General features: G+C 40.9%; 1 non-coding gene across 1 annotated transcript; it reads left to right on the forward strand.

Annotated features, from left to right (window-relative positions):
• The first annotated feature begins 40112 nt into the window (after nucleotides 1-40112).
• Nucleotides 40113-40219, forward strand: LOC111723354. The gene has a single exon (XR_002771918.1). It is a non-coding gene; the product is annotated as a U6 spliceosomal RNA (small nuclear RNA).
• Nucleotides 40220-72089: the final 31870 nt, after the last annotated feature.

Raw genomic sequence — 72089 nt, forward strand, 5'->3', positions numbered from 1 at the left:
TATATTATGGTTTATTATTTTCTGTTCTTCTAGAAAATCACATTTCTAGGGGCTAATCCAGATGAATCCTATCAACACTGTAGAACTCAATTTATCTGTGAGGCCAGGGGAGAGATTAGATACTTGGATTATGGCTTGAAATGGACTGACCAGGTGAGGATTAATCAAATCAGCAGAACAAGATGAGAGACAGAGAGAACACAGACTCAGTGAGCACTCTTCCATGAGAGATTTTACAGCAGAATGTGAACTCCTTGAGGACAGGGAGTAAATCTTTTTTTGTTGTTGTTGTTGAGATAGAGTCTCACTATGTCACCCTCAGTAGAGTACTGTGGCATCACAGCTCACAACCTCAAACTCTTGGGCTTACGCTATTCTCTTGCCTCAGCCTCCCAAGTAGTTGGGACTACAGGTGCCCACCACAATGCCCGGCTACTTTTGTTGCAGTTGTCATTGTTGTTTTAGCTGGCCCAGGCCAGGTTCGAACTTGCCACCCTCTGTGTATGTGGCTGGCATCGTAACCACGGTGCTACGGGCGCCAAGCCAAAGGGAGCAAATCTTTTTAACATTCTTTTCAAGTGTCTGGTGCATAGCAGTCATTGTTAAAGTGCCTATTAAATAAATGTATAGTTATAAAATGTATCTCTTAGTCCCATATAATTTAGATTTTGTTGAAATCAGATATGACCCTGCCTTCAAGGAACTTGCTGGCTAATAAGATAAACATATCTATGCAAGTATAAAACAAGAGGTTGTAAAAAACAGAGCTGGGCACAAGCTGTATGGGGAAGTACAGAACACATCCCGAATAAGAATATAAGGATAGGTGGAGTTCAAATAAGTGGGTAAAACACTAACTTTGAAATCAGGCAAAACTCCCACCTACATGACCCCCCAAAAGCTAACTAACTTCTGGTGTCCATTTTATTTAAGATGGTGGTTTACTACCATCATAATGGGCAAACCATTTCCTGTTCACTGTATTCCCAAAGGAATCAGATAGTTTCATTCGCCCCAAGCCAATAGAACTAGTAAGTATTTTCTGTCTCTCAGCCTATTCCTGTCTAGGTCACTTAGATTTGACCAGATGGAGAAGAGTCTCTGACTTGGCTTCCTCATGTTGCCCCAGAACTGCTGTTCTGATCCTTGGCCCTGCTTCCTGATGTGACCCAGGAGTCAGGAGACTTGCATTCTGCTTCTGGTTCTGCCAGTGCTTGCTGTGCGTCCTTGGACAATGCCATCTCCACTCCACATTTCCTGCTTCTTTCCTGTTATTCCTTAGTGGCTCACACAAGCCAGGCCTGCCATTCCCTGGTAATGCCACATTCTTTCCCACCTCCATATTCTGCTCATGTGGTTCTTCCCACATGTGGAAGGCTGCTTCGTGCCAAGCTCCATGTGGAGGAGCCCAAATAACTCTTTAAAGCCCATTGAAAAAAAAAAAAAACCTTAAACTTTCCTTGCTCCCCCCACCATAAGCCTTGACTCTCTGGTCCTCTCTGCTCCCCTACCACAATAATTCTCAACCCTGCCTACCTATTAGAATTACATGAGGGGGTCATATAAACACTGATGTCTGAGCCTCATCTCAAACCAATTAAATCTGCACCTATGGTGGTGGGGTCAGTATGTCACTGAAGTTTCCCAGGTGATTCTAAGGTATAAAAAGGGTTGAGGATTTTGCTGCCTGTGTTACCATAGATACATTTCTCCTATAGCATTTGACACCAAATCACAAGCTCATTGATGGTAGAGACTGTCCACTCATTTCCTGATTCTAGAGCAATGCCTTACCCAGAATAAGGGCTCAATAAGTAATTGCTGAATTGAATTATAATATTTTGAATTGATCACCATTGGAACAAAAACACTTGGGCACTGGTCCCAGATCTACAACGGGACAGATATGGGCAACTTACTTTCCTTCTTTTATCCTTGTGGTGAGGAGAACTCTTGGCTCTCTCTTCCTACAACCACTTCTCTGCTTTCCTTGCTGGTCACATATGCTTCTTGCTTCCCTCTAGAAGGAGAGAAAGCTATTGTGATTGGTGATGAGAACCTAATCTGTTAAGTGGAGCACATCTTCCTATGGGTGGAGTTGGCTAGAGGATGGGAGCATCCTAAGGTTTAGATTCATACTTTAGAGGTTTTTGGAGGCTCATTTCAAGCAAAAGCCACATTCTCCAGTTCATATTTACAGGAAAGACCCATGCTGACTCTAACCATCTTGTGACACTTCTTGTCCCACATGGCTACTATTGTAGTTTGAGTGTTTCTCCCTACATAGGAGGAAAGATGATTGGAAAAACTATCCTAGTCCTGAATCTCTGCCCATAGTGCCCCATTGAAATCCCATTCTCACTTTCAATAGGTCTGTCTTCTGTTTGCAAAATGAGAATGTTTACCTGGATTGCCAGGTTATCTTTTAACTCTAGGTTTGAAGAATTATTATATGAGAAGAATAAGCCTTATGATTGACAGAGAGGAGGGGAGAGACAATTTTTTTCTTCCTCTTCCAAAACAATTCCTCTCCCTCATCCTATCCCCACACTATGTGCCACACACAGCCCAGCACTCCAACGCCTTCCCTAGCTGTGGGAGGTGTGAAAGAAGCTTGAACTTCAGCTAAGCTATTTTGGTGCTGCCCAAAAGGCACGTGAACTTGGAAACAAAGTGGGTGAGACAGAAACTCAGCCCTCATCCTGCCTCTCCCCCGATCCTGGACAGAAGCAGGCAGAGCTTCTCCTTCTCTCGCCATTACATAGCCTATCAGAGAGTTTTGACATCAACAACTATGATCTCCTTTCCCTCATCTTAAAGCCAGATCTATCCTCCAAAGAGAAATGAAGAATTGCAGCAAGAAACCAATTTAAGGTTAAAGAGACTTCAAATGTCCTTGGGAGGTGGGGGGAATGTTTAGTGGGTTTGCTCTTGTTTGGGTTTTATTGTTCACCAGGCATAAACTTATTTGTCTATATATTAATATTTTATCACTTTATCATGGTCAAGATTATACCTTATTGGAATTTGTCTTACCTTCCTCAGAATGTTTACCCATTCCACAGTGCCAGGGGTGGGTTTATTCTTTTGTTCTACATGTATGTCACATACATGTGTAGATTTTCTCTCTGCCACAACACCCAGCACAAGAATGCTTATGTATTACCATGTTATATTAGTTTCCTAGAGCTGCCATAACAAAATGCCACACACTGGGTGCCTTGGAACAATAGAATTTTACTGTCCCTTAGTTGTGGAGGTTAGAAATCTGAAATCCATGTGCTAACAGAGCCATGCTCCCTCTGACAGTGCTGGGGAAAGATCTGTTGCAGACCTCTCCTAGCCTCAGGTGTTCTTTGGTTTGTAGATACATCAGTTTGATCTTTCTCTACACATGGTGTTCTCTCTGAGTCTTCACGTCATCTTCCCTTTGTACACATTTTTCTCTGTGTCCAAATTACCTGTCTTTATAAGAACACCACTCAGAGTGGATTAGGACCTGCTGTCATTACCTCATAATATCCTGATTACCTGTTAAGACCCTACTAATAAGTGGGATCATGCTGAGGTACTGTCATATTTTTTATGGGGGAACACAATTCAACCTGTAACAAATGTCAACTCTCTACTTCTTTTGCATTAGTATAGAAATGACCAAAATACCTTAGGTAATCAGCTGAATAATGAATCCAGAGTCCTTTCTGTCTACGTATTTGTGTCATTGCCAGTAAACACGCACTTGCTTCTGTTTCTCAGGACCATTCATAGTGTTGCTGAATATAAAAATCCCAGGCTGCCACAGAGACCATCTGTCCCAACTTCTTCTCTGTGGCCTAAATCTCCTTCAGAACATCCAAGTCCTGTGGCCACCCAGGCTCTGCTCGCAATGCCCCACCCCATGCCAGGGAATTTGCTGGAGCCTATCATTTCTATCATCAACTCTGCCTGTGAAAAAGTTCTACTACTGAATCCAATTCTCCCCAATCAGGCAGAAATAGTCTTGGGCTACACAGAGGCCTTCAAATATTTCAAGAGTGTAAGCATGGTCCTGCGTCCTATGTACCAGTGCCATCTATCCTAGACTGAACAGCTCCACTTTCCTCTGCTCAGACCAGCACTCAAGACCCGAGATGTGATCTGTGCAGAAGGCAGCAGAACAGTTACATCCTATCTATGCATTTCTGTGAATGTGGCTTGAGACCACATTAACTCTCACAGCTGCTACTTATCTAACCCAGCTTCTCTCCTGCACGGTTATGTTTACTTCCTCTTTAAGAGTACACTTGATCAATTACAGGTGATGATCAATTTATGTACTCAATATTTATTGACCTCAATAAGGACTTTGTTAGGTTCTTCATTATCTTACTTAACACTCACAGAAGTCTGGGAGGTCCAGCCATTTTTTTTTTTTTTTTGTCCTGCTTTATTGATGAGAAAACTGAGTTACAGAAAGACTTTGGTCCAAATCTATGTCTTTTGATGCCAAGTCAAGTGTACTCCCCATTTTACCATGCCACTGAATCAAAACTGCTATTTATAAACCCCCAGTTTGTTGTGGCAGTAAGTAGGGCACTGGACAAATCAAGCATCTGGCCCTGTCACACCTTTGGCTCTGTCTATAATTCATAAGTGAGAAATGCAGTCAAGACTCTGATCCAAAGTAATTTCTGTCTTTCCAGCAAATCTTGCCCATTGGCTTGGTTTGATAAATAATATTAATATCCAGAAACTTAAGATGTTAGGCCACTTTGCAGTGTTATGGGTATTTCTGGTTCATCTGTTTCTTCTATGCTTGTAATTCATTTGTATCCTTTACTCCGTAAGTTGGTACTATGTGCAATTTGTAAGCCCTGAGGACATGAGATACAAGACATAAATTATATATTATTATTATTAATTGAGTGTTTTAAATGTGGTAGGCACTATGTTCAATCCTTTTAAAATAAAAACTCATTGAATCCTTATAACAACTCTATGAAGTAGACACTATTATTATCCTTAATGAAACTATGAAGACATTGAGACTTAATGGAGTAAAACAAATGGCCAAAATTGATTAAATTATGGTATGTCAGTAGACTATAAGCCGGTTCAAAAAGAAAAGTTTTTTTAAAGATATATATATATATAAATGACATAGGAATGGGGGAAAGCAAGTTTGATAATAATAATAATAGAAACTGTATGACCACTTGATAGAAAAAAAATTTTATTTTATAATATTTGTTGTAAAAAGTACTAGAAGAATATATGTCAAGCCCTCAGCAGTAGCAATTCTGGGTTGAGAGAACATGTTAAATATTTTTATAATTTTTGTAATTTTTTTGTATTGTCATTTTAATGGGTATCACTTTTGCAGTTGGCGAAAAGGTGTTTCTTATCTTGTTTTTAAATTTATTTTCTTAACTGACATTATAATTGTACATGTATATGGGGTAGAATGTGATGTTTTGCTATCTGTATGCTGTATAGTGATCAAATCAGAGCATCTGGCACAACCATCACCTCATGGCTTTACTATTTCTTTGTGGCCAGAATGTTAAATATCTTCTCTTCCAGCTACTTTGTAATTAATATGCCATACCTTTCTGTTTGTTAACCATGGCCACTCTACTGTGCAATAGAACACCAGAACTTATTACCCCATCTAACTGTACTTCATATCTGTTAACCAGACTCTCCCCATCCTCCCCGATCTCTCCACTCCCCAGTCTCTGATAAATACTGTCCTACTCTTGATTAGACCAAAAAAAGTCTTAAATAAGTTGTCTGCACAACTAGTAAGTAGCACACTGAAACTTAGAGAAACTTAGGTTTGACTGTCTCTAAAACCTGAACTCTTAATCATAAAGCTAAATTGATAAATAGCATTAATAATGGCACTGATGCTCCATTTCTCTGAGTTGAGTCGACTTTCTCCTGGAAAGAATAAGGAGTCATGGACTAATTCCTTTCCATGAGGATTAATTTAGGGCAAGCAGGTTTAGGGACAGGGCAATGCAGAAGTCCTTCGGAAGTGTGTACATGCATCTGGGTTCATGGAACAGTCATAATCAGGGCTGTAATTCCCGCAGAGACCAATCTTCACATTCATCCCTCTCCTCAATGCTGGGAGGGATCCAAGGGAAAAAAAAAATTAATGAAAGCAGGTCAGGTTCTTTTGGGTCATTTAACATAACAAATCAGCCTTAAGAAAGAGCTTTCCCCAGACTGAAGAGAAAGTATAAATGCCACTGAAAAATTCATAGGTCAAAATTTCCATCTTCATTGAATCTCCCTCAGGCCCTTTGTGATAAAAATAATACAGCTAGTTTCCCCCTACCCAGAGGGACCACCCACTCCTCTGCAGACACCTACAGAGTATTTCTGTGGGGAAATGGCTCTTACAAAATTCTAAAAGTCCTTAGGCTAACTGAACCTCCCCATGCCTCACTATCCAAAGTATGGACCATGGGCCAGCAATGTCCACAGCCTCTAGGACAGGGTCAAAGCCAAATCCAGCCTTTGGTGGCCACTGCCCACTCTTGTCAACAAAGTTTTATTGGAAGACACATTCACGTCCATTAGTTATGTACTGTCTAGGGCTGATTTGGCACTCCCACAGCAGAGTTGAGTAGTTGCAGCAGAGACCATATGGCCTGCTGAGCTGAAAATATTTGTTCATTAGAAATTCAGAACCTCAGGCCCCACTCAGATTTTCAGGGGACTGCTGAGCATGTTGAAGCCTGAAGAGCAATAGCACTGCTCTGGAGGTTACCAGGCCATAGCTCTGACTCCACGTCTTCTTAGGAGGTGTCATGCCTTAAAAAGATGTCCTGAAAGTTTGTGGGCCTAATAGTGCCCTAGAGTCAGAAAGGACTTTAATTTATCAATTAAAATTGGGGGATGAGACCTGACCAAAGTCTCCAAAGGCTGCAGAGTTGAGCTAACCTTTAAGAATGGTTGAGATTCTCAAAAACCAAGAGGATCGAGACAATGAAGAACCTCTCTCCTAACTGACCTCCTAGCCCCTGATTCTTTTTAATCTGGATACAATTGTTGAAAACCATCCTTAGAAAGAGTTTCTATGTCACCCTTCAGAAGCTGCTGGTACTCCCTGGGCAGGACAAGGGGAGCCCAACCCAGAGGAGGTACAAACAGGCTTCCAGAAGCACCCTTGGAGGTAAGGGAGTCGGAGCTGGTGTTGGTTTCCTGCAGTGATTCGGCATATCAAAGGCTAGGAACATACTTAGGGACACAGAGGGCCATAGCTTTCTCCTTTCCTCGTGGTTCCTTTCCACACACTGATGTCTGCTGGGCTGGAGTAAAGGCAAGACTTCATCTGCAGGAGATGGGAAAGCAGCCCTGCAGGTAGGTGTGTTCGAGACTTACTTGGCCAAGCTTCTCTAAGTGGTACCCACCTCTGTAGCCCTGTGGCCAGTGACTCCTCAGGTCTTGGCTTTCCTTGTCTTACCCAGGAAGCTCTCAGGGCCTTCTGAAGAGTAAAATGGACTCACTTCTAAGGCAGACTTTCTTCCCAGAAAACAATCACATGCAAATTAAAAAAAATCAGGAGCTGTGTGGTCAGTTAGGAGAGAGATTCCTTAGATGCCCAGACTCTACCTCTGGCCAGATTCCCACTCCTGGACAGAGCCCAACCCAACTACCCGCCATGGGCACACCACCACCACCCCTTCACAATTTTGCCTCTGCATGCTTTAAATGTCCCATTCAGGCCCAGCTTTGCCCTTCAGTTCAGACATACCCTGTGGCCTACCTGGGCATGAAGAGCTCTTTCTGACCATGACATTGCCTCCTGCCATGCAGCACACCCTTACTGAGCCTGGGATGATTCCCCTGCTGGCTCAGCAGGTACAGGAGAACCTCCCTCCTGGCACTAGCTCCCACAACATTCCCACCACCCCCCAGAAGAACAGACAGGCCTGGTTGGAACCTAATTTCAGATTGTTGTCAACAAGGCATGACCTTTGCCTCCATTCCCAGTTCAAAGCAGGTCTTCAAAACCAGACCCTTGCTCTGTAACCTCTCTCCACCTCCCCAGTGGAACCCCCCTAGTGCTGGCCCAGCCAGTGGGAATATAAGAGACAGAAGACTATGGCCAAGTGTGGTGGCTCATGCCTATAATCCTAGGCACCCTGGGAGGCCAAAGTAGGTAGATCACCTGAGCTCACAGGTTCGAGACCAGCCTAAGCCAGAGTGAGACCCCTATCTCTAAAAATATAGCTGGGTGTTGTGGCAGGTGCCTGTAGTCCTAGCTACTTGGGAGGCTGAGGCAAGAGAATCGCTTAGGCCCAAGAGTTTGAGGTTACTGTGAACTATGACCCCATGCACTCTACTGAGGGCTACAAAGTGAGTTTCTACCAAAAAAAAAAAAAAAAAAAAGCTCCCTTCCCAGAACCTGCACTCCTTTTAAAAGCACTAGAGAGACACATGCAGCGATCCAGGGAGGGTTTATCGTGGATATGGCAGAATTGTCCTGCTGTTTCAGGTATTAGGGAAATGAACCTCATGACTGCAGATCTCTTGCACCTGCTGCACAATCTGTGGGGTAAGAACAGGGCATTTCCTTTAATTTTCCTATCTCTACCTTCTTTGGCCTCTCATCACTAGCTCTACAAAATTACAGTCCAGCTCAGCCTTTATGTATGCACAGCTGTGTGTGCCCTGCTAATTACCTGCAGAAAATGCTCTTGTGCAAGCACTTTGGCCTAATGTTCTGCTGTATCTCTGGCTCTCTGCCTACTCTTAAGTAATTCTTGAGTCCTATATTCTTCTTTTATCTAATCTTTTAAATTTGTAATTATTAAGGGTACATAATGGTTGTACATGTGTATTTATAGGGAAACCCACATTCTTGCACTGACTATTCTGAGAGGTCCTCCTCTCCCCTCTATACCCTCTATCCCTCCCTGATAAGACCCAGAGGCCTGGCTGTGGGGACACCTAAATTCTGGTGGAGCCATCCTGGATGCTGAGACCCCAGTGGAATAGCAGATGACAACTAAACAAAGTGAAGAGGGAGAAACAAGGACAAACCATTGTGCAGGGAAGGAATTGAAAAGGCCAGACCCAGGCTGACCCCTCAGAACTGTGAAGTAGAGGAATCAGATTTGAAGGCCGCTCTGTCATCACTGATCTCCTTTAAGGAGGTAAATCTAGCAAGGGCTTCCCCTGTATTTCCTGCTTTTCTTCCCATTTCCCTACTCAACAGCTATTCTGGCCACCCACGAGCTCTCCTGCCTAAAGCCAAAATAGGGAAGAGCAGCCTTGTAGTAGTTAGCTGTCCACACCCAGCCTGGACCACTGCTCCCATTCGTCATCCTCAGATCAAGCCGGCACGTGTTCTTTGAGACCCAGCTCCACAGTGGCCTCCCTGCATCCCTTCCTAACCCCAGGGCACTCTGGCTCCTGCCGCACTCTGTTCACAGCACAGCCACACAGCTGCACTATTTATATTTGTTTCATGTCTGTGTCCTCCCTGGCACTCTGAGCATCTGCAGGGCAGACACCGTGTCCCACTTATGTCTGAATTCTCAGCAGCCAGCACAGTCTCAGAGCAGAAGTTTAGTGAGTGAGTAGAGAAGTGGGATTTACTGACCCAGGCCAGGTGTGGGGACACAGGGCTAGAGACCGTGCCCTGATTTCAAGTTGGGCCAATGAGAGAGACTTTTTAAAGTTCACAGTAGGTATACATATAACATATCCCTGGGCAGGAAAATTTATCATTGCTATTATCATCAGTGATGTCTTCCTGGCTCTCATAAGTCCTCTGGGATATTTTCAGGGGACTACAGCTCCTCCTCCTTCTGAAGAGGCACCACAGCTACTTCCTACATCAAGTGCCAGTTGTTCTGCAGCCCCTGGCCTTAACTCCACCCTGCTGTTCAGGGTACCCTAGAACACATGTCCACACATCTTCTGAAAATAGTTCCTGACCTCCCATCCCCAACACAGCCACTACCGCTTGGGGGAACCAGAGGCAAAACCATTCTCTTCCTGGCCCATAACTGCCTCCTCTTTCCCTTAACCAGAAAGGGACTTACTCCATCATCTCTGCAGCTAAAAGGCTCATCACCAGGGGACCCCAGATCACACACAACACAGAATTTAAAGCCTAGAAAGAGCATCAAAACATTGTTATGACCCGAACCATTGGACAGAGAAGGTAGGGCCAGGGGCTAGCTCTGGCTATGAGGATCTGCAGCGTCATTTCCCTAGGGCCAATGGTCCCCACAGTCCAAAGCCATTGCTTGGCACTGCCCATCCCACTTAGTGTGCTCTGCTCTTTTTGGATATGATCTTGAGTGGCAAGATAGGGAATGATCAAGCAAGTGGCTATTTCTACCCTTTTCAGTAGTAATGGAAATGGATGAGGGAGAGCTGGGGCAGAGACAGAGAGAGAGAGAGAGATGAGCATGCATGCATGCACACTTTGGCTCTGAGATAATTCTGCCCTGAAAAAGCTGTGAGAGAGCATTCCTGCTCTGATTTACGTGCGGGAGCTCCATTCAGCCTGACAGGGAAAAGGGCTTGTCCCTGAGGCCTGAGCCTATGAATCTAGCCTTGATTTCAGACCTGACTGACCTCAGGGGCATTCCTCAAGGCTACGGCTATACTGATCACAAGCCTAGCCCTGGCAGCTCTTCATCCTGAACCCTTGTTTCTCTTAGCATCCCTGATTCTTCCTGTGCCTCTAAGCAGGACCAGATCAGCCCTGGAGAATCAGGAGCCAATAACCCAGTCTCTCTCTGCCCTACCACTCCAACCCATGCCCCAGTGCACCCAAAAGAGAACAGCCAGAAAAAAACAGGAACAGAATCAGGATATGGAGGAGAGAGGTCACATCTATGAACAGACTTTCTGGCCCCAGTGGACATTATGAGCTGAAGCTGAGGTAACTTCTTGTCTGGTAAAAGGGATGTATCTGCTTTGGGAGAAAAAGGAAGGAAAGGAGGTCAAAGTCTTGCTGGAAGTCATAACTCTGCTCTTACAAAGCCCTCAAATGTGTTTATATAAAGGTCCACAGAATTATTTTGAGGATTTGTCTCCATTATCTTTCAAAGAGACTGTTCTAAGCACAAAAGTAGTAGCTTCCAGAGAGGCCAGAGAGATGCCATGAAGGGTTTCACTCTAGGGGGTGACTCAGCAGCTGAATAAAGTACTTGGAAAGAACTATTTGGGGTTAGAAAAAAGACTGAAACAAAATGAACCATCACTCCCTACCCTACCCTTCTCTTCGGCCTGTACGAGGTATTCCAGGATTCTGGAAAAATGAAGCAACAACAGATCTCTCTGTGTGTTTATCAGTCGGGATGGAAAGAGAAAAGGGAAAAGGGATGTCTAGAGAATGAGTGGGAAAAGAAGTAGAAGAGCTTCATCAAGGAGAGCCTTGTTGAGGGCTCAGGCTCGGAAGTCAGAGAGATGTGGGTTCAAAACCTCATTGTACCATCTATGAATTATGTGACATCAGGAACATTATCTAACCTTTGTAAGTTTCCCTATCCTCAGTGGTTAAATGTGTTATTTACTTTATAGGATACCCTGAGGATCAGCTGAGATGATATACTTAAGATGATTAGCACATGCCATCAATGAGTATTTGTTATTATTATTTGAGACATTAAGCCTGCCCTAGAGGGGCTCATACCATAAAAGTTGTACAGAAAGAGCATTTGAGAAGAAGGGATGCGAGAGCAGAGTAGGTTTGCTAGGAAGATGGACCAGGTGTGACAAGCTCTCTGGGGCAGTATCCCAGGAGTCAGCTACCAATTCTGCTGTCACTATAGGAGCCTTTAAGAACCAAAAAGAGTTTCCTATTTGAGTTCTGGCTTGGGACCCCTAAGCCCAGGCCATCACAAATCAACCCATATTAACCTTTCAGTAAAAAGAGTCTTCTAAAGAAGACTCCTGTCTCCAGCTAAATTAAGAGGAAGTTATCAATGCTCTGGGTTGGACATAAAAGTGAGAGACCCTCCCTGGTGAGGGGCCCAGAAGAAAGCTAGAAGAAGGAAGAGTTCCTATGGAAGAGAACTTTGATGACAGAAAGACAGAAGGAAAGCTTTGGTCTGGAGTTCTTAGCTTCTGGGGGTGGTGATGCTCAGACCTGTGACTGGGAAAGGTCAGAAAGGTCTGAGACTTTGCCTCTTTTCTTTCCACTTCCTCTTCAAACCTTGCTTTGATGGCAATTATTGACGCTAAAGTCAAAATTTAAAATAATCTATTATTGCCCTCAGGCCACTTGCATGTAAACTTGGTGGTGTTTGGTTTGGTTTTCCTGCAAATTGGTCAACTCTTAAAGAAAGTAGAGAAAGTATTTGAAGGCAGGGCGTATTTTCTAACGGAGTAAGGCCTGGTGAGCAATAAGGCATGGGCGACCAAGAGAAGGTAAACCCAGAGATCTAAACTCAAGGGAGGCACCTGTGTGATCTCCTCCAAAGCTATAAGAAAGGGAAACAGTGAGATGGTTCTCAGAGAAAACCGAAGAACTCAGGCACTCTCCCTCCCTGCCCATATTTATCAAATCTCCTCCTTAACCTAGTATATTCCCCCTCTCATTGTTCTTCTCATCCAATTATCTATCCAGAGCCTTTATGTTACCTTGTAAATAGAGTCATCTCTTGGTATCTTGTGGGGGTTGTTCCAGGTCCCCTCCATCAATACCAAAATCCACAGATGCTCAAGTCCCTGATATAAAATGGTACAATATTTGCCTATAATTTACACAATCTTCCCTTTAACTTCAAGTCATCTCTAGATTACTTATAATACCTAATGCAACTTAAATACTATGTAATAATTGTTATACTATACAGTTTAGGGAATAACGACAAGGAAAAAATATCTATACGTGTACAGTACCGATGCAATTTAAAAAATAGATTTTCAGTCCATGGCTGGTTGAATCCACAGATACAGAGGACTGATTGTATTTTTTAAAGCTCATTAGGCAGAAGAACATTCTCCCTGCCCACTGAGTGAGCACCAGTCTGATGTTTGTCAGTGCTTCAACACTTCGTGCGGTGCCCACGCCCACCCTCCTCACCCCTAAGCTCAGAGAACCGGTGTGTCTGCCTGTGACACACACAGATCTGGCCTCTTCAGACTCAGGACCACAGGGCGGCCCTACGTAACACAGACCTAAAGGAGAAACAGAGAACGGAAGATTCCTTTCAGAGTTTCCCACCTAATTAGTGAACACTATGGGCAGCCTAGAAAAGTAGAGAATTGAAAGAAATATAATAGTACCAAAAAAAAAAAACCCACCTTGTGTTAACATAGCACTTTATACTTGCTGCATTTCCCTTCTATTTTCTTTTCATATCTGTATTAGTTGCCTAAGGCTGCTATAAGAAAATAGCACAAACTGGGTGGCTTAAAACAACAGGAAATTTATTCTTTCCTGATTTTGGTGGCTAGAAGTCAAAGACTAAGCTGTCACTGGGGCCCTGCTCCCTCTGAAGCCTCCAGGAAAGAATCCTCCCTCACTCTTCCTAGCTTTTGCTGGCTCCCAGAAATCTTTATCATTCCTCAGCTTGTAGCTGCATCAATCTAATCTCTAATTCTGTTATCACATGGCCATCTTCCCTGTGTGTATCTCTGTGTCCTTATGTCTTTTTAAAAGATCACTAGCCAGGCGGCACCTGTGGCTTAAAGGAGTAGGACACCAGCCCCATATGCTAGAGGTGGCGGGTTCAAACCCAGATCTGGCCAAAAAAAAAAAAAAAGATCACTAGCCATTGGATTTGGACCTCACCCTAATCCAATCTGACTTTACCTTCACTAATTCTATGTGCAAAGATCCTGTTTCCAAATAAGGTCACATTCTGAGGTTCAAGGTAGTCATATATTTGGGGGGATATTATTTAGCCCACTATAATATACTCCCAGAGGTCTTGTCTTCCTTCTATTATAAGTAGCCCCTCTTCAGCAGGTACTCAGCTGTGATCACTAGAGTTCACCAACCTTTCACTTTCCTTCTCCCAGCTCTGCCTCCAACTGCCCACGGACAGAGACTTCCTCCCCATCCTTGTGAATCCTGTTCAAGTATACTTACTACAGATTGTGTCTTTTTTAAGTTAGGTTCTCCCCAGAGCAGAACCTGTAACAAAAATTTAACTACCAGTATTTGGAAGGAGATCCCAGGAACCACCAACATGGGCATGAGGAGCAGGGAAGGACAGGAAGTCAACATAGGTTTTCTTGGGAAACTGAGGCTCAGTTTCAGTCTCTCAGAGTCATTCCAGCAGAGCATTGGGGAAGCTAAGGTATTTATCCCCCAGTTCCCAGCTGTCCTTAGTTGAACACAGCTCCTAGAACACTGATTCACCTGCACTTCAAACCTGCACTGCGCCCAGGCCAAGTATGCTCCTGCAATCAAAGAAACCCATAAGACCGAAAGCCACAGATGCTGCCAGTTAGCAGCCAGTGGCTCATTAAGGAGTGGCAAGTGTCAAGGGGATATAGACACAGGCACTGCCAGTATCTTCTATGACTAGGATGACACATCTCTCCCTTGGGTTTACCAGGTTTCTCTTACGTAGGAGATGCCCAATAAATATTTGTTGACTTAAATTAACAAAAGTCATTTGAAAAAAATGAATAAAGAACAAAAATTATTTGGTCATTTCACAAAGACTTATTAAGCATGTGCCACAATCCATGCACAGTACTATACCTTGAAGATACCCTGTGTTAATTTTGAGCTAGGTACAGAAGTTTTACCCTTAACAACAGAATAACTAATCCTGGCCTTCACCCATTACACCATTACAATCAGTCAACAACCCTGAGGTCTTCACAACAACTGACCTTGGCTGACATAGCATATCCAAGCCCCTGGGTGATTCTGGTGGTGAAAACTCTATAGTACTTGGGGATGAGATTAGCCCCCTGTGCACCCTCATTAAGCTGTTACTCTTCACAGTTTTCAGTGTCTCAGAGCAGATAAGTCCCCTACTAGGTCATCTGAACCAGCTCTGACAAACAATTCCCACATGTTTACTTGGCCTCTTTCCCAGATTTTCACCAGTTTAGGAAAATAAGTTGGAGAATCTGAGCCTCACTAATGAACAGACACTAAAAAAAATATTGCTACTCTTGACATTAGACCTTTCCCAGCTGTCTTCCTACCCAAACCATCCTTGATCAGTGGGACTTAACACTCTTTTTAATGAGCTATCCCATTGCAGAACCACCACCACCACCCCCTTAACCTTGGTTCTTCCCAGAACAAATTATTCTCAAAATCTCAGAAATTCCTTTCTTTCTGTTGTCATTCTAGAGAGAGCCAAGTGTACAGTTCAGACAGTTCCAGAAATGCAACACCCCCCCCACACACACACACACAGACACTAGTAGAACAGTCTAGCAAGCAGTGTTCCCCAAGGGCAGGCTCCACAGAGAGCAGAGCAGACTCGAGGGCAGTGAGTGGATCCTGTCTCATGTCAAACTCCTGCTCTGGCCGTACATGCTGAGAAGCTCCCTGTTTCCCTGACTCACTCAGTCCCTTGATGTGTGCTTTTAATATTCATCCATCTCCTTCTCTCTCTCTCTGTGAATTAAAAGAGCAACTTGCAAGGCAAACAAGAGGAAAATAACAGATTGCTGCTGCTCATTAAAGCGTCAGCTCAATAGGGTCTGATAAGAGCTGAGACTGACTCCCCCTCCCAATCAAGGGTGGGGGAGTTGGGGGCATGATAATTACAATACCTTGGATCTGCTCTGAGCTCAGGGGATTTTACAGATGGAAATGCATTTTTCTTCCTGAATCTTTACTGTCAGATGGAACCCCAGAGTCTAGGCTCTCTCTCTTTTTCCTGACATATAATCTTAGAAAATTCACTTCACTTTTCTGGGTTTCATTTCAGTTCCATTTATTTTCCCTACCTGCAAGTGGAAAAAAAGATGACTAGCTTCCTTTGTGATCTATAAGGCTAAATAAATGAATATGTATGAAAGCATGTTGAAAAAAATATCCTCTCTCTCTTTTCGCACCAGTATTTAAACATGCTTAAAGAACTTTTTAAAATCTTTTAGCAATAAAGTCGTCCCCCAATCATTAGGTCTCACTTTAGCTGTCACACTATTTCTTTTCTCCCCGTTGAAGTCAAACCTCACGAAATCTTGTCTATATTTGTCACCTACGTTTCTTCACCTTCCACTCCCACTTCTCCACCCACTGCAATCTGGCTTCTACTCCATCGCTCCCCTGAGACTGTTCTCACTGTGACCACCAATGACCCTGCTGCTAAATCCAATTAATACAATTTTAGTTATTATCTAATTTTACCTTTGTTTTTTTCCAGCTAGTGATTCTTTTCTTCTGTACTTCAACAATTCTCTGTCCTTGGTATCCAAACTTTGCTATCTCTAGTTTTTTCTCCTACCCCTCTGGCTAATTCTTCTGTTTTGCACTAAATGTCCATGTTTCCAGATCTTCTTCTCATTACCGATTTCTCTGGGGATCCGATTTATTCTCAAAATCTATCTTCCATCCATATACGTATAACTCTTAAGTCTACATCTCCAGCTCACATCTGTCTGCAGAGGTTTAGACCCTACACCGAGCTGCTTACTGGATGCCTCACAGGTCCCTCAAAATCAGCATCATCTTCTCCCACATCCATATTCTCCCTCCCTGTTCCTACTCCTGAGAACAGCCCTACTATGAATACTTTTCCCAAGCTAGAGGCCTCCCTAGCTTGGGAAAGAGAGAGCCAAGTGTACAGTTCAGACAGTTCCAGAAATGCACCCCCCACACACACACACACACAGACACTAGTAGAACAGTCTAGCAAGCAGTGTTCCCCATATAGTCAACCAATACCTATCCCCAGCCCATCCTTCTTCCAATCCACCACCTTCTCGCCTCCACCCTGTCATCTCCCCACGTTCAGGCCATCATTCCTCTCCCTATTCTTTGGCCTGAATGGCTGCAACATCCCAACTGGCCTTCCTGCCTCAGCCCTTCCACCTTCCAATCTGTTCTTCACACTGCTTCCAGAACTACCCCCTTTCTAAAGTGCAAAAAAAATAACAACATTCTCCCTTCTCAAAGATTTCAGTGGCTCCCATTGAGGATCGGAATAAAGTTCAAACTCACGAGCATGGTATCCAAGGTCCTTCTCATTCTCCTGTGTCTGCATTTCACCCCTGGAAACCCGCGCTCCACACGCTCTGCACCTGCAGCCCCCACATAGAAGGCACATGCTCACCCTCGCCTCTGAGACATCACACATGTTCTTTCCTCTTCCAATAGTTTTTTTTACTCTACCCCGTATTTCCATGGACCGACAAGCTGCTACCTATCCTTCAGGACTCAGCCTACATGCCACATATTCTGGGAATTCTTCACAGTTGGGTTTGAGTTTCCCTTGAATGCTCCTCAGCATCCTGTGGGTCCCTCCTCATAGCAGTTATCACATGGTATTGGGGTCACCTGTTTACTTGTGTGTCCCTCACCAGACTGAAAACTCACTAAGGTCAGTGTCTATTATCTTGTCATGAGTACCAGTCCAATATCTGGCAAGAAATATGTTCATAATAAACATTCAAATGAAGAGAGTCTGGTAGGTATGCTGAGGGATAATATCACTACATAATAAACGACTAAATTTTTCCTATTTGGATAAAAGAAAGGTTATGACATCAGAAAGTTAAAAAGCATTTCCAACAAGACTCCCACTCTGCTGAATCTAAGTGGACATCGATGGTTATTTTCACAGCCACAGAGCACAGTCTTGCTTAACTTTTCTAATCCAAAGCCCACATTCCTCTCTTAATGTTATTTCCACCACCCCCTCCCCCAAATTATTTAATATCTGCATTGAATTGAAAAGCTAATAGAGAGGTATTAATGCTAGCTGTGGCTGGACGGGTAAGATTATTAGACTTGTTAATATTCTTTTTGCTTGTTTGTATTTTTTATAGTGAGCATGTATTATTTTTTAATAAGAAGAAACAGCAAAGTAAGTTCTTTTTGATGTTACAGTCACTGGTGACATGGAGTAGAACTGATAAACATAAGCTGAGAGAGATACTTTGAAGAGTGGATTACAATTAGAAGCATGGAGAGAACAGTGTGACACAAGGGAAATTTTAATTTAATTCAACCCACAGGCAATGATCTCCTGCCAGTCACAAGATGTTGCTGCAGCTACTTCAGGGAATACAGGTCTCGATAAAGTGTGGTGCCCAAGCCCAGCAGGGGGAGGAAAGTGTTAGGGGAGCTTTTATTGAGTGCTGGGAGAAGCCAGGCAGCATGCTAGGAGCTTTGCCTGTGCTTTTTTTTGTTTGTTTGCAACAGCATTTCACTCTATCACCTTCAGCAGAGTGCCATGGTGTCATAGCTCACAGCAACCTCAAACTCTTGGGCTCAAGTGATCCTCTTGTCTCAGCCTTCCAAGTAGCTGGGATTACAGGCATGCACCACCATGCAGGTTAGTTTTTTTTTCTATTTTAGTAGAGACGGGGTCTCGCTCTTGCTCAGGCTGCCTATGCTATTTCTTATAATCTTTTTTTTTTTTTGATACAAAGTCTTACTATGTCACCTTCAGTAGAGTGCTATGGCATCACAGCTCACAGCAACCTCAAACTCTCGGGCTTAAGTGATTGTCTTGCCTCAGCCTCCCAAGTACCTGGGCCTACAGGTGCCGGTCACAACACCTAGCTATTTTTGTTGCAGTTGTCATTGTTGTTTAGCTGGCCCAGGCCGGGCTCGAACCTGCCAGCTTTGGTATATGTGGCTGGCACTGTAACCACTGTGCTATGGGCAGTGAGCCTTTTTATTTGATATTTAATGTCATTTTAACTAAAGAAAACTTTAAATTTTAATTATTAGTATGAAATTGACTTTTTTTTTTTCCTTTGAGACAGAGTCTCACTATGTAGCCCTCGGTAGAGTGCTGTAGCGTCACAGCTCACAGCAACCTCAAATTCTTGGGCTTAAGTGATTCTTTTACCTCAGCCTCCCAAGTAGCTGGGACTATAGGTGCCCACCATAACACCCAGCTATTTTCTTATTGCAGTTTGGCCGGGACCAGGGTTTGAACCCACCACCCTTGGTATATGGGGCTGGCGCCCTACTCACTGAGCCACAGGTGCCGTCCAAAGCCCTGTTCTTCTTTCCCTGTCTTTCTGTCTCATCATTTTCATTAGAAGCAATTGGTTAATACAGGGAAGTATTAATGAGGAAGAAAGGATATGATGGGGCTCTGGGCCCATAAATGTTTCTTAGGCTGTGATCGCATTCTTCCCACTGTTTCTTAGGCTGTGATTACTTTCTTCCTTCTTAGGCTGTGATCGCTTTCTTCCCACACAAGGGAAGTCCTGGTTCACATGGAAAGCATGGCCTCTTGGGCTGTTGGCACCACTGGTTACCCAGTCACCCAGGTAACACCATTAACCTTGTGCTCACTCTAAGTCTTGTGGAGCTGCCTCACACGTGGTTCCACTAGAATTCTGTGTTCATGGGACATCATAAATTCTATATGCAAATGTGGTAGCAAGGGACAGCTATATGAGCCTGTCTGTTCCGTCTCCTCTCTCCTTGCTCCTGGACCCTTCCTTCTTCCTTGAGCATATTGCTGATTCTTTTTTTTTTTTTTATTGAATGGTAACTATGTACATTAATGCACTTCTGGGGTACCGTGTGGGGTTTTCACACACAATCCGAAACACTTCCATCAAACTGGTTAACATAGCCCTCATGTCATTTTCTTAGTTATTATTTTAAAATGTTCACATTCTGCTCTTAGAAAGATTCACTTGTACCCTTGTACGATAAACCTCAGAAGTGATCCCTCCAATCCTCCTCCCTCCACCCATTCCCTCCGCCCCTTCCCCCCCCCCGTACTCTTAGGCTGTTATTAGGTTATAGCTTTCATATAAAAGGTATAAATTAGTTTCATAATGGAGGTGTGTACATTGGATACTTTTTCTTCCATCTGATTCTTGTTCTCCAGCTTTTCTTCTTCTTTTAGTACATGCATCTGGCCCTTCAGGCTTAGGGCTCATTCCCACATCCCTCTCTAAGCAGCTAGCTCCCTGCTTGGCTATTGATTCCTAACTGGGGTATTTTCCCTCAGAGTTAGGAAAGAGGGTCTCTCACTCAAAATCTGCCTCACCAGACCCATCACTGGCTCAGCTTCCCCTCACCTCATACACCATCTCTCTGCCAGGGAGAACTCAGGCATCAGTTCTGAGTATTCAGTTGGAACACACACCACACAATATACACACATACTACACAGCCTACACACACATACACATATATACACCACCCAACCCACACTCCCATACACACATACACACACCATACAACCTACACAAACAGAAAACACCACACAACCCACACACACATACACATACCACACAACCCACACACACACACACACCACACAACCCACACACACACACACACCACACAACCCACACACACACACACACCACACAACCCACACAACACATACAGACACCACACAATCTACACACACCTCACCCTTTCAAACACACAGTCCACTCCTACACACATACACACACACAACAATTTACACACACATTCATGCACCACACAACCTACACAACACACATAGACACACCACACAATCTACACACACCTCGCCCTCTCACACACACAATCATACCTTCCACACACACCACATATCACACTCTCCACACACACAATCACACACAATAACATACTTCCACACACACATACTCCCCACACACGGACACTTCACACACTACATGCCACACTCTCCAAACACACACACCACAATCTCCACACACACACACACAAACACTGCATTTGATTATCCCTCCATCTTTATTACTTTACTGAAACTGCATCTTTTATTTCTTTTTTTTTTTTTTTGAGACAGAGCCTCAAACTGTCGCCCTGGGTAGAGTGCCATGGCATCACAGCTCACAGCAACCTCCAGCTCCCAGGCTCAAGCAATTCTGCCTCCGCCTCCCAAGTAGCTGGAACTACAGGCACCCAGCACAACACATGGCTATTTTTCGGTTGTAGTTGTCATTGTTGTTTGGCAGGCCCGGGCTGGATTCAAACCCACCAGCTCAGGTGTATGTGGCTGGTGCCTTAGCCGCTTCAGCCACAGGCGCCAAGCCAAAACTGCATCTTTTAAAGATCATATTGTAAATCTCCATATTCCAACAATTGTCTATCCTTATCTTATTTTCTGGATCACCTTGGGGCAGTTGCTACTATTGACTAGCCTTCTATTTCCTCAAAATCCTTTTCTTCAGCTCCCATCACACTGAACTGTTCTTGTTCTCCCGTTTCTGTGAGCATAGCTTTGAGTGTATCTTCTCTCCCCGGCTCCCAGCTATAGGTTCCCTCAGGACTCAGGCCTTAGCTATCAACTATCTTCCCAATTTCTTTTGCAGTTTTTGGCTGGGCTGGGTTTGAACCTACCACCTCCAGCATATGGGGCCGGTGCCCTACTCCTTTGAGCCACAGGCGCCACCCCCCAATTTCTTATTGTTGTTGTTGCAGTTTTGCAGTTTGTCTGGGGCCAGGTTCAAACCTACCACCCTCAGTATATGGGGCTGGCGCCCTACCCAGTGAGCCATAGGCACCACCCTGTCTTCCCAATTTCTTAATTTGCATCTCCCTCAGTTCTTGGCTGACAGTGCATGGATCTGCATCCTCCAGATCAACTCCCTTCCCAAGTCAGTCTATTAGCACCAACCTCAAGCCACTGTCTATCTCTGGGACTCTGTTTCCTAATCTGTGAAGTGAGAAGTTTGAACTGAATGGTCTCATGCTATATTCCCAATTTAGCCTGTTTCTTTTCTCAAAAATTGGCTCTTCTGATTGCCCTAATCTCACTGAAATCTCAAACTAAAAATATCCATACTCATTTCCGTTCACTTTCATGGCTCTTACTATGCAAGAAAATTAACTTTGGATGGGTGGCTATTTTTTCATTAAGATCTGAGCCCACAGCCTTTTATTTTGAGTATTTGTGAATTTTATACTCATTCATCTCTTCACAATAAAGAACATCTAACAATAGAAAAATCTCAAGTCATAACACACATCCTACTAGGCAAATTACAGGTGTATATAGCTCAATCATTTCATCATGACTACAGCTTAAACAATAAGCCTATATTTATACATTTGTTTGTTGCCATGCTGGTCTGTTTGTTCCCTAAGGATTAGTTGATTTACTCAGGCCCAGTCTTAAAAAGACTTCATTCTTCCATGAGGAGTGACACACTTCAGCCTAATAGGTCCTTTCTGCAGACACCTCTCCCTCAACCCAGGAATTCTTTAGCTTCCTTGCTTAAAACTCCTTAGAGAGTCTGTTTTCTAGAACCTTTTTGTGTTCCATTTCATTTTCTTTTCTTTCTCTCTTTCTTTCTTTTTTTTTTGGAGACAGAGTCTCAAGCTGTAGCCCTCGGTAGAGTGCTGTGGCATCACAGCTCACAGCAACCTCTAACTCCTGGGCTTAAGCGATTCTCTTGCCTCAATCTCCCAAGTAGCTGAGACTACAGGCACCCGCCACAACGTCCAGGCCAGGTTCGAACCCACCACTGTCCGTGTATGTGGCCAGCACCCTGCCAACTGAGCTATGGGCACAGCCCATTTATTTTCTTAAATCAGAATTCAATCACCCTCTTTTTATCCACCAGAATCTATAACAACTGAAACAACTTTCCTGGCCTTTCGAGTTGCTAACACATTGAAACACCATCCAGATCATAAAATCAACATGGAAATATCCCAGCTTTTTACATTTTTTTTATTTATTATGTGTACATAATAGTTGTATGTATTTATAGAGCATATGTGATGTTTTAATACAGGCATACAATGTATTGCTCAAATCTGGGTAAGTGAGGTATCCAACATTTCTTTGTGTTATAAACATTCCAGTTCTTTTCTTTTCATTATTTTAAGGACCCAGTCCCCAACCTTTTTGGCACAAGGGACTGGTTTCATGGAAGTCAATTTTCCATGGACTAGGGGGAAGGGATGGCTTCAGGATTATTTAAGCATAATTATTATAATTACATTGTATATATTATGCAATAACCATACAACTTACCATAATGCTGAATCAATGGGAGCCCTGAGCTTGTTTTCCTGCAACTAAATAGTCAGAGGTGATGCCACATGAAGTGTGTTGCTGATGTCCAGTCTACTCCATAATCTTGTTTTGATTGCTGTCACTGCAGAAAACTCTGCTTCACGAAGATAGGATGTTGAAGATGAAAGCAAGCCTTTCAATGTTTTTGCGGCAATCTCAGGATATCCTGCCTTGCCTTTCATCCAGAACACATGGAGATTTGAAGTTGTCTCAAACAACTTCTAACACAGACAAAGGTGATTCATCTGGCATTCACAAACGGGTGGCAGATCCATTCCTTCCCAGTTCGGGGGTCTTTTGTGGCTGGAAAGTAATGCTCAAAATCCTTTGAAAGTTGAGATAGATGATCATGTACCAGCTGGGAGAAAGAAGGCCCTGGCTCAGTTTCTTTCAAAATTTCTGCTAATGTTTGAAACATCAAAAATCCCAGTGTTCACTTGTCACCCCATAATTCCAGTTTGGCTTTGAACACAACCTCTTTATCTGCTGACTCGAACACAGTTGTCATTCTTCCCTGAAGTGACAGACTGAGTTCATTCAGCAGGGTGTATATGTCACACAAGTAAGCAAATTTTGCGACCCATTCTGTGTCACTGAAATATGCTGCCAGTGGTGATTGTTTTTCTGAAAGAAAAATTCTCTGGAACAGCTCTGATAACTCAAAAATTCAACCAGTAATGTCTACCTTTAGAAAGCCATCTCACTTCCATGTGTAAGAGAAGACCTGTGTGCTCTGCATCCGTTTCTTCACAGAGCTGCACAAAGAGATGTGAGTTAAGGGCATGCACTTTAATGTGGTTTATAATTTTAGGCTGAACATGGTGGCTCACTCCTGTAATCTTAGCATTCTGGGCGGCCAAGGTGAATGGATTGCCTAAGCTCACAGGTTCGAGACCAGCCTGAGCAAGAGCAAGATCCTCATTTCTAAAAATAGTGAGTGCCTGTAGTCCCAGCAACTAGGGAGTCTGAGGCAAGAGAATCACTGAGTCCCAGAGTTTGAGGTTGCTGTGAGCTGCCATAGCACTTTACCAAAGGCAACAAAGTGTGACTCTGTCTCCAAAAAATAAAAATAAAAATATAATTTTACTTACACCCTTTAAAGCATGGTTTAGGTCAGGTGACATTTGCAGCTAGCCAGAATTTCTCTATGGATGACACTGTACATAGACTTACCTACATAAGTAATCTCCTTGACCTGAGTAGTGAAACTAGAAAGCTGTCCAGTCATGGCAGCTGCTCTGTCTGAGCAGAAATGACACTGACACAAAATGACCAATTCCATTTTCCTGAAATGTAATCATTTGAAGACTTTAATAATTCTGCAGCTGTGCTGTTGGTTGACAACAAAAGTGCACATATCATATCCTCATGCAGATCCTCCTGAAAAATATACTGCACAAAAACAAGTCCAGGTTGCCTTGTTGTCAATGCTGATAAGCTCATCAACCTAGATTGTGCACCATGGTGACTCATTAATGATTCCTAACAATTGTGCCTCAATATTCTCTGCTGTTTCATCAGTTCATCTAGTTACAGGGCTAGCCAAAAGAGGAACTGCAGTCTTTTATAAAAGCATGTCCTTAGCAATAGGCAGGATCACCTCTTCACCAACAGTAAAGGGGTTCTTAGCTTTAGCAATTTGGTTAGCCACTAAGAATCACAGTCCCTGTGCAGATACATTTGATGAAATGGTGGCTTTCAATAATTGCTTCTTTTCTTTGTGTTCATGTTATTTTTCTTTTTAAAAACTCCAAAGGCTTGTCTTTTAATGCAGGTTGCTTGATCGCCATGTGGCAAAGCAATTTTGAAAGTTTCATGGCTTCACTGGATAGCTGATCACCACATATGAAGAGGGCTTGGAGAATGTGAATCATGTGTTACAATGAACACACGATCTAAATAAGATTTTTGGTATTTTCTTCTAAATGCAGCTTTCATTTTGTTGGCAGTTTTAGAGATTTCTGCTGTCTCATCATTAGGTCTTTCTCCCTTTTCAAAAGAAGACATTGACATTTGTTACTCATTTTTGCTAGCGTTGTCTAGCAGGCTTACCAAAACTGTGACTGAGACAAGCGTACAAGGCAGCAGAGGGGAAGGTGTGGATGGAGCAGTAACTAAAATAAGGGGTGGTCCATGTGCAGACTACAATAAAGTTCAGATTCTGACTTAAATCCTGCTACTGGATGCAGCTGCATGATCAAAGTACATCAGTTCACTTGCCACTATAAAGCCTGCCAGCAGATGCAGCTTAATTGTCGCTCGCCACTCACTGATAGGGTTTGGATATGAGTCTGCAATTGATGTATTCTGATCTTGGTGTGGTCAAACCTCTCTGGTAATGATCATCTGCATTTGCAGTGGCTCCGCAGTGCTAGCATCACCAGCTTAGCTCCACCTCAGATCACCAGGCATTAGGTTCTCATAAGGAGCCTGCAACCTAGATCCTTCACGTGCACAGTTTACAGTAGGGTTCATGCTCCTACCGGGATCTAATGCCCTTGCTGATCTGACAGAAGGTGGAGCTGTGGTGTTGATGTGAGTGCTGGGGAGTGGCTGTAAATACAGATGAAGAAGCTTTGCTCCCCTGCCTGCCACTCACTTCATGCTGTACGACTTGGTTCCAAACAGTCTGCGGTCCAGGGTTTGAGGACTGCAGTTTTAAAGTATACCCTAATTTATTGTTGATTATTGTCACTTTATTGACTATTAAACATTGTTCATTCTATCTAATTATCTGACTATATTTTTTTGTACCGGTTAGCCATCCCCATTTTATGCCCCCCCCCAACTACCATTCTGAGCCTCTAAGAACCATCACTTACTCTCTGTCTTAGTGAGTTCAATTGTTTTTCTTTGTTTAGTTTTGTTTTTTGAGACATAATCTCACTGTCACCCTGGGCAGAATACCATGGAGTCATCAAAGCTCACAGCAACCTCAAACTCTTGGGCTCAAGAGATCCTCTTGCATCAGCCTCCAGAGTAGCTGGGACCATAGGCTCCTACCACATACCCAGCTAGTTTTTCTATTTTTAGTAGAGACAGGGTCTCACTTTTGCGCAGGCTTGTCTTGAACTCCTGATCACAAGCAATCCTCCTGCTTCAGCCTTCCAGAGTGCTAGGATTATAGGTGTGGGCAACTACACTCAGCCAGAGATTGATTGTTTTAATATTTATTCCCCCACATATGAGTAAGAACATGAGATTTGTCTTTCTGTGCCTGGATTATTTCACTTCACATAATGTTCTCCAGTTCCATCCATGTTGTTGCAAATGGCAAGATTTCATTCTTTTATGAAGTTTTCATTGTAGAGATCTTTCACTTATTTGATTAACTTTATTCCTATGTATTTTATTTTATTTGTAACTATTGTAAAATGGAATTACTTTCTTGTTTCCTTTTTCAAATTGTTCACTGTAGCCATATAAAAGTGCTATTGATTTTTATATGATGATTTTGAATACGGCAACTTTACTGAATATGTTGATCCATGATAATAGTCTTGTTTTGTTTTGTGTGTGTTTAGTGAAGTCCTTTACACTTCTCTAGATACAAAATCATATCATCTGAAAATATGGATAATTTGACTTCTTCCTTTCCAATTTGGATGCTCTTCATTTCTGTCTTATTCTAGCTGATTTCTCTAGCTAGAATTTCCAGTACTATGTTGAATAAGAGTTGTGAAAGTGGGCATTCTTGTTTTGTTCCAGATCTTAGAGGAAAGGAACATTATTCTCATTCAGTATGCTATCAGCTGTGGGTCTGTCATACATGGCTTTTATCACATTGAGGCAAGTTCTTTCTATACCTATCTTTTTGAGAGTTTTTATCATGAAAGGGTACTGAAAATTATAAAACGCCTTTTCAGCATCAATTAAAATGATCTTTTTGACTTTCATTCTGTTGATATGATGTATCACATTGATTAATTTGCATATGTTGAACCATCCTTCCATTCCTGGGATGAATCCTGCTTGATCACAATGAATAATCATTTTAATGTGTTGTTGAATTTATTTTGCTAGTATTTTGTTGAGAATCTTTGCATCTATGCTCATCAGAGATACTGTCCTATACTTTTTGGTTGTATCTTTGTCTGATTTTGTATAAACATTTTGGTATCTTTGTCTGATATTGGCCTAGTAGAATGAATTTTGGAGAATTTCCTCCTCCTTAATTCCTTGGAAGAGTTCAAGTAGGTTTGGTATTGGTTCTCCCTTGAATGTTTGCAATGTAGCCAGGGGGTACTGGGCTTTTCTTTGATGGCAGACTGTTCATTGTTGCTTCTATCTCATGACTTGTTATTGGTCTCTTTAAGGTTTGGATTTCTTCCTGGTTCAATCTTATAGGCTGTATATGGCTAGGAATTTATTCATTTCTTCTAGGTTTTCCAATTTATTGATGTATTATTTGTAGTAGCATCTAATGATCCTTTTCTTATTTAATGTGGCTAAAGTTTTGCCTATTTTATTTTATTTTATTTTATTTTTTTAGAGACAGAGTCTCACTTTGTCACCTTCAGTAGAGTGCTGTGGTGTCACAGCTCACAGCAACCTCCAGCTCTTGGGCTTAGGTGATTCTCTTGCCTCAGCCTCCTGAGTAACTGGGACTACAGGCTCCACCACCAAACCTGGCTATTTTTTTGTTGCAGTTGTTGTTGTTGTTGTTTTAGCTGGCCTGAGCAGGATTTGAACCCACCACTCTCAATGTATGTGGCCCGTGCCCTAACCACTGAGGTATGGGTGCCACCAATCTCATTTCTTTCTTTCTTTCTTTTTTCTTTTTCTTTTTCTTTTTTTTTTTTTAGTTGTCCTAGCTTTAAGTGTTGTGCCATCATATCTCACAGTAACCTCAAACTCTTGGGCTCAGGCAATCCTCTTGCCTCAGGCTCTCAAGTAGCTGGGACTATAGGTGCCCTACACAACACCTGGCTAGTTTTTCTATTTTTAGTAGAGACAAGGTCTTGCTCTTGCTCAGGCTGGTCTCAAACTCCTGAACTAAAGCAATCCACCCACCTCCCCAAATGCTAGGATTACAGGCATGAGCCACCACACATGGCTTAATCTTATTTATTTCTGCTCTCATTTTTCTTTTTCTTCTTTTTATTTCTTTCTTTTTTTTTTTTTTTTTTTTTTTTGACAGGATCTCACTCTGTTCCCCTGACTAGAGTGTAGTGGCATTATCATAGCTCATAGCAACCTCAAATTCCTAGGCTCAAGTGATCCTCCTGAGTAGATGGGACAATCAGCACATGTCCCTATACCCTGCCAATTTTTCTAATTTTTTTATACAGATAGGGCCTTGCTCTTGCTCAGGTTGATCTCCAGCTCCTGACTTCAACTAATCCTCCTGTCTCAGCCTCCTAAAATGCTAAGATTACAGAGGTGAACCACCACACTCAGCCTGCTCTGATCTTTATTATTTCTTTTCTTCTACTAATTTGGGTTTGATTTACTCTTCTTTCTCTAGTTCTTTAAAATAAATCATTCAGCTGTTTCTTTAAAGTTTTTCTACCTCTTTGATGTAGGAACTTATTACTATAAACTTTCCTCTTGGTACTGCTTTTCCAGCTTTTAATTTAGTAAACACAAAACCTTTTTTTTTTTTTTTTAACTGAGAGGAGAAGGAAAGATAATGTTTGGCATTCTTAAATTGGGAAGGATATTTTTTTTTTCAAGATCATAGGTAGATTCAAATGATGAGTTATCAGGGCTTATAAATTCTCTCAATCCTTTTCTTTTATCCTCTGTATCCAATCAGTCACCCCACCCTGCCTGGTGACCCTCCTAATCTCTCATATGGGTTTCTTTCCATTCCCACAGCATCCCACCTGGACTGTTTTCAGTCCTTTGACTTGTCTTCTGTCTCTGATCGCTTCTCCGACCCACCTGCAGATCTCTGCCAGATAGTGTTCCTCAGATGTCACTCACCTGATATCCCATCCCACTGAACTGTCCTCACTGGTGACTCTCCAAGTGTCCAAGATGGAGTCCAGTCTCTGCCACTGTCCGTAGTAAGGACAAAGTGAAGTGGTGGGAAAAGCATGAGTTTGGAATCAAAGTGTTAATTCTAGCACTACCATTTTGCTAGATAGGTGACTTTGGAGTGCTTCACCTCTTAGAGTCTTAGTTTTCTGTTAAATAGGAATAATGATGTACAACTTCCAAGATTTGGGGAATGATTAAATTGGATAATATATGCAAAGTATATGTACTATGAACAGTGCTTCTAAAGCTTCTAAAGCATCTAGTTGGAGTTCCACCCACATAAGCTCTCCCTGTTATCTGCCCTCTCCAAGCTCTCTTCCTGACACTGAACAGCAGTCTGCCCCATGTGGCTCTTAAAATGGTTCAGATGAATCCTCACCTTTGCAGCCAGTACAAAGGCCTTTTGAAAGTTGTATCATGATGTATACTCCTTTGAAATTCCTGTTAGAGCACACATAGGCGCTCAACAAATATTCATATAATCAAAACAAAGGCTACAGTTGTGGTAACATTGTGTTGGAACATGAGAGTGTGTTTGGGGTTCTCCCCCTTTGGTAAATGTATTCCTGAAGCTGATATTAGGATTTCAAAGTATTTGCTGCCCAGCCCTGGTGGCAAAAGCTGTGATGGAGGAACATGAGCCTGGGATGAAACACTACTTTCTACATTCTCTATTGTCTTTTGCCAGATTTCAGGTCCTTTCTCTGATTGGGTGCTCCCAAAATGAGCGACATCTCTTTCTCCTCCTTCCTCTCAGTCCCTCATCAACACTCAGGAAGCACTTTGACAGGCTGGGAAGTGTTTAAGAAGAAGGGTCTGCATTGATCCTTGGGGTAATTATGAATCCCCTCCTGTTAATGACCCACATGCCTCTTCTTCAGAAGGAGGTGTAGATGGTGGGAAGATAACTGACTACTAGACAGGGCAGTCACTGGATGGCTGGCTTTGAGCTCATTCCCCCTTAGTTATTGTGGCAAGGCCCTGTGTAAGACAGAGGGTCAAATCAGGAAAACAGCAGCAATGGCCCAATGTCTAAAAGAGGCAATTGAAAAACAGGAGTCATGTCATATGTCGTAGAAAAGCTAAAAGAACACAGAGAAGGGTGAAGCAACCCCAAGATCAGCAACTCCAGGAAGTTCTCCCATCCCTAGGACCAGAGAGAGAAGGAAGGATGGGGTTTCCTTAGCCCTAGCTATGACTGCCAACTGGAGGTAGAACTGAGTCAGAGGCTGCCCAGTGTGGGTTGGAGGCACAGAACAGGTACAGACTTTCCTTGAGATGCTGCTCCCTGGATTTCTCAATTCTCTTGCTCTCTAATCTTCCACCAGTGCTTCTCATTCACTCAGAAGGCAGAGGACTAGGGAGTCCAGGAAATGTCATACTCAGGGGTTGGCCCTGTGGTACACAGCAAAGTAGGGGAAGAGTGTTGAAAGATAGATACCAATGACTTACGCAGCAGGGTTTGACGCCCTTGCCATTATCTCCACCAGCCCCTACAAAGCACACCAATAAAAAAAGCTAACTTTAAAAAATGCTGTTTACTCAAGTTCATTGTTAAAACAAGCCTGCTTTCTCCTCCTAAAGAGTCATCCTTAGGATTTTCCATAGAAATTCTGGAGCTGGTGTTGTCTTTACCATTTCCAGCCTCCCTCTACTGGCCTATAAAATAAGGAGACTGGAGAGGCCTCCGAACTCTGTGATTTGACCTCTTCCTCAGACTTCTGCTAGCTCAGCTGTCACAACATGGCTCTGGCAAAACCTCAGAACTCAATTGCCACATGAATCTGTGTGTGACCAGTCAATCGTGTTCTCACGTGACTTTTGAAGGTCACAGAAATTTGAGGTTTTCAATTACAAGCAGGCTGGGTTCAACCAAGGTGGGAGCTGCCAGGAAATGACAAGTGGTTGGCACAGTCTTTTCAGGCTGGGGCACGTCCCAGCTGTAGTGATGAATGTGTTCAGCCTCTCTGGTTGGCACCAACCTGTCAGGCATTGATAAAGAGCTCACCAAACATTTTGCTAATATGAGCAAGGATAAACAGGATAAGATTTCAATTCCATTTAAAACACATGCCTGCAACTAATCTGAACAAGCAAGGTGAGAAGGGAGGCTTTGAAGGACATAAGTGGCTCATGTGTCCTTCCTGCTGATGCATGTGAGATTTTCCTCCTGTCCACTCAATTTCCCTAAAGTAATCAGTCCTGTTCATCTCAGCTAACAGGGACTCCATAGGGAACAAAGACAAGGAGAACACTGATTTTACTGTTTTCAAACCCAGAACAGATATCAGGGGTGATTAGGCTGAAAGCAGACTGTGGCAGCCTTGAAATCCATTTGAGGAAGTTTGGGGTATGTTTCTGAGAACAAAGGAGCCATCAAGTGCTTTGAAGAGAGATATGTAGTAATGGTCACATTTCAAGAAGAGAAATGCAGTGGCATTGCATTACTGGGTAGACTGTTGGTGACAGAGGTGGAGGGAGAGAGAAGGAAGGACCATTAGGAAGGCATTTTATTCTTTTATTATTTTTTGAAATTTCAGATTAATATGAGGGTACAAACAATTAGGTTATAATGTTTGCTTTTATTATATAAGGTCCCTGTTGTAGTTGTGCCTTGTACCCAGAAGGTGTGCCATATACCCTTACTTTGTGCCCATTAGGTGAGAGCACACCAATCCCCATCCCTGCTCCCCTCTGACCCTCCCCCCCAACTTAAATTAAATTGGGTTTTTCTCTTATGTGGGTGCACATTAATTTGTCTACTGGCTTCATATTAGTATTGAATGCATTGGATACTTGATTTTCCATTCTTATCGTACTTTACTAAGAAGAATGTTCTCAAACTCTATCCAGATCAATAAAAAAAAAAGTCTCCATCATTTTTATGGCTAAATAGTATTCCACAGGGTACATATCACAGCTTATTTCTCCATATATGGGTTGATGAGCACTTGAGTTGCTTCCACATCTTGGCAATTGCAAATTGAGCTGCAATAAACAATCTAGTGCAAATGCCCTTATGATAAAATGATTCTTTTTCTTCTGGGTGGATGCCTAGTAATGGGATCGCAGGATCAAATGGAAGGCCTATTTTGAGTTCTTTGAGGATTAGGAAGGCATTTTAGAAATCTAGCCAGGTGGCGAGGAAACACATGCCAGGGCAGGGACAGAGGGGGACTGTCAGATGTGAGGAGATGGTTAATTTAGACCGATAAATTAACCCATCAGTAGATGTTCACACCCGGCACTGGATCTAGGGTAAGAAGATTGTACTAAAGCAAAAGAGTTGCTCATCTTAGAAGGGGCAGATGATGTTATGAGCTTCTAAAGGAACAGATAATAGAAATAAAAAATTAATCTGGCCTCGTACTCAGCAAGAGAAGTAGAAATATTCCACATTTTGTGGTCTTCACACTGATAACTTCATTCCAGAAGATCTCCAGAGGTCATTTTTTTCATCCTCCAATCTCTTCCTTTTTGCCTTTCCCCTCAAGATTTGAGCCACACCAATACTTGTGACTGGCATCATATTGTTTAAAGAAGAGAGACACTGGGCAGTGTGAGACATTCCATTTGTCCCTCTCAGGATTATAAACAGCCAGTGATCCACACAGCTGGCCAGGTGACTGAGGAAAGTTAGAAAGCAAGCTCCTTGACAAGCTTCAAAGTAGAATGAACAGCCACGAGTGTGACTTGACCTCACAGCATTCTCTCCAAGAGAAAAGGAAGATGCTGTCAAGATGCCATCAGCCACCAGAGTGATGGGCTGCTCCCCCTTCTTCTCTGGGTAAAATGTTGTGAGTCACTGATTGCATCTCTGAGTAATCTAAGATTTTGAGAACAAGAGAGAGAGGGTTTTAATCTTATGGGACAAGAAGAAACCAAAGAGATTAAAACCCAAATCCCTCTGGAGAGAACAGCATGTAAAGGGATCAAACAGTGCTCGTGACTCAAGGGCAAAGGACTCACTCAGAACACTTGGTTTGATATTTCTCTTTAAGGTGTGTTTGTTTGTTTGTTTGTTTGTTTTTGTCTTATCACTGAGTAAATCATAGTGGGGATTTAGAATGCATAGGGATGGCAGCCCTTGCTAGGATTTTGTGGCAGAAAGCAGGCTAGTGTTTATCTATTCCAGTAGATTAGTGCCACACACACTAATTTTCTAACCCAATTAAGGAATCCCTGACTGGTGTGGCTTCTTGCAGTTTTCCTAAGAGAAAACTGGAACAGTCTTGCCCTTCATTTCCTTTTTCTCCTGGGCAGATCCCCACTCATCATCCAGTATCCCTCTGCAGAGTCAGAATGCCTAGTTTCAAATCCAAGCCCCATTTGTTTACATGTCTGACTCCCAAGCCTGACCCAAGCCCCTTAAAAGGAAAAAACTATATCCCATTCTTCTTTGAATTCCCTGTGCCCAGCACAGAGCCCGGCACCCTGGGTATTCTCAGTAAACACTTGGTAAACAAGTAACTAGGAAGCTAAGAGCATCAACTCTGGAACTGAGCTTCCTAGATTTGAACTCTAGTCAAACCACATACTGACTGTGTGACCATGGGCAAATGTCTTAACCTCTCAGTGCCTCAATTTCTTCACCTTTTAAGGTGGGATAATAACAATAACCACCTCATACAGTTAATAGGAGGATGAAAGGAATTCGTGTGTGTGTGTGTGTGTGTATATATATATATATATGTAATGTTTAGAACAGTGATTGGCACAAAGACCACAGAACTCAATAAGGGTTAGCTATTCTTATTATTGAAACTTTCACTAGCAGCTCTTCTTTTTGTAAAGAGCTACACATTAACCACAATGGGTTAGTTAATAATTCCTCTTTGGTGCCATGGCTTATGAGGAATTTGTGATTAAATAAATTGATGATCACACAAACAAATTATAATTCATGATTTCCCACAGTAATTGGGCACAGACATAAGATGAACCCTAGACAGCCAAATTGGCTCATTTATCTCTGCTCCAGGAAGTCTCTTAGTGAAGGGGAATCATTCACCAAGAAGTGCCATCAACAAGGGAATTTGTTTTTGAACAACAATGATTGGGCTATTTTTCAACCTCAGCTTCAGGTGACGCATTTTTATTTTGTCTCAGGCCGAAGAAAAGGAAGAGGTTTTAGAAAAAAGTGTAGCAGATGGTAGAGAGCATGCCTTACAGGATGTAGGGGAAGTGTGTGCCCTATGGAATTGAGTGGTAAGCCACCAGACCTACTTTATGGCCAACTTACTACCACTAACATTTTGTTCTGGGAGGTTAGGGCCAAGGTTGCAAGGAAACCTAACTTCCTCCGGAATAAGATAACCTGACTCATGGTCTGTGCCAAGCTACAGTTATGCACATGCAGACAGGCATCTCAGGGGCAGGGACTGTGACTTTAACTACTCTGGATCTTTTGTTGAAATAATAATAATAGCTACCATTTATGGGGAGTTTAGGACATGCCAAGCATCATACTAAGCACTAAATGAAGACTGCCTCACTTTCTCCCCATCAAAACCATGTGAAGCAGATTCCAAGCTCTGTTTTACAGATGAGTCAGCAGATGCATAGTGACTTGCCCTTGGACACACAGCCAGTAAGGCTTTGAACTCAGAGAATGTAACCCTAGGGTTTGCCTGCTTATACACTACACTTTCTGTCTTCCATAGAACACGCTATTCAAGCAGCAGCTGCTTTAAAGTTGCTTTGCTGGTTAGATGGGTAGATGGATGAACAGACAAGGCTGCTGTAGCAGGGAATCTAGAATTCATCTCTAGACTCTTCACTCATTGGGATCTGGCCCCTGTGAATAGCAACTTATAATGAGACAAGCCTCTACCTTTTCCAGGCCTTATTTTGAATGACTAATGAAATATTCTGACTTAACATGCCCTTTGACTATTGGGCTTGCCCTGCAATCAACCCTTGGGTTCACTAGAACAAGGATAGAAGTTTCTAGAAATCCAGGCAAAAGTTGCTCATATGTTATCTGGAGTTTTATAGTAATATCAACTTCAAAGTGCAAATCTATCTTGCAGAAAGGAAGTCCTTCAAATTGCACACTCCTGAATCTCTCGTCTCGTTTTTAATAGATCACCATGTTTAAGAAAACCACAGAACCCTTAACCTGCTCTGAGAATCTATGTTTTCCTTTTCTGAGAACAAAACAATGACTTTCATATTCTTTTAAGTTAATCTTGAAAAACAGAATCACAGAGTCTGAGGGTACCAAATAGAGTGGGTGATTAGGACCCAGAAGCCTTGGCCTGAGCTAGCTATGCTGACAGATAACCTGACAAGCAAGAGCCATAGGATTCCTGATGAAGAATGAGGATGCCATCCAGTTCCCTTGCCTACTGCATCATCGGCTGCTGCTGCTGGCCCTGCAGAGGGATGTCCTGCTCTGCCCCCTGCCCCTTGGTGCAGTGAATAAGCATTTGGTCCTTCTATTATGTTGGGGAAGGGTGGGCAAACCCTCATCTTGCCCTGCAAATTCACTAGCTAAAGAATCAGCATTGTGCAAATCTGCTCCTGATTAGATTCCAGCAGCTGGGCACAATCTCTTTCCCTAGTGCCAAAAATGAATTGGGGGGGGGGGGGAATAAACAATGAAATTTGCCATGTTAATATTCTCTGCAGCCTGCTGGGCGTGGGATGCATACTAAGCACTGCTGAAAGCTCATCCACCCACAATCAGCAGGTGAACTTGGGCTCCAAAGGGTGAGAATGAGCTGGTCTGCAAGAGAAAGCCCTTCCACTAACAGCCGCCAAGTCTCCTCCCTCCACCCTGGTTTCGGAGGCTGGCCTGAGGGAAAGGAGCAAGTTCTTTCACCTGGAATCTATGGTGACTGAGGCCCAAGCCTCAGACTGGGGTACAGGCAATGGCCCAGTGCCACAGAGAAAGGAGGCCTTTTCAGGAGTATTGGAAAGCTTAATAGCATTAACATTAACTGTTCACTAAATACCTACTGTGGATCAGACACTGTGTTAAATCCTTTAGAAATATTGTTTAATTTTACAGTTATATTAAATACAAAATTAGTCCATGCTCATTATTTTAGAAGTAATATAGATTAAAAAACTGAAAAAATAAATCCTCTGTAATCCCCAACTCCCAAAGATAATCACCATTAACATTTTGGCTTGTATACCACACAATAACCCCGTGAGGTACTGATATTCTTATTCATCTTGTAGTTGAGAAAATTCAGGCCTAGAGAGGTCAAAGAATCTCATTAAAAGCCACTGCACTGGGAGAGTCAGGATTTGAACACTGGTTCTTTCATCTGATGACTGTTTATTGAAAATGGAATAAATGTTAAGTGCTATTCAGAGACTGGGATGCCAGGTCCTTAAGGAATAAGACAGACAAGGTTTTTGTCACCATGAATTTTCAGTCTAGTGAGAGAGACAATCAATACACAAATAAGTGATCTCTGAAAATGCCAAGTGCCATGCAGAAATAAAAATAAGACGCTTTCATGTAAGTGACTGTCATGGGGGAGATGGTAACTTGGAACGGACCGAAGAAGGATTCATTGAGAATATAACATTTTTATTTCTTAAACCAACAATTCAATTAGTGCTTACTGTGTGCCAATCACTGGAGTTTTTTTAAAAAACAAATTTTAATGTCCTTAAACCTCAAAAAACCCCTATAACATAGAAATAATTACCGTTCTTACTACAGATGAGCAAATGGGACGAGTTAGTTTTCTGAAGTTACACAGCCAGGAAGTGGTAAAACCCAAAATTTAGATCCAGGCAGTTTGCTCCAAAGCCATGCTTGTGGCCTTCCTCTCCACTGCCTCAAAGTTGAGGTCTGAATGACCAGGGGCCAGCTACACAAAGACCTGGGAGAATGCTCAAACAGATGGACAGCAGGGGCAACGCCCTGAACGCACTCGGCATGCCCAGGGATCAGAAGGGATGCCATTTGCCCCATCAAGTCAGCTTGGGGAGAGTCTTGCAGGCCAGAGGAAGGCCTTTGAATTTTACCTTAAATATAGTAGGAAGAAATTGGAGGCTTTTCAGCAGAGAAGTAACATGATCAAATTTGCATTTTAAAGAGACCCCTTCGCCTATTGAATAGAAAACAGATTTTCAGGAGCAAGTAAGAGAGGGCCCATAGACCAGTGAAGGTGGTGAAGTTAGGTAAAGATGAAGTGGGCTTACACTAAGACAGTAGCTGAGGAATGGAAAAAAGGGGGAAAAAATATTGGCTTATGCAAACTAATACTTTTTTTCCATTTAAAGTTTATTGCCTTAGACAAAAGCATTTTAGTAAAAATTCCTTGCTAAGCAAGGGAAGACCACCTTGTGAGGTTGGGTGGGACACACGAAAGGGATAGACGCTACTCTTTTTCAATTTGTAAGCTGGAATCAGGGAGGAAGTTTATCACAAAGGCACAGAAAATAATAATACCTAACACTCAGTGAGTAGCTAATGTGTTTCAGCCTCTATTCTAAGTTCTTTCCATTTATGAATTGAATTCATGGGATCCTCACAACAGTCCTATGAGGAAGGTGCTATCAAACCCATTTTACAAACAAGTCAGACCTACTCATCAGAGACATAAAGCTGATAGTGAGTGACAGAGCTGAGCCTTCAGCCCAGGCAGGGTGACTCAAAACCACAGCAGTTAGCCTCTAAGCTGACCTGCCTTTGAAAAATGTCCTCTACTTCAGCCTGGGGAACTGCCACACAGCAGGTGCACATGTACCCAGCATAGCAGCAGGAGCCTTCCATTATTTTCTAACAAAATTTAAACAACAAACAAAATAACGTTTGCATTTAAAAAACAAAAAACTAGAGTATAAACCACCCCTCTTTCAGCGCTAGATTTCACAAAAACTCTTATTTGTGCAGCCCCAGCTCACCTCATCTGTTGCATATCCAGTACCGCCACACACAGGGAGCAGGGCTGGGGCCCACTGTATAGCAAAACTTTAAGTCTAAACAAATCCATCTATAATTTCAGAAGATGAAAATTATAAACCAGCACATCATTTGAGTCAAAAAATGACCTCATCTAAGGCAGCATATTAGTTCCTCTCTGATGTGAAGACATTTCTATCAGCAGACAAAGCTTGAAAGTGAAAGTGAGATCTTTGTGAATAATAAGAACTCCCTCAAGAAACATACATTTTGGAACAAGTGTACTTAACAACGGCCATCTTGTGTGCATACTTGCCTTAGTTGCCAATGAAAGGCTCCATATCAATGAGGTGCTACCTTTCATGTTCATAAGATAACACATATTTAATGCATATATATTATGCCAGCCCATACTAGGGAAATGGCACATCATAAAAAGGAGATAAGAAAGACATTTAAGATTTAATTCTTATCTCCCAGAAGTTAATAATCTAACAATAGAAACGAACTATATACCTTCACCTTTAACATTTAAAGGACTTTGATTCATGCTATAAAGGCCAAGAGACCCCTTTGCCTATTGAATAGAGACATCTGCCATGCAGATCAGTCAAAGCTTCTTAGAGGAAATGGCATCCTAGTTGGGCCTTGAAGCATGCATGGGAATTTGATAAAAAGAGAGGAGGAGACTTCCAAACTACAAAAATTGTAGGGATACTTATAGGATGATGGCAGAACAGCCTGAATGAAGTAAGAAAGTTGGCTGTTAGGGGCTGAATTGTGCCTCCCCCAATCCATATGTTGAAGCCCTGACCCCCAAATTCTCAAAATGTGACTATATTTTGAGATAAGGCTTTTAAAGAGATATTTAAGTTAAAATGAAGCCATTAAGATAGACCTTGATTTAACGTCTAGTGTCCTTATCAAGAAGAGGAAATGTGTAGATACAGAGATAACAGAAGTGCCACACATGGAGGAAAGACCACATCGGGACATCTGCAAGCCACGGAGAGGCCTCAGGAGAAATCAACCCTGCTCGCAGCTTGACAATGAACTTCTATCCATGAAACTTCTGTTGTTCAAGCCACCCAATATGTGGTACTTTGTTACTACAGTCATAGCAGATTCATACACGGGTATAAGGAGGCAGAGGAAGAAAAGGTTGGGTTTGTCAGTTTGGGCAAGGCTGAGGGCCATTGTTTGGCTGCATTTTTCATCCTGACTAGATCGATATCCTACCAGGTGTGCTGCTGGGTACAAGATGGCAAGTCAGCAGATGTAAGTGGATCAATTTGATAATTAACTGGCAGGTATTCAACTGGCTGCCCAGACCCCAGCATGTGAGAGTAGCTCTGTAAATGTTTATTGAAATAATGAATAAATGCATGAAGTAGACTCTAGTCAAAAGTGCAGATAGACAGTAATATTTGATGAAGGCAGTTAGGGAGCATGTGAACTTCTTGCTTCTCTAGATTCTCTCTCTTATCAACTTACTCTTCTTTAGTTTTTCTTTTATATTCTTTATTATCACTTAATTTTAGTATATGTGTTTTTTATGTATTTATCTTCTCCTACTAGAAGTTTCATTAGGGTGGGCCTGAACTTTATTTTTCTACACACAGCACCTATAAAATTGACAGAGGGTCATTTGATATCTGTTGATTGAATGAGTGAAGGTATAAATTTTCTTCCATGTTGAGTGCCCACAATTGTATAATGTTAGATTAAATTAATCTAGATGTATAAAAATTACATATTAGGCTTGACAACTTTTACTAAGTTTTTAAATGTGTCGTGACATTTGCTTCTCACAATAATTTTGCCAGGTACACAGAGAGGGTCTTAGTATAGCTCCCATTTATGGATGGTGAAGCTAAGGTCAAAGAGACCAAGTGTGCTGAAGCTCACATAACTACAACTGTTACTCAAACTCTGTTTCTGTAAGAATTTATCTAATGCTTTGTTTCACTACACTATGTTGTCTCCCTAATGGCTTCACTAAGTTATTATTTAATAATTCTACTGTGAATCAATAAAATAAATAGCTTAACAAAGAATATCTCTGTATTACCTGCTGAATTGCAGTTGTAGGCATTATACACTAATAATCAGAGTTCTTTATGTTAAGAATCAATGTGCTCACTTTGGCAGCACATATACTAAAATTGGAACAATACAGAGAAGATTAGCCTGGGCCCTGCTCAAGGATGACATGCAAATTCATGAAGCATTCCGTGTTTTTTCCCATGTACTCAGTACTATTATGAAACCAATTTACAATCACTTACACTTTTCATGTGAAGAATAGATCACAACTATGGCCCAAGATGAAGGAGGGACAAGGGGGGGGTAGGAAGGGAAGGGGAAGGTCAGATCGAGGGAGGGTGAATGGTGGGATCACACCTATGGTGCATAACGCAAGGGTACATGTTGGATCTATTAGTATAGAGTATAAATGTCTTAACACAATAACTAAGTAAATGGGAATAGGTACATATTAAGCAGTGTGATGTAAGCATTCCTAATTCTATATGAAATTAGCACATTATACCCCATAAATGTATTAATGTATACATAATCTATGTGTTTGTGATTTAATACAAAATAATAATAATAAAAGAACTGATGGGAATTTACTGACAGGAACAAGTCTAGATAGCCTGAAAATTGATATTTCCTTATATCAGATAGAACCTGATAAATTATGGGATTTCATTTATTGTCTTGGCTGTTAGAAACCCAGAAATCAAATAAGTGCTTCATTACAGTAAAAATCTAACTTCTGGCCCAATTACTATCCTCTCCTCCTATACATAATTTCTGATCTTTATTTTCATTTTAACCAATTATGTATATGGATACACAGTTCACATTATTGGATGTAGCAAATCTTTCTTAGAAATAGCTATAGTAGAAAACATAGAAAATAAGTAAAATTAGCACTAGTCAAATGCTTATCATATAACAGGGGCCATTTTTGCATTTTACTCATATTAACTTTTTCCATTAAAACCCCAAATTGTATCTTGCCAGGGAATCCAAACGTTCCAATATGCTATCATAAAACTAGTGTTCTGAATTTTGAAGGCATGTAACATGTGCCTCCTCCCCACTTCTCTGCTACTGCCCTGGTACAGCCTCTATCACCTCTCACTTCAGTTGTTTCAATTCTACCCTAATTACACTCTGCTTACACACTTGCCCTTTCCACTCTATTCCTCTATTAATAGCTAGCATTAGCCTGTTCAAACAAGAGTCAGATGAGGTCACTCCTCTACTTAAAATCCTCCAGGGACTTCCCATCTCACGCCGAGTAAATGCCCAAGGCCCTACAAGATCTGGCCCCCTGTTACATTTTTGGCCTCATTCCTTCATGCTCTTTCTCCCCTCACTCTGTTCCTTGCCCACACTGGCCTCTTGCTATTCCTTGACTATTCCATGCACCTGCCCGTTGTCTTTTTATTTGCTCTTCCCTATGTCTGGAATATTCTTTCTTCAGATAGCTGCATGGCTTGCCCTCTCATCACCATCATGGGTCAAAGGACATCTTCTCAGAGTGGATTTCCTTGATCCCCTTACCAGCTCCTCCCTTGACACTCCCGATCTGCCTTCTTGGTTTTTTCTCCTAAGCGCATTTAATTAATGTGCTGTTTTGATTTATACTGATTATATCTTATCCCATAATAAGGATGCTCCAAAGGCAGGCATTTTTGCCTGTCTTGTTCTTTGGTATATCCCAATCAACTAGAACAGTATTTGGCATATAATAGGTGCCCAGTATATTTTTTTCTAAATGAGGCAGTGTGGAAGAAGCAGGGATATTTTGCTAAAAATATACCACAGTTTGCAAATATATAAACAGTAAAAATGCCCTTGTATATTTGCAAATCTAGTAGGGAACTAAAATACTCACTTTAATTATTAAACTGGTTTTCCAGATGCCTTCCTTGTGCCACATATTACAGCTATCAGGTAAATTAAAGTGTAACTGGTTGCATAGAATGATTATCTATGCAATTTAGGTATATGGATTTTTCAGGACACTTTTGGCTGGCCTAACTAAAGACCCAACACAACTGTGCTACAAGATCTTTTACATTTATCAATATTCCTTTTTTTTTTTTTTTTTATGAGACAGTCTCGCTCTGTCACCCAGGTAGAGTGCAGTGTTTTATTACAGCTCACTGCAACCTCAAACTCCTGGGCTCAAGCAATCCTCCTGCTTCAGCCTCCTGAGTAGCTAGGGCCACAGGTGTGTACCAAGACAGATGGCTAATTTTTCTACTTTTACTAGAAACAGGATCTTGCTCTTGCTCAGGCTGGCCTTGAACTCCTGAGCTCAAGCAATCCTCTGACCTCAGCCTCCCAGAGTGCTAGGATTATACACAGGAGCCACCCCACCTGGCCCATTTGTCAATATTCATGGGAACTTTGTTTTGTAATTAAGGAAGTTGATATAATTTGGTTTGGAGGGTGGGAGCTAGGGGCAAAGGAGGGAAAAGAGGAGGACAATGATAAGAGCAGAGACCATTTCTATGTAGCTGTTATGGTATCCCAGCTTCTGGAAAAGTACAGGCACATACCAGGCAATCAATAAAGATTTGTTGATTGAATTGTTCATGTGACCTCCTATGTCTGCATCTGAATATTTATGACTGGAAAGATGAAGACCAGAAGTTAGAAATTTTTCTTGGGAGACTTTGAGGTGCCTGGTAACACATTCTCCTCACCTTTGCTTAGGGCAGTGGTTCCCTGTCTGTGGGTCGTGACCCACAGGAACCGTATTAAAGGACCGTGGCATTGGGGAGGTTGAGAACCACTGGCCTAAAGGCTCAACAGCTTTCAAAGTTTGGGAGGTAGCACTCTGCATGGATGTTGACACGCAAGGACGAGCCATTCTGTCCTTGCTACCTCTCCATGAGGGGCTCTTGGGCGCTAGACGCGGGAAAGTAGAAGGCTCCTCACAGTGGCTGGAGGCTCCTAACAGTCTGGGCTGGGGAAACACACATGAGACACTTATTGAAAACTTCCAGAAATAACAAGGCCAATTTGAGTAGACAGGGCATGTAACTATTAGCTGGTGAGGCTAGGTTTGATTTTCACATGGCATCACAAAATTTAGAATTTAGAATTGAGCTTTAGAATTATCTCAACTAGATGTTTCATGCAGAAGTTTCTTTCTTCTTCAAGGAAGAACGAAGATCATAGAGCATGATTTAGTCTCCCCTTTCTCTCCTATATGTGTGTTTGAGTTTATCCAGACGTTTGCAAATCCATCTCCTCCCCCACAGCACCGCTATCAGTAGTGAGAAATGCCTTCTCTCAAACTTTCTGGCTCTTGCTGGAGGCAAGGGCTTTTGTTCCTTTCCACTTAGTATGTGCCTCACTGTTGACACTCCTGCCAAGTATCTTCTGGCAGTTTTAATTGCTAGTCTTAGTATGGGGCGGCTCTCCTTCTACTTTAGAAGAAAAAAAGCATTCATTTAATTTTCTAACCCAATTAAACCACGAGCTCATGAGCTCATGCTCTGTGGGCCACAGTGATGGGCTCCGGAGACATGAGCAGAATAGGAATTGCCAACATTAACATGATTTCCTCTTCCCCATCCAGGAATGACTAACACAGGGTGAGATTATGTTTGTGCTCCAGTAGCTTTCTTCAATTAATTAATCAGCAGGTACAAATTCGAAAAACAAACCTCTGAAAATGATGAGGACTCGCTGGCATTCTTGAGAACACCGGGGCAATAGCTCAGGAGTTTCAGAGGAGCTTAATATTTATGGCCCACTGATTATGATGCTGCCCCCTCCCAATTCCTGACTCTGGTAGTTTCTTTTTTTTTTTTTTTTAATGAGGGAGTATTCTCTTTATTTATTTATTTTTTGGCCGGGGCTGGGTTTTGAACCCACCATCTCCAGTATATGGGACCAGCGCCCTACTCCTTTGAGCCACAGGCACCACCCGACTCTGGTAGTTTCATTCTGCTTCAAAGAGTTACATGGATGATACACTGGGCCTGGGAGTAAGCAAATCAGAGTAGAAAGTTCCACCTGCTCCTGGCAGAAACAGAAGAATCCTCTCTAAGCCTCAGATTTGGGCAGCAGAATAGACAGTGGTTACAGAGGCAGCTGTGAGTGGCAGAGGAGCGCTGGGCCAGGAGCCAAGAGATGGGGGCTCTTTAGGTGTTTCTAGCTGTAAGTGCTTGGCACAGCTTCTTAATGCCATGGTATTCAGTTTCCTTTTCTGTAAAACAAGATGGTTATGCCAGAGGATCGCAGAGATCCCAGTGACCTTGCATCTCTCTGAGTGTATCAGGTAGGGCACTTAGACACTTGCAGGGTGCTTGACCTTTCACTTTCTCCAATCTGCCTCCCACCACCTCTTTCTGCCAGTGTAGAACATTAACATAAGAAAAAGATTTCTTAGTGGAGCATGGTGGCTCTTGCCTGTAACCCTAGCACCCTGGGAGGCTGAGGCAGATCAGTTGCTTGAACTCATGAATTTGAGACTAGCCTGAGCAAGAGCAAGACCCTCGTCTCTACTTAAAATAGAACAACTAGCCAGGTGTCATGGCAGGTGCCTGGAGTCTTAGCTACCTCGGAGGGTGAGGCATAGGAAGATTGCTTAGTCTCCTGCTTGAGCCCAGGAGACTAAGGTTGCTGTGAGCTTTATTGGCCCCCATGGGCACTCTAGCCTGGGGCAACAGAGTGAGACTCTCAAAAATAAAAAAACAAACAAACCAACATTTCTTTGTCCAGGTGTGGTGGCTCAGGCCTTGTAATTCCCAGCATTTTGGGAAGCCAAGATAGGACAATTCATTAAGGCCAGGAGTTCAAAGCTGTGGTGATCTGGGCAAGAAGAAGAAACTCCATCTTAAAAAAAGAAAAGACAAGTAAAAACGGAAAGAAGAAAGAGAGAGAGGGAGGAGAGGAGGGAGAAAGGAAGGAAGGAAGAAATTTCTTTGATTGTCAGGGCAGCTTATCCAGGTTTCTTGAGTCCAAGAGATCTGAACACCAAGGTCCTGTCTAAGATTAGGGATAAGAAAATGAATATGCAACGTGGCGCAAGCAGGAAGACAGAAGGGTGATCTTGGGGTAGTCAGGCAAGAGAACTAGAAATATTGTAGAATGGGCAAAATAATAATATGACCAGAGAAAAATCTATCTCCCAAGCAGAGACCAATTAGGAAAGCAACTAAAAGAAAAAAACCATAAGCCTACCTACAGTAGGAGGATTAAAATAGGGTGGGATGTCAAAATCTTCTCAGCCACAATAATCCGGCCCAGAAGATGGGCTGGAGACTAAAGAAAGGAAATGAACCCTGGAAGGATCCATCTAATACTGCAAACTTGTGACCAGATCCTCAGGAAAGTAAAGGTTAGTTTGTGACTTTTCATAACTGATTCCAGGGGTTTTTTGAATCTCTCTCTCTCTCTCTCCCTCCCTCTTTCTCTCTCTTTCTCCCTCTTTCTCACACTCTCTCTCTCATACACACAGGCACACATACACCTACTCTCACAGAGCATGAATGAGATGTGTCCTTGAGTCAACTATATACACAGTTTCACAGTGGATAATATTGGAAGAATGTGCTGATGGGAAAGAAAAAAATGTGAGAATGTATTTTTTAATGGTAAAATCTCCCCCACTTTTTGCTATTGGGTGTTAAGACTAAGAACCAAAGCAATAGTAGAAGATATTATAGAAATTCAATACATATTTGAATATTGAAGGATAGAATTCATGAACTAAGCAATTAAATTAATAAAGGAATCTAAACTCATCTATTTATGGGAATTGGTCTCTATCCTATGGTGGGACAGATGCCCTATTCTCTAACAGAATATTTTACCATGCTCCTCCACCCCACGACATCTCTGTAAATTCATTCTCAGTGACTAAATCAGATAAATGTGCCTCAAACATTTATATAATACCTTAGACCTAGGACTTCATAAGGAATGGGAAGGCTTGGAAAAGTACTGTGTAAAGATCATTTCACTCTGAATTGCCACCAGCCAGCCTGAAATGCTGAGAAACAAATGTTCTCAATCATTTTGTATAGTTTGGTAGGCTTATTTTCTCACAGCTGTGTGAGATAAAAACAAGTAGCTGATTTTTTCCTGAGTAAACCAAATTCCAATTGGAGCGCCTATACCAGAAAAGAATCTACTTAAATGCACACATTCTTATTTAGCATTCTTTGACGTGCACGAATGAAAGACAATATTCGGTTATTTTGTCTTGCTCTCACTCCTAGTAACCACCTCCCATTTAAAATTATGACAACATATTGCTGAGTAGGGTTCTTTTAGTAAGTCAAGAAATGCAAAACTCAAAGTTCTACCTACATTAACTTCTGTTTTTGCATAAACATTTCCCACTCTAAGCCTCATCATTGCAGGTTCCTGTATTTCATTTCCTGGATATCTGGGTATGACTCTTTGGCCTGGGAACAGGGTGTCTTGAAACACTGCGAGAATGATAGCTGTGCCCTCTTGAACATGTAGAATTTAGAAGGTCAGAAGAAAATACACCAGGTCAAAGCAGCCCCTCTCTAGATTATACACATCAGGACAGAGGGACAGGACTTAGCACCCCAAATGGAAGGAGGCAACAGGGGCCCACTCCCGGACCATTCTTCTAATGCCTCCAGTATCCTAACATCTTCTATTCAGAGAGAGTACTTGGAGGACCAAACAATAATAAACATAAAAATATCCTTAGAAAGGCACTAAAATGGAGAAGATTATATTTCTAGAATTATAATGCTCTGTAAATCCCCTGAGGTTAAGGGAGTGAGTCTTTCAAGATTGTTAACTGCCTTCTAAGGGATGGCTTTTTGCTCTGCAAGAAGAATGGACCTACTTGGGACAGAATTAAATTAGTCGGGACAATTGAGAATGTGTATTATCTGCCACCAGCCACTCTCTCTTTTTCTGCCTTTCTCCATGGAACACCGGTTCTCTCCTCTAAATAAATAATGAGCAAATATTTAACAAATACAGGTTTGAAGACTAGCCAGATCTTTAGTCTGGATGACCCTGGATGGGACACCAGGCAGGGACTTTTCTAGGTTCACTCTTCCCTCCCCATCTCCTACTCAGGACCTTCTTCCACAGTAGATCTCATGACTGTGCACCCACATCCTCTCTTCTCAGTTTGGTAATCTTGTCCAGATAATCTATAAAAAAAGCATACTAGAAAATCTCCTAAGAGGCCACAGCAGTGCCTCCAGGCTCTGTGTTCAACTCTGGCACCAAGACTTGTAGCTCCAGAATAATCTGAGTTGATCCCCCAAAACCATATTCTGTCTCAATAAGAAGCTCAGACATCAGGGTTTACAGCAGAGAATAACAAGATAGATATCAAGAGACCTGATTTCTAATGCCAGTTACACTATTAACTAGCTAAGTTGCCTTAGCTACCACATCAGAGATGGGGCTCTGATGCTCAAAAACTCACATGCTCCTCTACCTTCCCAGCCCCCCTTGGGGTAAGACTACATGACTAATATTTGCTAATGAAAGGTGAATTGAAGTCCCCCATGTCACTAAAAGATTCTGGACCTAAGGATAAAATAATTCTGAGATGCGAGAGGAAAGGAAAACAGAGATCCAATTCATGCAGTTAAAGTGGCCTTTAGAGTACAGGTGGGGTGAAATTCCTGACCAGGGAAAAATCCACACGTGGGCTATGACAGACAGGGATTTAAAGGGTTAGGGCAGTCAGGATTGATGGTATTCCTATTTCCTGGGAGGGACATGAGTCTGACCCTCTCTGAGTAGGCCATGGACCTGACCCTCTCTGGGTGGGCCATGAACTTGACCCCGTCTGGGCGGGGCAAGTTTATTTGGGCAGGTATACTTGATCTATCAGTCACCTTCACGCTGAGGCAGTGAAGAGCCGAGATGCCTCCTCAGTCCCTTTCTTCCCCTCTTCTGTGACTTTGGAGGCCTCATGCTCCAAAAGGTATACCTGCAAGAGATGAAAGACCACATCTTTCACATCTAACTGTAACGTGGAAAATACACATCAATAATTGTGTTAAGTCATTAATACGTTGCAGTTTGCCTGGTACAGCTAGTCCCTTAGCCTTTCTGGGAGCCAGCTTTTTTATTCAGCCACAACATGTTGAACCATATTGAAAGAGGATGAAATGAAAGACCAGAGACAAAATTGCTTCAAAATAAAGTTATTACATGAATTACCTTGTCACCTCTTGGATGCAAGAGCTGCTTGATTCAAATGGCCTTTATTAAATGTGAGGTGTGCTCACTACTGTGAGAGAGTTTCCAAGCCTTCTGTGATGGGAAGGGGAACTTCTTTCTTTGCAAATCATATTTCCTGCAGAGTTCAACCTTGTGGAGAACAACAACTAATTGTCAAGCATCCAAGTGGGGCTATCAGAGATAAAAACTGGGTCTCCTCAAAGCATGTTATATTTGACATTAACTTTCTGTGACTGGTCACCAGAAAGCCAACCAACAGATTCAGGATAGTCCTGGTGGAGTTTCCTAGTCCATCAATAGGATGGAAATATTTTAAAACTTCCCTAAAGCAGCTGCTTGGAAATATATAACTTCAGGATTTGGGATTAGAAGATCTTTTTAAAGGACATCAAATTCAGTGAATATATACAGAAAGGATCTTTTTTTAACTTTATGGAGGTATACTTGACAATTAAAAATTATATGTCTTTAAGGTATGCAAATTGACTATTTGATGTACCTATACATTGTGAAATAATCACCATAATCAAGTTAATTAACACATCCATCACCTCAGATAGTTGCCATTTTCCTTTTTAGGGGGCTTGAGGTGAGAACATGTGGGACCTACCCTTTTAGCAGGTTTCAAGTATACAGTAAAGTCTTGTTCACTATAGTCATTTTCTTATACATTAGAGCTCCAGAATTTACTCATCTTGCAAAACTGAAACTTTGCACCTCTTGATCAATATCTCCCTACTTCCTCCTCTCTACAGCCCCTGTGTATTTGTCTTTCTGTGTCTGGCTCATGTAATTTACCATAATGTTCTCTAGTTTTGTCCATGTTGTTGCAAATGGCAGGCTGATTCTTCTTTTTAGGCTGAATAACATTTCATTGTATATATCCTACACTTTCTTATTCCTTCATCCATTGATGGGCATTTACATGTTTTGTTGTTTACATATATGTACCTTGACCAAAATTATGAATAATGCTGAAATGAACATAGAAGTACAGATATCTTGATTTCATTTCCTTTGGATATATGTGCATATACCCAGAAGTGAGATTGTTGGATCATATTGATTTCTACTTTTAACTTATTGTAGAACCTCCATACTGGTTTTGCACAATGACTGTACCAACTTACATTCCTATCAACAGTGTACGTGGATTCCCTTTTCTCAACATTCTTGTCAACACTTATCTTTTGTCTTTCTGATAAAAGCCATTCTAACATAGGCAAGGATATCTCATTGTAGTTTTGACATACATTTTCCTGATGACTAGTGATCCTGGGTATCATTGCATATATCTGCTAGGCACTTGCATGTCACCTTTTGAAAAGTGTCTATTCAGGTCCTTTGCCCATTTTTTAAATGGGTTTGCTATTGAGTTCCATGAGTTCCTAATATATTTTGGATAGTAACTCCTTATCCAGCATATAGTGTGTTGGATAAGGGCTTAATATTTTTCCCACTCCATTTCCTTTGTTTTGCAGAAGATTTTTGGTTTGATGCAATCCCATGTGTTCATTTTTCTTTTGTTTTTGTTGCCTGTGCTTTTATTGTCATATCCAAAAAATTGTTGCCCAGACCAATGTCAAGAAGCATTTTCCTTGTGTTTTCTTCTGGTAGTCTTATGCTTCAGTCATCAATTCATTTTGAGTTGACTTTTGAATAAAGTGCAAGACAAGGGTTCAAATTTATTCTTCTGCATGTGCATATCCAATTTTCCTAAATTTTAGTCTTCCTCATTTATTAAAGATACTATTCTTTCCCCATTTTGTGAAACCTTGTCAAAGATTAGTTAACCATGGATTCATGGTTTTATTTTGTGGCTCTCTATTCTGTTCCATTGGTCTATATGTCTGGTTTTGTGCTAGTATCATACTGTTTTGATTACTGTAGCTTTGTAATATATTTTGAAATCAGAAAATGTGAGGGTATTTGGTGGGACCTTACCTAATGTACATAATGAAATGATACATTTCAAAACTATTAAGAATGGAGTGTAAATGTCTTACCACAACAAATAAGTAAGCGAGGAGATGGTTATGTTAATCAGTTTGATGTAAGCATTCCACATTGTATATCAAATCAGCATATAGTACCCCATAAATGCATTAATGTACATAGTTATGATTTAACAAAAAAAAAAAGTAACAGTACTAAAGTAAATGTTATCCAATATATAAAAATGTGGGTCATTTGCTTTACCAATTATATTTGAATGCATTAATTCCATATTAATCGTATGCTTTCCCTTGATAACTTCAAAGTTTACTTAGGAAAACATTAGATAAAAATATCTTCTTAGCCATGATTAAGAATAAGGATCATAGGCTCAGCGCCCATAGCACAGTGGTGGGTTCGAGCCTGGCCCAGGCCAGCTAACCAACAATGACAATTGCAACAAAGCTAACCAACAATGACAATGGCAACAACAACAACAAAAAATAGCCGGATATTGTGGCAAGTGTCTGTAGTCCCAGCTACTTGGGAGGCTGAGGCAAGAGAATCACTTAAGCCCAAGAGTTTAAGGTTGCAGTGAGCTGTGACACCATGGCACTCTACTCAGGGTGACAGTTTGAGACTCTGTCTCAAAAAAAAAAAGAATAAGGATCATAAATTTATATTTTCAATAAATATCTATTGTTCAATTTCTATGTTTCTATACTACTATATATGGAGATTATAATAGGTATATATTTGTTCTCTGAATTATTTTATTAGTAGTTCATTTCCATGCAAAATAAACTCTCTAAATCATCTCAAAAAAAAAAAAGAAAGAAAAGAAAGTGTGATGGTTCCAGCTTTGCTCTTCTTACTCAAAATTGTTTTGGCTATTTGGAGTCTTTTATGGTTACATATGAATTATAGGATTATTTTTTCTGTTTCTGTAAAAAAATGTATAGTAAGTTTAATTCTCCTAATGATAAAGAACTCCTCATTGAAATTCCATTCCATTTTTGTGGTCATAAACATTTCCTTTTTTATTTTACTCAAGTAAAAACTAAAAATCTTCCATCTACTGTTTAAAGCAATGTCAGTCTATATTTTTTACCATATGACAATTTTTCAAATACTTAAATACAATATTAACTCCACTTTTAGACTTCTATTTCACATGTTAAATCCAACCAATTTCTTCTACAAGTTTGCAAATAACATTTTATTTTATTTCCTTATTTATGCACTCTCTTTCCAAAGAAGATTTAAGATGATGAACAAAAAGATAAAGCAAATATATCAATCCTAAGGATTAAAGCACTTGCTGAATTTGAATATCAAATATGGCTCTGAATTTCCTGGAAGCCAAGACAAAAAGGAAAATAGGATGAGTTTATATAGCTCTCAACGTCAGGAAGAGAAAGCGTTACAAAAAAATCATCTTTGGTCTCTTTGCTGTCCTCATCATCTTGCTCTAAAAGCATCTGGCTTATCAGTATCTTCTGTAAACTGCCATAAAGAGGAATGAACACAATCCTTGTTCAGGATTGTGATATAGTTTTCTTAGAAAGCATAAATTGACCTTAAATAAAACACCACTTCTTAAATAGTTATTGTGGACCAAGAATGTAGAAGATGTTTTACATATATTATCTGTAATTCTAACAACAGCCTTGGAAAATGGGTAAAAATACCTCCATTTCGGAAACTAAGAAATTGAGAAATTTATCTAAGGTCACACAATCATGCATATTACAGACCCAGGTCTGCCTGGATCAAATCTTGTATCTTTTTCATTAGTCAACAACAAATTCTCTTTTTTTTTTTTTTTTTTGTTGTTGTTGTTGTTGTTGTTGTTGTTGTTGCAGTTTTTGGCCAGGGCAGGGTTTGAACCTGCCACCTCCAGTATATGGGGCTGACACCCTCCTCCTTGAGCCACAGGCACGACCCCACAAATTCTCAACCAAAAGGATTATATGATTTCTAAAAGTGCCTCGCTAAAAGCTACAGGCATGTTGAGTCATAGGGAGAATATGGTTGAATGTTTTGAATCTGACATTTTCTTAAAAACCAACACTGGTAACTGTTTTCATCTTCTTCAGGCATCTTAAGGAATCCCAGAAACACATGTGAGTTGGGGGTGGTTTTGTTTTGTACACTGCAGCAGTTACTCATATTTTGGGACACACTCAATGCAGACTAGATTTGGATCCGCTGGGCTTTGTCAAACACAGGTGCTTATGCATTGATTCAAATTTGAATTGGCAGAATAAATCTTCAATATGGAGGTTTACATCTCTAAAAATACACAGAAAATATATGAAGAACTATAATACACAACAGCAGAATGGGGACATTTTCTCTCTACTGACTAAAGGCTACTTACATCAAGCTTTTTCTTTCCAGTTCCAGGGCCACTGACTTAAACCAGACCCTTATTATCACTTATCTTTAACATGACAATAGTTTTTCAACTATCTGTCCTATCTCAGTCCTCTATCTTAATCTATTCAGTTTTCCACGTTCTCACCAAAAATATGTCTACCATGTCTCTTTCCTCTTTACAAACCACTGTCATTTCCATTGCTCTTTGAGATCAAGTTAAAATCCTATAACATGGTATACAAGACACTTTACAACCTGGTATTAATTTATCACTTCCACTACCATTTCCTTTCCTTTCTCCCCCATACATCACTGAGCTTCTCAACATGCCACGCTATGCCTTTTCCCATCTTCATGTCATTGCACAAGCTATTTGCTCTTCTTAGAAATGCCCTCCCCTCCCCCCTCACCTGGAAAACGTCCACTCATTCTTTAAGATTCAGCCTGAAAGTTAGGCCAGGTACAGTGGCTCATACCTGTAATCCTAGTACTCTGGAAGGCCAAGGAGGGTAGATTGCTTGAGTTCAGAAATTTGCGGCCAAGCTGAGCAAGAGTGAGACCCCTATCTCTAAAAATAGCTGGGTGTTGTGTTGGGCACCTGTGGTCCCAGCTACTTGGGAGGCTGAGGTAAGAGGACCACTTGAGCCCAAGAGTTTGTGGTTGCTGTGATCTATGATGCCATAGTGCTCTACTGAGAGCTACTGGCTAAGACTGTTTAAGAAAAAAAAAAGTTGCCTACTCTATTAAAGCTTCTGTCTTTCCCAAAGTTAGCTGCTCCTCTTCTGGAATGCCACAGTCTTATCTCTAATAAACCATTTAGCCTTCACTTTACATTACTTTCTATCTCCACCTGACTCCTTTAGAGTAAACATGTATCCTGAAAGTCTGCACGGAGAAAGTCCTCAAAAAATGTTTATTAAATGAATGTCCCCATCACAGTGGCTAAATTGTATATACCCCACTAGGAGTTGACAACTACAAACTCCGCAGTCACAGGAGATGACTCCTGCAAATGAAGTGAGTCCACACCAAAGAGTAAGATGACAGCCATAATTTACAGAAATAACACAACCCCAAAGCTACATTTGAAGCCCACCCAAAATACAATTGTGGTGACCCAGGTACAATATCAGAAAGGATCATCTGAAGTATGACTTCTATAATAATGCTCATTTGGTTTTTTCTTACAATAAAATTTTAGTATGAATTATGATAAAGCTAAATATATTGATAAATAAAAAAATCAAGATCACTCATAAATCAATCATTCAGGAAAAATTACTGATAACATTTTGGTGTATATCTCCTTTCACACACATAAGAATTTATGCATGCTTTTTTCACTTGATATATTTTGAGTATATTTCATGTAATTCAATGTCATTTTAAGTGTGAGTATGTATCATTCCATGATGTGTGTGCATATGCAATAATGAATTGATCTACTCCTATTCTAGGACATCAAAGTTGCTTCCAATTTGCAATATTGTTAATAGTACCAAAGAATATCCTTGCAGCTATCAATACTCATGGCAAAGCCCATGAGAAAGATTGTGCCAATTTCCCAGTAACAAGCTAAGTATAACTGTGGCTATTTCTCTAAAAATCTTGCTAACTATGGGCATTTAGGTTGTGTTTTTTTTTAACTAGAAATGAGTAAATCTAATCAACTATGCTATATTTTGTATCTAAATATATGTGCATAGTTTCAAAATGGGAATGGGAGTTAAAGAACCAGTAAATGGTGTGATCAGAGATAAAATCTGGTGATGCATCTGGGCCTGGGAGCATGAGAATTCTGTTGATACAGCAAGAACCTTCTACTGATGGAAGTGGATGCCTCAAGCTCATGATGTGATAGCCTTCTCTCAGGATCATCCAACTCCCTTGCCCCTGGGTTCCTGTTCACCTAGTTATGTGCAGCCTGACGGAAAAGCATGGTCTTTTACTAACAAGAGCCTGATTCTCAATGATAGTTCTCACCGTCAGTTGTCACTCTGATCCACATATCATGTCAATGTGAGTCTATCTCCATGAAACTTACCATCTCTGTCATAGAATTCCTAAAGCCAAAATTAAAGGTAAAACCTTTGATGATTCCCAAACTTGCTTCCCAGCAGTATCACCTATCTAAGTGGGTTTTGTTTTATTTTTAAATATTGACTTCCAAGACCCATCCTAGAGATTTTGATTTGGGAGATCCAGGATAGGACCTAGGAATCTCTATTTTATAAGGTTCCACAGTTGATTCTGACATAAGCCAAATATTGATAACCAGGGACCTGGACTGTGATGGCCTAACCTGGATCCTTACCCTTCACATACGGGTCAAAGAGATCAGTTGGCTTTCCAAATACTACCTTCTATTTCTCTCTATGCATCCTCAAACAGCAAAAGGCAAAACCAAGGATTATAATAATACCTTATGTATCTTGTTCTTACTATGTTCTAAAAATATTTATGTGAGTCCTAAGGCTCAGTGTCCTTATCTATAAAATGTAACAACTTATATGTCAAACACTTAAAAACAGAAAAACTATTATGAATAGTAATATTATATACTTTTCATCACAACTCTAGGCCTGGCTGTTATAAGCAATATAAAAATAATGTAATGGTAAATGATTATAGTACACTTTTTTTTCCAAATGAGCCAAACTCAGATGTTGAGTTTGCAAAGCTGTTATATGAGCTATAGCAAATTTTGGAAGATGTGGTCTATATGATGAAAACTCTTGTTGGAAAAGAAGAAAATCCTCACTCTCTAAGAAGCTTTCTCTTCTCTCTCTGTTTTGCCTCCCTGAGGATTCCATGGATTCTGAGACAACTGCTATTGCCATAGTCCCTGATGGCTTCTCTAATGGTGCGAGTCATGACATCCTCTCTGAGGGTAGGACTTGGCTGGACAATCTCCAAATCCAGCCAAAGCCAACTGTGCTTGACTAAAAATGAGAAAAACCCAGTCAAGACCTAATTCTCATCTACCACTCCAACTCCAAGCCCAAATGTTCATGGCACCAGAAATATAGAGAAAGTTCAGAATAAATCCCTGAATCATGTCATAATCAAAAAAGGGCCTAGGTACTTGAAAAGATGGGGAGTTCAGAGAGAAAAAAGAGGTTGTGGGAAGGATTATAATAATACCTTATGTATCTTGTTCTTACTATGTTCTTACTCATACCTTATGTATCTTGTTCTTATAATAATTCAAAAAGCAAAGCACATGAGTTTAGTTCCACACAGCAGTCTATCTTTGATCTGCTTTGTTACTATAACTTACAGAATGATAAGATGGTCAGGAAAATACCATCTCAGACAATGGTCATCATTAGGCTAAGTGGTGGGCCTCACTTTCCTTTCCTCTTAGGAGGCAAGGTCTTCTTAGGCACTAGTGTGGAAACAGAACCACTTCCCACATTCTAATAGTAGGAGATCCAGGAGCCTGACTCAGTGCCTATCCACGTGCTGAAAGGAACAGAGCACCCAAAAGCTTGAGGCGAGAGAAGCAACCTGCTGAGAAGGTTGGGAGAAGCACAGCCTGATCGTCCCTAGGACAAGATCAGAACTGAAGCAGGCATGCCACCTGATGTCCCTTACTCGGAAGGGTCTCAAGAGTCTTTGCACCAAAGGAGGTCCTAAGAATAAGAACTGTCCTAGAAAGCCCAATCTCATGGGGGGATACAGCCCTATCCAAAGGGAGATAGTTGTGCTGTCTCTTACAGATACCCTCCAACTGCCTGCCCTTCTGCTGATCCATGTCAGTGTGTATCAGAAGGCTGCCTCTTCCTGGGCTCCTGGGTCCCTACTCTGTGCTTGCATTAGCCCCAGGAAGCCTGAAAAGGCACAGGGATTAGAGCAGAGACTGAAGAGGGAGAAAGACAGGGGAGCCAGTGCCAAGCTGCACAGAGGTTTACTTTTACAAGTGAGCAAAAAGCTGTTAGTGAAATACCTTCTCTCAGTAGGCTGAGATGAGCAGATTACTGAGCTCTGTCAGTGACTAAGGGTGCCTGGAAACAAAACACAGATAATTTTGAGTTTGTTTTTCTGTTTCAAAAAAGAAAAAATACATTTGGACTCCCCCCCCCCTTTCTTTCTTTCTGGATGTAGCATTAGTTGGCTTCCTCCACAAAAAGCCCCCAAATAGAACAAATGCATGAGAGGTGGGAGCATTGAGGACAGCCCAAGAACAAAATTAGAACCAAGTCCTGGGAGGCAGCAGAATCCTAGATTTTTTTCACAAAATCTGCTCTCCAAATCTGGCTCCAAAAACACTGCTCTTTTGCTAAACTGGCAACGGTTGCCACTGAGAATCTCAACAGTACATCACACTTGTCAATCTGAGTTCCTTGGCAAGGAGTCAACTGTTTTGAAACTGGTGTTTGGTCACCCTCCCTCCCCCATAAACCATCCCTGCCAAACCCTTTTGATTTCTCACTTATTTCTCTTTCCTTTTCTGTTACTCTTCAGGAGATCAAAGCCAATCCAAGGAAAATAAGGCAAGGCAAATGTTGTTGTTGTTGTTGTTTGGGTTTTTTTTTTTTTTTTTGTAGGTGTCAGTTATGGGAAATGCACCAATTTTTGGAAAGATAGGGCTAAATAACTGAAATGGGAAATTTGCAGGGACAAACCTTGAGCAAGCAGGGAGAAATTTGTTGAACTCCAGTGAGCTCAGATCTCATTTTTGTGCTCAACGATTATCTTCATCTGGTTGGCTGATATGTGGATCTCATCTTTCAAGACAGGCCCTAAGTGTCAAATCACTTCTCTTGTTCCTCTCCTGATGGAATACTTATCAGCAGCCAGCATCCTTTAAGTGAAGGTGACCTCAGAAGGGATGAAAAGTTTTCTTAGTCAGGTCTGGTCTTTTAGGGGGCTCTTCAACCCCAATGGAACTGGATTTGAACAAACGTGTTCAACAAATCCAGAAAGTTCAACAGTCAGGGATGCTGTGGCAGTAGTTACCCCAGACTGTTACAAAGATCTGATTAGTGGACAAAGTGATGTGGGGACACTTATTATTCAATTCAAACTGAATTAACAGATCCAGGACCAGCTATTGACACACACTGTCCCTCTCCAATGACTATAGTGTTCATCCACTCAAGTGAGAGGTGATGCTGAGTGCCAACTTTTTACTTCCAGCAAAACTGGGCAAACATTTTTAGAATATGTTAGATATAAATAAACTAGGTACTACTAGGTATTCAAAGTACTTTATTTCATTTAATCCTCACAATCACTCTATAAATTGTTTATTGTCATCCTATTGCCATAGATGAGGAAGTTGAAGGCTCAGAGAGATTTAAGAACCCAGGGACCTAGAATTCAAACCTGTGTCTCTAAACTTAGAGTCCTGAGATCTTCCTAATAGCCCAAAGCTCCTCCAGACTTCTACCTGCAGATACCCCAGATGTATTTCAAACTATAAAAGCTTGGGACTAGAGGATACCTGGTGAAATCCTATGTAACCAAGCCAACAGCAAGGACACAAGCATTAACTAAGAGAAGCATGCAATATCTTATGCCATCATATCAGGCAAATTTGTGAAGAGGAAATTCTGTACTTTTTCTTTTAAACAATTTATATTACTTAGTAAAAGTAAAGAGTATGTTATGGGAATTAATAATGGAGATTTTAGAGACTTTTCTTTACAGTATTTAAAAACATTATAAAAAAATCTTTTTAAGAAGACAATTTTAAAATTGCCTAGTGGATTCAGAATTGGGAAAATTTCAAGGGGCCAGGCGCAGTGGCTCAGGCCTGTAATCCCAGCACTCTGGGAGGCCAAGGTGGGTGGATTCCCTGAGCTCACAAGTTGGAGACCAGCCTGAGCCAGAGTGAGACCCCACCTCTAAAAATAGTAGAGTGTTTTGGCAGATGCCTGTAGCCCCAGCTACTTAGGAGGCTGACGTAAGAGAATCGGTTGAGCCCAAGAGTTTGAGGTTGCTGTGAGCTATAATGTCAGGGCACTCTGCCAAGGGTGACAAAATGAGACTCTGTCTCAAAGGAAAAAAAAAAGAATTGAGGAAAAAATGGAGGTGATGATGCTTTTGCTAAAACAGTTCTCTAGCACATAATCCCAGTTGCCTATTTGAGGATGAATCGATAGTGCTATAGTGTAAAGATGAGTCTGAGAATAATGTAGAAGGCAGCCACGAGGAAATATACAGAGCAGATGTGCCCTTTAGTTCAGGCTCCATGCCACATGATTTAAAAAATCATGGCATGGAATTTATCATGCAGGAACTTCCCCAAGTAGAAATGTCACAAACACATATATAGAAAAATAAATATGGTGCTCTGGCAGAGGTAATAGAGCAAACGTGAAAACTAAGAAGCATCAAAATGAAGCCAGTTGTCTCTAGCACAGACGTGGCTTGACACGCCCTGTTCAATGCTTGGCAACTGAGGCTCAGAACAGTTCTGGGATCAGGACAGTAGGTCAGACACTTGTCAAATCACAGAGAAAGGTTTATGCTAAGAAGAGAATCCTACAAATCTATTTGTCTAACAGGACCCATGTATTAAAACCCAGTAAGAGCTCCAGAACACAATAATTATTACTGTTATTATTAGTGATCACCTTTTTTAAAGAGAACAAATATATAAGCAAATTATATATAAATATATATACTTATATTAGTAATCATCTTTTTTAAAGAGTATATGTATGGGTAGGCATATATATTATAAATAATTATGTATACTATATGTACATACATATATATGTATGGACAGATAGTTGTAAATCAATGAGGTGCTTTGGTGTTTTGTGTATATTACAACTAGTACCCAGGTTACATGAGAGATAGGTTCTACAGGTTTATTCTTAAGTTGAATTTATATATAAGTTGGAACTGGTACATCTACCTATTACCTGTAATAGTCTCTGTTCATAAGTGCAAGTTGTATATGAGTTGGATGTTTGTAACTCAAGGACTTACTGTAATAGCCTCTGTTTATAAGTGCAAATTGTATGTATGTAAGTTGAATGTAACTCAGGGACTGCCTATATCTCTAATCCTTTAATTTTTTTTTATTGAATCATAGCTGTGTACATTAATACTATCATGGGGTACAGTGTGCTGTTTTTATATACAATTTGAAATATTTTCATCAAACTGGTTAACATAGACTTCATGTTATTTTCTTAGTTATCGTGTTAAGACATTTATATTCTACATTTAGATTCACATGTATTCTTATAAGATGAACCGTAGGCGTGATCCCACCAATCACCCTCCCTCCTCCCCTCCCCTAGTTTAAGAATTTTATTAAACCAAACTCACATCAAAGATAGCTGTAATGTTCAGGTCAGTTTTCCAATTTGTAGAATAGAATCTCAATCTATCTCAAAATATGAGTATCCACATAAGCCATCATCACAACATTTTTTTTTTTTTTGAGAAAGAGTCTCAAGCTTTCACCCTGGGTCGAGCACTGTGGTGTCCCAGCTCACAGCAACCTCAAACTCTTGGGCTTAAGTGATTCTCTTGCCTCGGTCTCCTAAGTAGCTGGGACTATAGGTGCCCACCACAATGCCTGGCTACGTTCTTTTTTTGTTATTGTTGCAGTTGTCATTGTTGTTTTAGCTGGCGTGGGCCAGGTTCGAACCTGCTAGCCTTGGTGTATGTGGCTGGCGCCCTACCCACTGAGCTACAAGCACTGCCCATCACAACTTTTAAATGAAAATTATATAAAAATGCTAAAATGTATTGGTACTTTTTGCTAGTTGTCCAATTCTTAGGACACAATGAGCAATACATTTTAAAGCATCATTAATTTTATTTTTTATTAATATTTAATTTATGGTAGTATTTTTACCTTTATTACAAATTACCTAATCTCACATTTTGTTTTATTTTGGTATGCTATGCTAAATCCTTGGTAGACATGCAATAGACATATAAATTGGTTCCTATGTAGTTAGCCAAAATTATTTCTGACGTCCTGACAAAGCAGAACTCTCCAATAGTCTGTTTTTTGAGCCAGAGGCAATATTGAAGGAAATAAATCAGATAAACATCAAAATTTACAATGATTCAACATAGTTTTGTGGGTGTTTCTATTCTTAGAATTTATCATATTAATACTTTTAAGCTATAAAAATTTATATGAGTTAGAACTGGAAATATTTAACCAAGATTTTTAAATCTCTTGCACATTTTTAAAACATCCTGCAGAAATTTTATGGTGATGAGCTTAAAAACCTCTATCAGCAGTGAGGATTATTATAATATTAAAAACTGGACTTCCATTATTGCAGTTTAATGCAGTTCTAGAGGAAAAAAGAAATGATCAAATTCAGACCACAAGAAGAAAAGACATCACTGCTTGGTAATATTACTTCATTAGCCAGATAAAGATAAGTTAAAAGAACGTGTTTATCTCCTGCCAGAGGCAGCCTCTTTGGCCTGCACACATCCTAATCTAAATTCTGCCCTTAACTGTGTACAAGGGTCCCCATTAAGGGTTGAGTAATTCACACAAACTAGGTGATGATGTAGCTGAGGACAACATCGGCCCCATGGTATGTCTATGTGCTACTAGTCTTTGGCTGATCAAGTATAGCAGCCTACAGGGGTTGCAGTGACATGCATCATCCTTCCCACTTTTTCTGCATCCTTTTGTCCCCCAAGCAGAAAGGGCATATGATGTTTTCCTAGCCAATATCACAGGTCCAGAAACCTCAGAATAGTTCATCTTCAATGGGCATACACCAGGGACAGTATTGCAAATCAATTAGATATATTTCATATTTGAAATTAAGTTATCTGATTTCCAGCATGTCTTCTGTCCTCAAAGAATGATGCATTTATCTTCTTGGTTATTTGGAAGAAACTGGGATGACTGGGGTTAAAGACTCTTTTCTGATGCTAAAGAATTAATCTGTCTTAGCAACTAAAACTACTTTATATTCCAGCCCCAGAGCAAAAGGATCCTGCTTGTCTCTGCCCTATATTATACAGGAACGTTATGGATTTTACCACATTTACACAAACCCAATACTATGTGGAAGCTGCATCTAAATTAGTAAATATCTTACTAAAGCAGCAATGAGGCTTTGGGGAAGGATATGTGGAGAAAAAGCTGTAGGGAAAATGATTAAAAGTATATATCAATCTGTCTTTATAGTATCATCAAATTGAAATATAAGCTTGAAATCCATTACTTTATTCCCCTGAGGGTTATATTCAACTGCAAAAGAAGAATTAACCTTGAACTTTATACACTATCTCAGAAATTTCATAGACCTAGGATGTAATGCATATTATAAATATGTTAAAATGGAAGGAAATGACATAAATTGTTGAAGTCTATGACCAAGGCTGCATTCAGGCAGCAAAAAAACTACATTAAAATGTATCAGTGAGTTGGCTCCTTTGGTCAATACAGGCAATGAAGAATTCATTAAATATTCAATTAATATCTATGAAGGCCTACTGTGTACACTTCCCTATATAAGGCACTAAGGAAAGTAATCATGAAAAAGTCATTACCCTGTCCCAATAGTCTAAACAGAAAGATCATAAAACCTTATCTATTCTGAAGTTTCCTAAGCATGACGCTTTATTAAACCAAAAAAATCATTCATCAAGTGAATTTTTTTTTAATAGAGACAGAATCTCACTTTAGTGTCCTTGGTAGAGTGCTATGGCATCACACAGCTCACAGCAACCTCCAACTCCTGGGCTTAGGAGAGTCTCTTGTCTCAGCCTCCCAAGTAGCTGGGACTACAGGTGCCCACCACAATGCCTGACTATTTTTTTGTTGCAGTGTGGCCAGGGCCAGGTTTGAACCCGCCATCCTCAGTATATGGGGCCAGTGCCCTACCCACTGAGCCACAGGCGCTGCCCCATCAAGTGAATTTTTTAAAAAGCTGATAAACTGAATGTACCAGGTTTCATGGCCATGCAATCAATTTTCTGTTTCATCTTTATTATTTTAGAAAAATGAGCTCAGCAGAGTCCACTTATAATAGATTTTATGTGACATATAGCTAAGACTTTTTTTTTTGATCTCCAAAGTCTATTGGGAGTTTAGAAACAACCAACCAAAAAGGAGAATTCCAGTATTCTAATCATCCTCAACATTTCCTCTGACTCAGACACATAGCATTATAAACAGTAAGAGCTGTTTGCCTATTAGTTTCTCAATATCCGGGATTGAGACTGTTGCTGGACCATTTATGAAGCACTAAAATACTCCAGTGCACTTAAGACAATCTCATATCACATATTTCAATGTGAGCATCTGGAATATTCTCTTTGGTTGGCACGCTTTTGATTCTATTCTTCATCCCGAGGTGTTACCAGACCCCTTGTGCTTAAGAATTAGGAGTAATTGAGTTCCAGCCCATTTGCTTAGAAATCAACCTTACAATGGGGTGTCATGAGTACTGCATTATCTCCTAAAGTTATGCAGCCAGTGTGATCTGGACACAAAGGGGCACTTATATCCACTTATAATATGTATTACCACAGCAATACATATTATAGGATAGCATATTCAGTTTTTACATCTCTTAGATGTTGACATTTAGGGAGTGAATCTCTGCCTCCAGATTTTGCCATTTTATTCTACTGGGTACAGGAAAGTGATGTTCCCTATGCCCATTCCTGAAGCATGTAGTCCTGGTAGGGTCTAACCCGAAAGGGCATTTTCTCAACATGACAACAGAGGAAGGAAGATCTGCAACATCCACATCCACATGTGAAGAATGCACACTCATGTCCACAGCAGGGTTGGTATAACCATGAAAATCAGACAGCTTGACATTGGGCAATGGTTTTGGGAACAGGATTCAGGCAGCAGATGGTGATAAATGTACAGGGAGCATGGCCAGTCTCCCAAGAAGGAGGAGCCTGGTAAGACCTGGTAGGGAAGTAGTCCAGTTTTAACAAAAGAAAAATGAAGGAGAACCCAAGTCTTAAGGACTGGGCAAGTGGGACAAGAGGTGGGAAAGACAACAACTTGTTAAGCATGCAGATACCTTAAGACCCACATCAGCATATCAAAATTTGGGTCTATGACTGGCTTTAGGTCTCATTAAGCTAGTATGATTGAGGCTGCTGCTGGGATCAAGAATCATGCAGCACTGATCTGGTCAAGTATTTCTGCATGTAGAGGTTGAGGAAGGCAGAGGTTGACATGCACTTTCCAGCAGGGGGCAACCTGGAGAGTTACCAGGATAGAATTTCAAGTTCAGCCTAAGGCTTCCCACTGGCCTAGGACATCACACTAGGATTTAGGAGCCCAAAGGAAAGCAGGTTTAGATAAGAAATCCTTCTTTATAGGTAGAGGATGGCAAATAAATCAGGAAGCTGAAAAAGACTTCTAAGAATAAAAAGGCTGAATGGAAAAGAAAAGTAACCTTAGATCCAAGCAGAGAAGTCAGCTAATACAAAGAGTCAGATAGGTGCAGTCAGACAAGACAGAGGGTAGGACCAGAGAGGTCAGCGAAAGCAGGATGGCAGGATTCGTATAAAAGCAAGAACATGTTTGTTCCTTTTAGATTTCCCGCATATAGCCAGTATAGGTGTGGAAAGGAGAAAAAGGAGAAATGGAGTAAGGGAAGGAGTTCATGAGATGGATGAGGAAATAAGAAATAAATGTGGAAACAGAAGTCAATTTAACTTGGATGGAAATCAGTAATATTAAATTCTATCCTGACTTTGCCACTCACTAATGCTGGACTTTGGATATAAGTAATTTAATGACTTGACATCATAATTACTCTATCTGTAAAATGAATGTATAGACTAGATAATCTTAAAAAAAAATTAGCTCTCATAGCTTGCGGCTTAGATATTATTTTTTGTTTGTTTTTCAGGTGAGAAATTGAGACGGGGACAGGTAAAATGGACTTATCAAAGTCACTTTAACTCTAGATACAGTGGTCCCCCTTATCTGTGGTTTTACTTTCTATAGTTTCCTTTCCTCTTGGTCAACTGTGGTCCCAAAATATTAAATGGAACATTCCAGGAATAAGCAATCTGTATGTTTTAAGTTGCATGCCATTCTGCGTAGTGTGATGAAAACTTCCACCCTCCCAGTCTGTCCATCCCAGGATATGAATCTCCACTTTGTCCATCATATCCGTGCCGTCTATTACCCACTTGTTAGTCACTTAGTCTGTTTGTCACTTGGCAGCCACCCATTCATCAGGTCTTCTAATGGGGTATCACAGTGCATGTGTTCAAGTAACCCTTATTTTACTTAATACAGGTAGTCCTGAGTTATAAACATATGACTTACATACAACATGTACTTAAAAACATATGACTTACATACAACATGTACTTAAAAACAGAGGCTAATACAGGTAATAGGCAAATGTACCTGTTCCAACTTACATATAAATTCAAATTAAGAGCAAGCATGCAGAACCTATCTTGTTCATAACCTGAGGACCACCTATAATGACCTAAACATGCAAGATTCATGATGCTGATAATTCAGATATGCCAAAGAGGAACCATAAAGTGCTTCCTTTAAGTGAAAATGTGAAATTTCCCAACTTAATAAAGAAAGAAAAACAACACGTGCTGAGGTTTCTAAAGAAGATTTGGTAAGAACAAATCTTATAACCATGAAATTGTAATTAAGAAAAAAAAAATTGTGCTAGTTTCGCTGTCATACCTCGAACTGCAAAAATTATGGCCACAGGATGTGGTAAGTGTTTAGTTAAGATGGAAAAGGCATCAAATTTGTGGGTAGGAGATATGAACGGAAACATGTTCCAAGTGATGGCAATTGGACTCAGTACTAACTGTAGTTTCCGCATCCACTCAGGGTCTTGGAATGTATCCCCCATGGATAAAGGAGAGACTACTATAGTTTGAATCCAAGGCTAGAATCCTTTCTGCTACACTACAGCACATCTTACCATTAGCTTGTTCTGAATAACATAATGGATAAGCATGCTCAAACAGTAGGCTTTTTCTGAAATCTAATCTTCATAAAAGCATTTGGCGGAAATTCTGTTCACGTGTACATTGAAGCTGGCATCCTACAGGTAGATCAAATGAAGTGGGATGAGGATGGGATATCAAGACAATTTATCCTTATAACTAATACATATCTCAGGCCATTCATTATATACTTCATTTATGACTATACTAAATGACTATATAAGCAATGGACCCCAGGTTAAATTGGTTTAGCACTTCTAGCTGTCCCTGTCAACCTATGCAACTCAGTCATGAGGCAGGCTAGGCATTCATTGTGTTGGTAAGATTATGGAGGAATGCTGGCAATGGTGATACATGATGCTAGGAGAATACATTCAATTTTAAGATGGGTCCTCAAGGATGGTTGGTGGCTGGTTTCTCAAATCACAAAATCCTAAGAAGATAAAAGTTGGGGTGCAAGTTGAGGAAACCTCATCACCATGGATTCCAAGCCAGGGGAGAATATGAGCCACAGGAATGGCCAAGGCAATACTAGAGTCAGGTGGGTGATAGAAGCTATGTACCTCCAAGAGACCCATCTGGGATAAATAAGGACTACAGCCCATGGCAGGATTCAGCATTTGGGGAGCCTTATGAGAACTAAAAAGGAAAGTAGAATCTCAAACAAGCCAGTTGATGTTTCAGGATTGGGCTTCAGTATCAATGCAGAAACTGGAGAGAACAGTAATAAGCTAACAGAACTGGCTAGTCTTATTGTTATACAAAATATTCCAAGGGTGCAGACCCAGGCTGAAGCTTTTATAGGCAAAGGGCAGCAAAAAAGATTCTAGATCCATCGCCAGGGTAAAGATGAGAGATGTCCTAATACATTTCTGTAAGATTGTTTATAATTGGCTGTAGAACTGAGTTGTCCTGACATATAAATAAAAGCTTTCAATACTTGCAGCTGTGCCTGGGTCAGGCAGGGACTGACTGACATACCACAATGTGGTTTAATTTAATTTGCATCCATTTTATAACCGAGTAATGTATCCATTGCATTGTATCTCAGACATGATAAAATCCTCAAAGAATTGCATTCATATTCTTTTGTCATTATAATACCTGGTATTAATTGAATGATTATAGGCATTTATACCCTTTCATTAACATTAATACTATTGTAATGAAAACTCAATAAAATTGTAATGCTATTCTACAGACATGTTCTTGAATTGCTTTGTCAACATAATTGCAAAACCTAATGACAAAGTAATAACATATCTATGGATTAATAAGATATGTTTTGGTTTTCACCAGATGGCAATACAAAAATCTCAATCAAAATTTATCCTTGATCATTTCTGAAGTATAGCATTGCAAAAAAATTAACCTTGACTTTAGAATGTTTCAGTAGATTCCACTACATAGGAAGGGTTAAAGCTTTATAACTTCATGTACCTTTATGTTCAGTAGTTCACATTAATGTCAAATCATGTAACTAAAATGGAATTAATTTTATTGTGGCTCACCCATATCCACACAATAAAGTATTTCACAGAAAGAACAAGAGGAAATACATTAAAGAAATTTTCTAGATATCTTATAACATTCTCAGTCAAATCCACTTTGAGTAAAACCATAGTGAAAGTATCCTTTATAATGTGCATTTTGCTAAAAGAGAGTTAATGTGCCTTCTAGTGTTCTAAAGTCATTCCAATGTTTCTACAAATGTTAGGAAGATTTGCATCTGAAAACAAATAATTGATACATACCAGGGGGCTTTACAGCTTATCTCATCGTTAATTGCACATTTCATCTATGATTAGAGGTGTGACTATGCCTGCTTTTTTAAAGAAATTAACCACAATCAGAAAAGGCCATGCAGATGTTTCAGGGTCTGACTGCTTTCTCTTATACATACAGGCTCAACAAGAAAGCTTTAGACTCGTTTAAATGCTTGGTCTAACACAATACTTTTAACTCTTTGGTTGGCATATTTGCTGATAGAATACCAGTCTTCCCTGAATAGAAATGTCTTTCTGGAAATCACTCTGCCATGTGAGAACACTGACTAAGACTGCTGGGTCATTCTGAGGACACAGCAACACTAGAGAGCCATCTTAGCCCTCGTCAGGACCTGCATCTACTTCTAGAATAATTTCCTTTCTTTAGGTAGATTCTTTTGTCTTTAAAAACTACAAACTACTCCCTACAAATTTGGGAGAACCCATTTATCCCCTTTGTATCGAGGAAGAGTACTAATTTCTTTATCATAACCTACCTAATTTTTAGTAAATAAATACTCATGCTTCAGAAACATTTTTCTTCTATTACACTATTTGAAAGCATTTATTATACAGCAACACAATATTGGAGACTGGAAATACAAAGACAAATAAGAGAAGGCCTCTAATCCTCACAGAGGTAGCCTGCAGTAAGGCTTGAGAACATGAACTTCTTAGCTTATCTCTTGGTTTTAGTATTTCCTAGCTGTGTGATCTTGCACAAGGGACTTTACTACCTCACTCAGTTTCTCCATCTGTGGAATAGTATAACAGTGCTATTACCTGCCTTTCAGAACTGCTGGGGGTTACAGCAGGTAAAGCATTTCACATCCTGCCTGGCTTAGTGTATTATTCACTGCTCAATATGTTACTGTTTAGCATTATGAAGTTCACGTTCTCATAGGGAGACAGATCACATCATATACACCTAAATATACTATAATAAAGCCCTCCAATGGGGCTATAAACAAAATGCTATAGGAGCTCTGATGAGAAAGACTATCACTGAATTCATTTATAATCAGTTTTTATTGAGTTTTCTTGGAAGCAGTAATCAAGAATAACAGGGAGGACAGGGTTCTCAAAAGAAGTGATCACAAAAGGATTTGAAGATTAAATTCACTAGCGGGAAGGAAATTGGTAGAAAGCATATCCAGTGAGATAGAGCATGTGCAGCTAGCATGAGCAAAAGCCTAGCAGTGCATAAGAGGATGACCTATCCTGGGACCAGCAAGTGGTAGGGAGATGCTGCCAGAATGACAGGCCAGAGCCAGGGTTTGACATCATAGCAGCACTGGAGAGCAATGTGATCAAACTCATGTTTTATAAAAATAGCTCAGCTACATTCTGGAGGATGAAATACATAAAAGAGAGACTGAAAGCAGGGAACCTCTTATGAAACCATCATGGCAGCCTGAACTAGGACAGTGGCAGTGAGATTGGAGAGGTACAAACAGAATTCAAAGGGACTTGGGGGGAATGGAAAGCACTTAGTGACCAACTGGGTGTGGGGGCAGGAGGATGCAGGGCTGACTCTGTATTCTAGTATAAAATAAGAAAAACAGGAAGAAAAGCATGTTTGGGGAGAAAGATAATGAGTTCAGTGTTATAAATATCAAGTTTGGGTATCCGCAGGAAGAATATCAAGGGAGGAGTTAAAAGTATAATTCTGGAGTGCAGGATAGAGCCATTCAGGATTGTGGGGAGAAGGGAAGGTAGAGAAAAAGGGAGGAACTGGCAAACAAGCCTTGCATATCTACACGGCCCAGCTGGTTCTATAAAATAGACCAGGACTTTTCAAAATAACACCTCTACACACAAAAAGAGCTGTACCCTAATATTCCTTGCGCATTCGTTATGCACCTTCTTTCTTCTACTTAACATATATTGATTAAGCATGTACTATGTGCCAGGTATTATTCTACATTTGGGGCAAATAGAAGTGAAAATGTCAAAACCCTGCTATCAGGGAGTTTATGTTGTAGTGCAAGAGACAGTCAACAAGCAAGTACCCAAATAAATATAAAATATAATTTCAGGTAAATAAATGCAATGAGGAAACATAAAGCAAGTCAGAGACTATAAAATTACCAATTGTTGGGGGAGGGGAGAACTATTTGAAATCAAGTGGTTGTGGTCAGAGAAGGCAACTTGGATGAAGTAACATTTTGACTGGAGATCTAAAAATGATAGAGCTATGTGAAAATCTGGAGGGTGTTTCATTCAGAGGGAAGATCAAGTACCAAGACCCTGAGATAGGAACTAGCTTGGTATGATTAAAAGATAGCCAGGCTGCCACCTGGGCTAGAACAGACAGAATAGTCACAAGGTGTCTTGTAACACTTCTGGTACCATTGTCATATATTTTTAACCAAGAGCATTGTAAAAATTTTCAAGGATTTATGTCCTATCTTTACAACACTATGTAAGCCCTTTGAGGGCAAGGTCTATGTTTAAATTTCACATCCCCACAATACCTAGAACAATGCCTTGCACATAGTAGATGTTTTCTCCCATTTCATTTATCTATAACTGTTCATTAAGATCTCTAGGTCTGGCTCAGCGCCTGTGGCTCAAGCGGCTAAGGCACCAGCCACATACACCTAAGGTGGCGGGTTCGAATCCAGCCCGGCCTGCCAAACAACAATGACGGCTGCAACCAAAAAATAGCCAGGCATTGTGGCGGGCGCCTGTGATCCCAGCTACTTGGGAGGCTGAGGCAGGAGACTCGCTTGAGCCCAGGAGTTGGAGGTTGCTGTGAGCTGTGATGCCACAGCACTCTACCCAGGGGGACAGCTTGAGGCTCTGTCTCAAAAAAAAAAAAAAAAGATCTCTAGGTCTGCCCCTGGGCCACCCTCAAACACTTCTGGGCTAGTCCCAGATGCTGCTTACCATCTGGCAAACAACTGGTGAGCTATTTCTAGTACTGTTGTGGTCAATAAGAAACACAAACTACGCCTAGAGCAACATAGAAAGAACAAATACCAAGATTCGCCCTTACTGTTTGAAAACCTGATGGTTTTACTCAGGCTCTGAGATTGAAATTGAAATATGAAAAAATCCTGCACATGCTTGGAGAAGTTGTTGGCTTTGCCACATTCTACATGCTTAAACACTATGATAATATTATTATTATCTCACAGGGGTGTCATGAGGATTAATGAGACATTTTCAAATCACTTTGAGCTACTCCACTGGGGGTATCAAATAAATAGTATGTGTTCCTTCTGAAGTGGCATTTTTGACACTGATTTGTTGTGATGGGTTCTGCTGTCCAACAGGGCTGGAATGTGCCCACCAACTCATTTCCTACAGACAATAGACTAGCCGTCAGAAGGCAGTGGTTTTCAGTTAAAATAAATATGAATTGAAGTGAGCTAGTCGGCAATCAGAAGCAAATAGGCTGCTGTTAGAAATCTAGTATTTATTAAGTGCTCACAGTGATCAGCATAAGAGTTGCACAGTGTGATACAGTAGAGAAAACATCGGATTTGGAAATGGTCCAAGATTTTAGGCATAGCTCCACCACTAACCAGCTATGTGAGCTTGAACAAATTGCAAAACTTCTCTAAGAAGCTTTTAATCAGAGTCTTCCAGACTAGGCAAATACATGAAAGGACTGGAAATAGCCATTTCTGAAGTAAAGGTACTTCAAGCAAGGAGAAGCTTGTGACCATTCATCACAGGACCAATCCTTGCCATTGATTAATATTAATTTCAGTACTAATTCCTGCAGAAGGAGGAATAAATCACTTTCTAAGTCAGACACAGAAGTGCATGAAACATTTGGTCTTTAAAAATAGGGTCTTTGCCTTTCTATGAGCTATCCTTGAAGCAAAGTAGTCTGTCTCATTCCAAGATTTAAATCTATGAATGATTGATTATACTGCTACCTTAATCACCAGCTCAGAAAATATATGTAAAATAACGAAGTAGTTCTCACACAAAACAGGGTACTGGAGTTTTGTGAAAGAGTTTTAAATGGTTGCCCAGTTTTACCACTTCTCAACAGTGGCTGGCACTGACCTGGGGGTGAAGTGGAAGACGCAAGGACAATAAGGAACAGGTGTGGGTGCTGTGCCCAAAGGAGCCAAAGGCAGAATCCCTGTGGAATAACTGAGTAATGTACACTAGAAGGAGCTCAATTTCCCAGCATTCCTCATCCCAGGAACCCCAGCAGGATCCTGGGCTCAAAAATAAGAAATGTTGACATGCTAGAGCAGATAGAAACACAAAGAGCCACTCATTGGGAAATGCAATTCAACAAATACACACTGAGTTTCCACTATTTACACCGTACTTTGGTAGTTGTTGGGAATATAAATTGGGTAAGACCTACTCTCTGCCCTAAGAACTTCATGATTGGGAGTGGCAATGAGAAGTAATGACCACAAACCACTTACTGAAAATTGAATTGTCAGCTAACTTTGGATGAGTATGAGTTGTCTAGACAATATCTCCTCTTTCATAAATGATTTGAATGATACAATGAAAAACACTTTTTTAACCCAAGGGTGGAGTTATATTAGATTGCTAAAATTTCTGGAGACAGAAATTGTGTCCAATGTCCACAATAATTTAGACAAATAGTTTAAGCTCAAAGGGAATATATATATATATATATATCATCCCTGGGCCCAAATCAAGCAACAGGGAAAGGCACAAGCTGTTCCCTGTTTAACAACTAGAGCAAAGCAAATTCCCTACCACAAGGGCAGCGCTGAAATACTGAGTGGTGTAGGGTGTAGGTGCAGATCCCGCTCCCGCCGCTCCCACGGAGTTAGACCTTCTAACCACACAAATTAGACGTGCTCAATTTCCTTTTCCCCTTTCCTCTTATTTTCCCACTCACAGGAAAGCTCAGTGGAAAGACTAGTCTGT

The sequence above is a fragment of the Otolemur garnettii genome, unplaced genomic scaffold, assembly GCF_000181295.1.
Source record: "Otolemur garnettii isolate 467f Iridium unplaced genomic scaffold, OtoGar3 scaffold00010, whole genome shotgun sequence".
Taxonomy (NCBI): domain Eukaryota; kingdom Metazoa; phylum Chordata; class Mammalia; order Primates; family Galagidae; genus Otolemur; species Otolemur garnettii.